The following is a 50,652-nucleotide window of genomic DNA, read 5'->3' as shown; positions in this document are numbered from 1 at the left end:
GCTCTGAGCTACCAGCCTGGAGCCATCTGAGCAGCACCGTGTGTCCAGCCCTCTTGGCGTCATGCAGTTAATGCCCCTGCTGCCAATCCCGTGCAGCCTGGCACTGCTGCCATGCAATGCCCACCGCACTCTGCCAGCCTGGCATTCCTATTGCCCCTTTGCAGCATGTGCCTGAAGCTCCTTGCAGCGCAGCAGCTAGCAGCCCTGCCGTCTCCAGACCAGCCTCGCCACAGCCAGCAGCTCTGGGCTAGATTGTGGTTTGTGCACAGCCGTGGGCACCGGTTGGTACATACATGGCACCGCCCAGGGCCACTGTCATGCCAACGCCCCTCTGATCTAATCTCAGAAATCTGACTGCATGGCTGGCTCTGGCAGAAATGGTTCTGCTGCTGTAGACATGGAATAGGTGAGATATGATTGTCATTTGGCATTTCAGCAGTGCCCAGGCACCAGCCAAGAGTGCCCCGCCCGTGCCAGGCACTGCACAGACCCAGTCTAAGAGACAATGTTTGCCCCAAAGAGTTTAGGGTCTAAACAGACTAGACAGACAAAGGCTGGGAGAAAGGGATCGAACATATGAGCTGTGGGAATAAAGGGAAAGTGGCAAAGTTCCACCATTTTTCATTTCGTTTAAGCCCCTCGTGCGTGCAGCTGCCTTTGATTTCAGTAGCTGTGGCACGTACGGATGTCAGGCCTCGAGCTGGGCAAAATGTTTCAGCCAAAACTGTTTTTCCATTGAAAAATGCAGATTCCGGTTGATGGGAACATTAGTGAATTTGTCGATTCTGACTAATTGTTCCAGATGAAAAAAACATCTTGGAAATGTCGATACGGTTCATTTGGACATGTGCAAAACAAAAGCGTTTGATTTTTTGATCTCCATTGACAAGGCGACCGAGGTGCCTTTCACAAAAGTGAGGCAGGCTGGTGTCCCCTTATGCCCAGTAGTCTTTGGGTTATGGCCCCTACCTGGGAGGGGAGAGACCCGGTGCAAACCCACAACAAATGCAAGTCTCCCAGGTGGGTACCCTAACCACTGGGCTAGGGACACAAAGGGGGCAACGCCAACTCCTCGGGTGCATGAATGGCATCTAGGTGCCCCCCATTTCCCAATTTCCTTTGCTTTTATTAAAAAACACCCCGAAATCAAACAAAACTATTTTATTTGCCTCAAATTTAAAAAAAAAAAATCCCCCCACCCACGCCCTTTGCTAAAAACAGCAAATTGCAAACTTCCAATACAATTAGCACTTGTACTGCCTTCGTTTGAATCTTTAAATTATATAATTGTATTAGGTGCATGCACCCTCACACGTACCCCCCACACACCCACACTCACAGACTCCCATACTGAGACACACACATTCACACCATGGCTGGCGAAAGTGTTGCAAGGAGCAATACTATTTCAAGCCTAGCAAGCAGACTACAGCTACGAAACAGAACTGCCTACGATACCAGCACGAGACGGTTACACAGACGCCGCTCCCTGTGGCTGCTCTCACCGGTCTGGCTCAAATGTGCTGACAGAACAGACCACGAGTCCCTTAAATACGCTCCCCGCCCCCCGCCCATCGTCGGCTGAGCCAGTGAGCAGGTGGGGGCACAGAGCACCGGAGATGCTGTGGGCAGGGCTGAGTACAATAAAGCTGCGTAACTGGCTTCTCACCTCTTGCCTCCCTTGTTGCCAGGCCCTGGTGCTGTGTACGAACATGAAGTCAATACTCCACTCCCAGGTGAAGCGCGAAGGTCGCACTGGGCTGAGAAGGGCTGGCGCAGAGCCCTGCGTGGGACTTTGTTTAATCCCGCTGCAGTGCACTATACTAGTCCCGCGCAGGGCTCTAGGTAGGTGCCGAGGCTGGAGGGGTGGGGTGGTCACTTCCTCTCACGGCTCAGCAGTGATAAGTGATCAGCTGAGTGACATGAGTCATACTTATTCCGATTGCTCTTGGGCATGGGCCTTTCCCGCGCCCCCACTGCCATCAGAGCCAACCCCCGTGACTGCCATGGGCATAGGCCTGGACCTTAGGGGCAGGCTCTCCTTTCTGCTCTGCCCCCCTAAACTGGACATAAGGGTAAATATGATGTGGGGTTGGGAACGTGCGTGCAGCCCCAGGGGCTGTGCATTCTGCCCCTGGGGCCTGCAGATGGCGAACAGAACCAGACCCCCCCTTCCCCTCCCGCAGGGCGTGGCCCAGGGACAAGGTGCTGCAGCTGCTCTCTCCAGACAGCAGAAGGGGAGGGCAAGGCCCCAACAGGCCAGGGGACCCCACAGCATCTTCCCCCTGCCTGCAGAGGGGCAGGGCCTGGGGCACACAGGGCAGGGGGCTGGCCATGGGGAGGAGCCTGGAGAGTCTTTGCAGAGGGGGAGGGGCAGGACAGCCAGCTCTCACAATGACATCATCAGCTCCATGGACTTCATCCCGTCTGCCAGGACATCATTGCCAAGGCGGGCTCCCCGCAGTTGCCATGACATCATCGTCGCAGGAGACTCCCACCCTTCTGACATGACTGAACTTACAGCCCTGTCTGGGATACCCCCTCTGATTGGCTGCTCTTCCCCAGGAGGTGGGGCAGTGGGGATGGCAGCCAATCAGCGCTGCTGCAGGAGGCAGGCAGCACCCCCTCCACCCAGGATCTAGAGGAATTTGGGGGGAGGGGAGCTCCTCAGGGCAGCCCCACTCCTCTCCCCCTTCCTGCCAGTCTGCTCCCTCCTGTGCCCAATGGGTCAGTCTGACCCCGTCTCCCCCCCCCCCCCCATGAGCGTGGGGTCGAGCTGCTCCCTCAGTTCTGCCCCTACTCTCCCCTGCCATGCAGCACCAGCCCTGGGGCGGGGGGAGGGATGAAGAGCCCCTGGAGGGGCAGGTGTGGGGCTCAGGGGCAGAACTGCTGAGGGGCTGGGAAGGTGCTTCGTTCCTGCTGGGTGAGGGAGGGGCAGGTGGGGGGGGCACAGAGTTAATGACTAAGGCTGCGGCACAGAGGGAAGCCGGAAGCTCTGTCCTGTCCTGCAGCCACGAGAGTCCCTGCAGAGGCCACAGTCACCTCCCGGTGCAAACCCAGCGAGCTGGCAGCACGGGGGCTGTCACACACACACCTCCACCCTCCCCTGGCCGGGGGCGGGGGTCAGATGTCAAAGGTCACAGCAAAATAGAGGGTATTTAAATCTCCTGAGTTTAAAGGTGTAAGTCCTGAGGGACTGGGGGGCACGAGGGAGGGGTGCTGGGGGTATGTGGGGCAGGGGCAGTGGTGCCAATCGTTGTTTGGGGAAAGGGCAGCTGCTCGGGGGGGCGGCAGGGGCGCTGGAACAGTTTGTACAGTGTGGGGATGAGAGCCCTTGAACCAAACTGTAAACCCTGGACATGGTGGAAACCACTTCAAGCCAGGGGCTGCCGCAGCCCCGCCAGCCCCTCTAGGGCCAGCACCTATGGGGGCAGAGTGTGAGGAGCACTCCGCAGTGAGCTGAGTCCGCGGGCAGGGTGCCCCTGTGATGCTCGGCGAGGCTAGCTCAGTGCAGTGCCCCTAGCAAGGCGAAGAAATCCAGGGGTGCGATATTACCAGGCAGGTGACTAAAAGCAGCAGACATGGCTCTCAGCATGCTCCAGTCAGGCGTGTCACCGGGAACGTGTCCAGAGTCAGAGGACTGCACTGTGACACTGACTGGGAAGACATGCCGGGTGTATAGGGTGACCAGATGTCCCATTTTTAAAGGGACAGTCCAGTTTTTTGGGACTTTTTCTTATATAGGCACCTATTACCCCCCACCCTGTCCCGTTTTTTTCACAGTTGCTATCTGGTAACCCTACGGGTGTATGACTCATGTGGGCTTGTGCTGGACACTGGGTGAGGGGGTATTTTTTTCCTCTGATGTTGTTCCTGAGCGAGGCCCTGCTGACAAGCCACGGGACACTGGTGTGCTAACTGCACCTACACATTTACCCTAAATGAGCTCAAGTGAGTGTCAGTTCATAATGTGATGCTGGCAGACCAGGTGCCAAGCCCCAGGCCTCACCAACCGCTGACATGCGCGTAGCCGGAGCCAGTCTGGCTCACCTGTGAGTCAGGATTGTTAAAACAGATGTTATGTTGCTAAAAACATGTTTAGTGTTTAGACATGAGGAAACACTTGTTGGCTGCTGCATGTAGTGACCTCTGTATCCCACGGTGTAAAATTATAATGACTGTTTGCATTGTAAAGCTCTGTAACTGTGTAACTCTCCCAACAGGATAGCAGCATTAAATTAGTGTAACGAGCTGCTCCTGCCCACAGGAATGCTCACTGAAACCAAATGAGCCGTTGTGAAACATCAAAGGACAAGGACTGTGAATTGTTCCCCCCCACCCACCCATGAAGAGGGGACCTGCGTGTGAGCTCGTCCCATCAGCTGGAACTCTGGGGGAAGGAATTAAAATGCCTGACCACACACTGGATCTCACAATGCTGCGTGGAATTCGGAGGGGGCAATATTTCTAAGCATAAGCCAGGGATCCCCACACTGCGTAGCTTGGGTTCGCTCTAGAGGGCATAGAAAGCTTGCACATCACAGCAGTTTCTATTGCCTTTTGGAACTTAAGACTGTAGCTCATTTGTGTGTGTGTGTGTTTACCTGCTTTAACCTAGTTAATAACTCTCAGTTCTTTTTCTCAGCTAATAAATCTTTAGTTAGTTTATTATAGGATTGGGTACAAGCGTTGTCTTTGGGGAGGGATCTGAGGTACAATTGGGCTGGGGTAAGTGACTGGTCCTTTGTGAGTGGGAGTAACCAGACTATTGTTGTGACTTTTGGTGTAAGGGACCATCTGTCACAACGGCAGGCTCAGCTGGGTGGCAAGATAGACAGGGGGCTGTCTGTGACTCCATGGTAAGTCTGCTCTAGTGCTTGAGTTCACACTTGATACTTGGTTGGAGAAATCTAAGTCTAGAACACACAACCAATTGGGGTTTGTGCCCTGACTGTGAACCACTCGAGACGTAACAAGTCGCAAGAACCTACAACAATCAATGTTTATGGGAAAAGGTACGAAAGGGAGACAGACTGAATTAGACCAAAGTGGCCTACAGCTGTCATTCAAAGAGTGTATTAAGATCATGCTGGGTAAACCAGAACAGTGTGAGACTGAAAATGTATGAACCAAACTTGGTAAGAACATAAGAGCAGCCAGACTGGGTCAGACCAAAGGTCATCTAGCCCAGTATCCTCTCTACTGACAGTGGCCAATGCCAGGTGCTTCAGAGGGAATGAAAAAAAACAGATAATCATCAAGTGATCCATCCTCTGTTGTCCACTCACAGCATCTGGCAAACAGAGGCTATAGACACCATCCCCGCCCATCTTGTGTTATGAGAAGGAGTAAATAACTCTTCCTTATTTACTTTCTCCACACCAGTCATGATTTTATAGACCTCTATCATATCCTCCCTTAGTTGGCTCTTTTCCAAGCTGAAAAGTCCCAGTCTTATTAGTCTCTCCTCATATAAAAGCTGTTCCATACCCCTAGACATTTTTGTTGCCCTTTTCTGTACCTTTTCCAATTCCAATATATTTTTTTGAGATGGGGCAACCAGATCTGCACGCAGTATTCAAGATGTGGGCGTACTGTGGATTTATATAGATATATATATATTTTCTGTTTTATTATGTATCCTTTTTCTACTGATTCTTAACACTCTGTTTGCTTTTTTGACTGACGCTGCACATTGAGTGGACGTTTTCAGAGAACTATCCACAATGATGCCAAGATCTTTCTTGAGTGGTAACAGCTAATTTAGACCCCATCGTTTTATATGTATAGTTGGGGTTATGCTTTCCAATGTGCATCACTTTGCATTGATCAACATTGAATTTAATCTGCCATTTTGTTGCCCAATCGCCCATTTTTGTGAGATCCTTTTATAACTCTTTGCAGTCCGCTTTAGACTTTACTATCTTGAGTAGTTTTATATCATCTGCAGATTTTGTCACCTCACTGCTTACCTCTTTGTCCAGATCATTTATGAATACATTGAACAGCACTGGGCCCAGTACAGACCCCTGGAGGACAGCACTGTTTACCTCTCTCCATTCTGAAAACTGACCATTTAGTCCTACTCTTTGCTTCCTGTCTTTTAACCAGTTACTGAGCCAGGAGAGGACTGTCCCTCTTATCCCATGACAGCTTACTTTGCTCAAAAGCCTTTGGCGAGGGACATTATCAAAGGCTTTCTGAAAGTCCACGTACACTATATCCACTGGATCACCCTTGTCCATATGCTTGTTGACCCCCTCAATGAATTCTAGTAGAGTGGTGAGGCAAGATTGTCCTTTACAAAACACCATGTTGACTCTTCCCCAACAAATTGTGTTAATCTATGTATCTGATAATTCTGTTCTTTATTATAGTTTCAATCAATTTGCCCAGTACTGAAGTTAGGCTTGTAATTGACAGGACCACCTCTGGAGCCTTTTTTTAAAATTGGTGTCACATTAGCTACCCTCCAGTTATCTGGTACAGAAGCTGATTTAAGTGATAGGTTACATACTAGAGTTAGCAGTTCTGCAATTTCACATGTGAGTGCCTTCAGAACCCATGGCTGAATCCCATCTGATCCTGGTGACTTATTATTGTTTAATTTATCAACTTGTTCCAAAACCTCCTTTAATGACACCTCAATCTGGGGCAGTTCCTCAGATTTGTAACCTAAAACCAATGGTTCAGAATCTCCCTCATATCCTCAGCAGTGAAGACAGATGCAAAGGATTCATTTAGCTTCTCCACGATCATAGAATCATAGACTCATAGAATATCAGGGTTGGAAGGGACCTCGGGAGGTCATCTAGTCCAACCCCCTGCTCACAGCGGGACCAATTCCCAACTAAATCATCCCAGCCAGGGCTTTGTCAAGCCTGATCTTAAAAATCTCTAAGGAAGGAGATTCCACCACCTCCCCAGGTAACCCATTCCAATGCTTCACCACCCTCCTAGTGAAAAAGTGTTTCCTGATATCCAACCTAAACCTCCCCCACTGCAACTTGAAAACATTACTCCTTGTTCTGTCATCTGGTACCACTGAGAACAGTCTAGATCCATCCTCTTTGGAACCCTCTTTCAGATAGTTGAAAGCAGCTATCAAATCCCCCCTCATTCTTCTCTTCTGCAGACTAAACAATCCCAGTTCCCTCAGCCTCTCCTCATAAATCATGTGCTCCAGCCCCCTAATCATTTTTGTTGCCCTCTGCTGGACTCTCCAATTTTTCCACATCCTTCTTGTAGTGTGGGGCCCAAAACTGGACACAGTACTCCAGATGAGGCCTCACCAATGTCACGTCCCTCAATCTGCTGGCAATGCCCCTACTTATATAGCCCAAAATGCGGTAAGCCGTCTTGGCAACAAGGGCTCACTGTCCACTGGAACAGGTTGCCTAGGGAGGTGGTGGAATCTTCTTCCTTACAGGTTTTTAAGGTCAGGCTTGACAAAGCCCTGGCTGGGATGATTTAGTTGGGAATTGGTCCTGCTTTGAGCAGGGGGTTGGACTAGATGACCTCCTGAGGTCCCTTCCAACCCTGATATTCTATGATTCTATGATTCATATCCGGCTTCTCATCCACTGTAACTCCTAGGTCCTTTTCTGCAGAACTGCTGCCTAACCATTCAGTCCCTAGTATGTAGCAGTGCATGGGATTCTTCCATCCTAAGTGCAGGACTCTGCACTTGTCCTTGTTGAACCTCATCAGGTTTCTTTTGGCCCAATCCTCTAATTTGTCTAGGTCCCTCTGTATCCCATCCCTACCCTCCAGCGTATCTACCACTCCTCCCAGTTTAGTGTCATCTGCAAACTTGCTGAGGGTGCAATCCACGCCATCCTCCAGATCATTAATGAAGATATTGAACAAAACCAGCCCCAGGACCAACCCTTGGGGCACTCCGCTTGATACCGGCTGCCAACTAGACATGGAGCCATTGATCACTACCCATTGAGCCCGACGATCTAGCCAGTTTTCTATCCACCTTATAGTCCATTCATCCAGCCCATACTTCTTTAACTTGCCAGCAAGAATACTGTGGGAGACCGTATCAAAAGCTTTGCTAAAGTCAAGGAATAACACGTCCACTGCTTTCCCCTCATCCACAGAGCCAGTTATCTCCTCATAGAAGGCAATTAGGTTAGTCAGGCATGACTTGCCCTTGGTGAATCCATGCTGACTGTTCCTGATCACCTTCCTCTCCTCTAAGTGCTTCAGAATTGATTCCTTGAGGACCTGCTCCATGATTTTTCCAGGGACTGAGGCAGCACCAGCTCCAGGCACCAGCGTAGCAAGCAGGTGCCTGGGGCGGCTAATGAAGAGGGGCGGCACGTCCGGCTCTTCGGTGGCAATTCAGCAGTGGGCCCCTCACTCCCTCTTGGAGCGAATGACCTGCCACCAAATTGCTGCCGTAGAATGAAGCGGCGGTAGAGCTGCCGCTGAATTGCCACTGATCGTGATCGCGGCTTTTTTTTCTTTTCTTTTCTTTTCTTTTCTTTTTTTTTTTTTTGCTGCTTGGGGCAGCAAAAACGCTAGAGCCGGCCCTGGACTGAGGTGAGGCTGACTGGCCTGTAGTTCCCCGGATCCTCCTTCTTCCTTTTTTAAAGATGGGCACTACATTAGCCTTTTTCCAGTCATCCGGGTCCTCCCCCGATCGCCATGAGTTTTCAAAGATAATGGCCAATGGCTCTGCAATCACATCCGCCAACCCCTTTAGCACCCTCGGATGCAGCGCATCCGGCCCCATGGACTTGTGCTCGTCCACTTTTTCTAAATAGTCCCGAACTACTTCTTTCTCCACAGAAGGCTGGTCACCTTCTCCCCATACTGTGCTGCCCAGTGCAGCAGTCTGGGAGCTGACCTTCTTTGTGAAGACAGATGCAAAAAAATCATTGAGTACATTAGCTTTTTCCACATCCTCTGTCACTAGGTTGCCTCCCTCATTCAGTAAGGGGCCCACACTTTCCTTGACTTTCTTCTTGTTGCTAACATACCTGAAGAAACCCTTCTTGTTACTCTTAACATCTCTTGCTAGCTGCAACTCCAAGTGTGATTTGGCCTTCCTGATTTCACTCCTGCATGCCTGAGCAATATTTTTATACTCCTCCCTGGTCATTTGTCCAATCTTCCACTTCTTGTAAGCTTCTTTTTTGCGTTTAAGATCAGCAAGGATTTCACTGTTAAGCCAAGCTGGTCGCCTGCCATATTTACTATTCTTTCTACACATCGGGATGGTTTGTTCCTGCAACCTCAATAAGGATTCTTTAAAATACAGCCAGCTTTCCTGGACTCCTTTCCCCCTCATGTTATTTAGCAGGATTCCTTCTTCTGACATAGTTTAAAAAAATTTGCTGTTACTTTTTGAGTCTTTGGCTAGCTGTTCTTCACATTGGTGTGTCAGACCAGAGGGGGTGTGGAGGGAATGGGCGTTCCTTCATAAATTCTCCACAGCTAAAGGGCAAGGGAACAAGTGATGATTTTAAAATGAAAGACGTACTTTCCATTTCAAATGATATAACTCTTTTTCCTTCTTTTCTGTATCTTTAATAAAAGGTTGAAAGGATTTTTCAGGGTGCGTTTGCCACGGTGCTAAGCAGGCTGAGGTCTCTGTGTCCCAAACCGGGAATGTTGTTAAAAACTCTTTAACATTGCTCCGTGACTGGGTTATGTCAACACCCTTGGGCCCCTTTATTCCATCAAAATTAATACACACACATGCACACACCCCCATTGATCTATCCTGCCAGAGTGATTCTAGCCATTTACAGCTGGTGAATATGTACAAACTACTGTTACCTGGGGTCACTACATTACAACACACCCTCTTGTTTTCTATAATAAATTGGGTTAGCCCAGGTTATACAATAATCTCTTATCTGAGCAGGAAGGGGATGAAACTGATTTTTCAGCTGCAATATAAAATGGATTTTCAAACACCCCACCAATCAGACAGAGGCTCCGTGCCTAACTGCTGTGGTTGAGATCATTGCACTGATCGCTCCTGCATGGGTCCTCCCGAAGGTCAGGTGGAGTTCACAGGTGCCAGCTGGACAGACAGCGTTCTAATGCCGGGCGGTATATAGCAGTACAGTGTCTGACAATCTCCAGCCAGAGTCAATCCATTCTAAAGTTTTGCAAAAGTTTCCATGACAAGCCTTGTTTTGAACACCCTTCCCACCAGCTTTCTGATTCAAGCTCCTTTCCGCATGATCCTTCACCTGCTTACTCAAGGCCAGCAGTGGATTTGCGGGGTTGTCTGACAAACTATTTTTGAGTTAGGAGATTTCTGAAGAAAATATATTCAAAAACCCCTACCAATCTTGAAGTCTTCATTGTTTAGTGCTCACCTCTACTCAAAAACAACATTGTGCAAACAGACTGATAATCAATGGGACACAGTAATTCACAATCAATGGGAGACAGTAATACCAGGGGTCAAAATATATCGGAATGACAGGAGGTCACGCTGCTGGGGAAGTGGCACTGTACATAAAAGAAAGCATAGAGGAAATATAGTAAAAAATCTTAAGTTACTCAAACTGTACCACAGAATCTCTATGGCTAGAAATTCCATGCTCAAATAATGAGAGAATAGAAGTAGGAATATACTACCGACCACCCGACCAGGATGGTGATAGTGACTGTGAAATGCTCAGTGAAACTAGCGAGGATATAAAAATAGAAACCTCAATAATAATGGGCGATTACAACTAACCCCATATTGACTAGGTACACGTCACCTCAGGATGTGATGCAGAGATACAATTTCTAGACACCTTAAATGACTGCTTCTTGGAGCAGCTAGCCCTGGAATCCACAAGGGGAGAGGCAATTCTTGATCTAGTCCTAAGTGGAGCACAGGGTCCGGGTCCAAGAGGTGAATATAGCCTAACCACTTGGCAATAGCACTCATAATGTAATTAAATTTAACACCCTGGGGTGGGGGTGGGGGAATACCAAAGAAGCTCAACACAGTAGCATTTAATTTAAAAAAGGGGAGCTACACAACAACACGGAAACTAGATACATGGAAATTAAAAGGAACAATCACAAGAGTGAAATGCCTGCAAGCTGCATGGAAACTTTTTAAAAACACCATAATAGAGACGCAAATTAACTGCATACCCCAAATTTTAAAAAATGAGTAAAATGGCCAAAAACCACCATCATGGCTGAACAACAAAATAAAAGAAGTGGTTAGAAGCAAAAAAGGCATCCTTTAAAAACTGGAAGTCAAAGCCTACTGAGGAAAATAGAAAGGAGCATAAACTCTGGCAATTCAAGAGTATAATTAGGCAGGCCAAAAAAGAATTTAAAGAGCAACTAGACAAAGAATCAAAAACTAATAAAAGAAAAAAAATTAAGTACATCCAAAGCAGGAAGCCTGTCCAACAATCAGTGAGACCACTGGTCAATAAAGGCGCTAAAGAATCATTCAAGGAAGACAAGGCCATTGCAGAGAAGTTAAATGAATTCTCTGCATTCGTCTTCATTGCAGAATATGTGAGGGAGCTTCCCACACCTGAGCCATTCTTTTCAAGTGACAAAACTGAGGAACTGTCCCAGACTAAGATATCAGTAAAGGAAGTTTGGGAACAATTGATACATTAAACAGTGAAAAGTCACCAGGACCAGACGGTATTCACCCGAGAATTCTGAAAGAATGCAAATGGGAAATTGCAGAACTACTAACTGTGGTATGTGACCTTAAATCAGCTCCTGTACCAGATGACTGGAGGATAGCTAATGTGATGCCAATTTTTAAAAAAGGCTCCAGAGGCGATCCCGACAATTACAGGCCAGTAAGAGTAACTTCAGTACCAGACAAATTGGCTGAAACTATAGTAAAGAACAGAATTATCAGACACATAGATGAACACATTTTTCTTCACACATAGATGATCATGTCCAATCCCATCTCTTTGGCCCTCCAAGGCCTCACACGGTGTTTTGTAAAGGGAAATCACGTCTCACCAATCTATTAGAATTCTTTGAGGGGGTCAGCAAATGTGGATAAGGGTGAGCCAGTGGATATTGTGTACTTGGACTTTCAGAAAGCCTTTGACAAGGTCCCTCACCAGAGGCTCTTAAGCAAAAGAAGCTGTCATGGGATAAGAGGGAAGGTTCTTTCCAGGACCAGTAACTGGTTAAAAGACAGGAAACACAGGGTAGGAATACATAGTCAGTTTTCAGAATGGAGAGAGGGAAATAGTGCTGTCCCCCAGGGGTCTGGACTGGGCCCAGTCCTATTCAACATATTCATAAATGATCTGGAAAAAGGGGTAGGCAGTGAGGTGGCAAAGTTTGTAGATGATACAAAACTACTCAAGATAGTTAAGTCCAAAACCGACTGTGCAGAGCTACAAAGGGATCTCACGAACCTGGGTGACTGGGCAACAAAATGTATTCAGTGTTGTTGTAGCCATGTCGGTCCCCGGATATTAGAGAGACAAGGTGGGTGAGGGAATATCTTTTATTGGACCAACTTCTGCTGGTGAGAGAGACAAGCTTTCAAGCTACACAGAGCTCTTCTTCAGGTCTGGGAAAGGTGCTCCCAGTGTCACAGCTAAGCAGAAGGTGGAACAGATAGTTTAGCATAAGTAGTTAGCACATATTCTAAAGGACCATTCGAGGTGGAGTAACACGTTAACACCCCGGTAGTCATAGGACAAAAAGAGGGCTTTAGGGGGTTACAGATTGTTGTAATAAGCCATAAATCCAGTGTCTTTATTAAGACCGTGGTTTTTAGAGTCTAGCAAAATGATGAATGTAAGTTCCAGGCGTGCTTTTGGAAACTGCTGTGCAGGTTTCCTTTGAGGACGAGGACTCAGAGGTTGGATATAGTGATCGCTTTGTGAGAAGTGTTCACCCACAGGTGATGGGAGAGTTCATCCAAGAGTGCAGTGATTGTCTGGTTCCACCCACACCGTTGTTATTGGGGCAGTTAGGGCACTGGAAGTCGTACACCATGTGTTGTGATAGGCATGTATCGGACCCATGGGTCTGGGCAACAAAATGGCAGGTGAAATTCACTCTTGAAAAATACAACGTAATGCACATGGGATTATGTTTTCCAAACTCTACATATAAAATGATGGGGTCTAAGTTAGCTGTTACCACTCAAGAAAGAGCTTTTGGAGTCACTGTGGATAGTTCTCTGAAAACATCCACTCAATATGCAGCAGCAGTCAAAAAAGCGAACAGAACGTTGGGAATCATAAAGACAGTGATAGATAATAAGACAGAAAATATCATATTGCCGCTATATAAATCTATGGTGTGCCCACATCTTGAATACTGCATGTAGTTCTGGTCACCCCATCTCAAAAAAAGATCTATTGGAATTGGTAAAGGTACAGAGAAGGGCAACAAAAATGACTAGGGATATAAACAGCTTCCATATGAGAAGAGATTAATAAGCCTGTGACATTTCAGGTTGAAAAAGAGATGAGTAAGAGGGATTATGATAGAGGTCTATAAAATTGTGACTAGTGTGGAGAAAGTGAATAAGGAGGGTTATTTACTCCTTCTCATAACAAAAGAACTAGGGGCCACCCAATGAAATTAATAGGCAGGAGATTTAAAACAAACACAAGGAGGTATTTCTTCACACAACGCACAGTCAACCTGTGGAACCAGTTGCCAGGGGATGTTGTGAAGGCCAGAACTATAATGGGATTCAAAAAAGAATTAGATAAGTTCATAGAGGTTGGGTCCATCAATGGCTGCTAGCCAGGATGGGCAGCAGTGACACAACCCCATGCGCTGGGTGTCCCTAAACCTCTGACTGCCAGAAGTTGGGAGTGGATGATAGGGGGTGGATCACTCGATAAATTCCCTGTTCTGTTCATTCCCTCTGAAGCACCTGGCATTGGCCACTGCCAGAAGACAGGATACTGGGGTAGATGGACCATTGATCTGACCCAGTATGGCCACTCTGAAGTAAGTGCCTTACATTATAGCACAATGGTGCATTGGGTCATTCTTTTCAAAGTTATCTGCAACCATGACGAACTCCATGAAAGCGAGGGGTCTATGGAAAGTAAAGTGAAACGAAATCGCTAAGGCAGTGAAAGCGTATCCATTGGATGTGTGGTTATTGTCCCCAGCTCTTCCTTCTTCAAAACACCTCCCCAAACTTTGGGGGAAGTTGGCTGTTGTCAGACAACCGGGCAGCTCTGAGTTACAAGAAGCTGAAAGAAGAGAGGAGGCTTTTCATTCTTTGTAAAACTTCCTACCAGTCACCGGACCATGCCCAATTGGCAAGGGCTGCCTGTGTTATCTTTGTCCTCACTGAGATCCGGTGCCGTGGGCTGTCCGGGACAGGAAGTGCTGAGTCGGATCACTCTCTCCTGTGGAAAGCCCTGATGGAAGGGGTAAGTGGGGGGGCATGAGGTTTTCCTTCCAAATTGCTCCAATGGTGGGATGGATTTGCCCCACGAACAGACCACAGGGCCTGTCTGCAAAGCCAGCAGTTCCCCAGGAGTTGCATCAGCCCGTCTGTGGAGGTTCTGCATGCTGGTCGCCCCTGGCTCGCTGGCAGTCTGGCTCTTTGGAGTTGTGCTGCCAGGCTTTTCCCCACCAGCCAAGCACCCAAGGTCGTCCCGCGTAGGAGGATCCCGGCCACATTGGTGGTGGTGCCCCGTGTGTACGGGAACAGCCAGAGATACCACCTGGCCTCTGCCAATGCTAGAGCCGCTGCCCTGGCACGGCAGAGCCCACGTGCTGCATGGGAGACTCTCCCCCCCGGAAAAGCCCTAAAATGCAGCCTATGAGGTCACAGGGGGAGAAATGAGCCTATTCCCCCGGAGCCCAGCCTCATTGCTGCAGCCCCTCCCCCTTCAGAAGGCAAACCAGGCCGACGGGCCCCAGGCAGGGAGGGGGAGAGCTGTGGCGCCATTGCCCAGTCCCATCTCTTTGGCCCTCCAAGCCCTCACCTGTGCAGATGACGGAGACTCCACAGCTTTGGGGTGCGGGATGGGGTGGGAAGGGGCAGGGCAGGGCAGGGGACAGCCACTCTGTGCTGCCTGCTCCATGGGGGAACGGGTGGAAATCCACCCCACAGCTGCAACAGGGGGAAGGCTGGTGCTGCAGGGAGAACCCAGGGCAATGCCGCTGCATAGGAGCCATGCTGTTGGGATGGGCAGGGCAGGCAGTAGGCAGAGGGAAAGGCGCCCCACAGGGAGCCTCGGGGCAGCTTCCAGTTCCCCACTGATCTGCTCCCCTCCATGGATGTCGTCCCTTCACACCACAAGCACTGACCCAGAGTCCTGGCCACCGGCCATGGGTGAAGTCTGCACTGGGTGCGCCAGCACCGGAGCCAGATGGCCGCAGCCGTGGGCCCGTTATGGGACCAGAGAGCACGGTCTGTCTGAGCAAGGGCAGCTACCTCCTAACGAGACCACAAGAGGAGCGAGAACATTTCAGGTTTGTATTCTGGGCAGCAGGGCCCAGCCAAGCCAGGCCTCAGTGCTAAAACTGCCGACGAGTGCCCCCCTCTCTCACTGCCCCCGGCTCTCTAGCAGCTCCAGCACCAACGCCGCGCTCTGCTGGGCCTCCGCCAAGAAGCTGGAGACTCTGCCGTGCATCTGTGTGTAAAAAGAAAGCGAATCGTTTCCCACTGAAAGGACAGCGGAAGTGTTTCCTCTTCCCCAGCCCCCGTCCCGGGGTTCCCCCCTTACACTGTGTATATACCGTAGGGCCCCTCGTCCCTTGCGGGGTCCCTTGTCAGATGTGGATGCGGCACAAGGTGAGCGACATTTCCAGCGCCTGCCCCGCGCTCCCAGCCTGAGGAGTGAGAGCCCACAGGCCAAAGAGGAGCTTCCCACCCAATCCATTGTAACAGCTGAATGGGCCAGCAGCCTCTCCCGGCAGGCTCCCCTGGCAGTTAATGGTCCGTGCTTTAGGACAAGCTCAGCAGTCATGTCAGTTACGTGTAGGGTTGCCAGGTGTCTGGTTTTCAACTGGAACGCCCGGTCGAAAAGGGACCCTGGCGGCTCCGGTCAGCCCCACTGACCGGGCTGTTAAAATTCCAGTCGGCGCAGTGGGGCTAAGGCAGGCTCCCTGCCCGGGTCTGTACAACTCCCAGGAAGCTGCCAGCATCTCCCTCTGGCTCCTAGACGGAGGGACAGCTACGGGGGCTCTGTGCGCTGCCCCTGCCCCCAGCGCCAGCTCAGCTGCTCCCATTGGCCAGGAACCACGTCCAATGGAGCTCAGGGGGCAGTGCCTGAAGGCGCGGGCAGCACAGAGAGCCATGTGATCGCGCCTCTGCTTAGGAGCTGGAGGGAGATGTTGGCAGCTTCCTGGGAGCCACCTGAGGTAAGCGCTGCCTGGAGCCTGCACCCCAGCCCTGAGCCCCCTCCTGCACCCCAGACCCTGCCCCCACCCCAGAGCCCGCACCCCCAGCTGGAGTCTTCAGCCCTGCACCCCAACCCCCTGCCCCAGCCCGAAGGCCACACAAGCGACACAGCCGAGCGGGGCAGCTCTAAGAAGGGGCTGGTGTTTCACTGGGATGGTGCAAGGTTGGTTGGTTGGAGTGTATTAACTGTGCTTCTCTCACACTCTTGAACTTGCCCATTATTTTAAATTCCCGAGAGGGCAGGGGAGGGGAGCAGCGGAAGAGCCTGTGTCCTACAGGGGGCAGAGGCAGTGACCAGACTGCACTGGCGTGGCACTGGGAATTACTCCCTGGGCTCTCGCTGGGAGGCTGAGGGACAGACTCTCAGTGTGAACGCCATACACGGGGCTAAGCGGGCTGCTTCCCCCTTCAGAGCAAAGAACTGCTTTGTAACCCCCAGCAGGAGCTCCCGGGCAGGCCAGGGGGCAGGAGAGTGGGTGCTGGGGACAAGAGACGGCCTGTTCCTACATCCAAGCTATTCCTGGACTGCCATAAGGACTACCACACACCGGCAGCCAGACACAAGGTTAGGCCTCAGAGTAGGGGGCCCTATGCTGGGCTCCCCCCAGAGCAGGGATGAACCGGGGCACAGGGAGTAAATTCTAGCCTGCAGTGCAATCGCCTGACACCTCTCTCCCCCACCGGGCGACAGCCCAGGGGCCGGTGAAGGTTCAGACACATCACGCCTCCTCAGGACCGCGTGTCCCCAGCGAGGGCCCGGGGATGACTGGAGGGGCGACCTACCTCCTTCCTGAAGGCTTCATCCGTTATATCTTTCAGGTTGGTCACCACGTTGAAATAGGCACCAAACACTCCTGCTTCCAGCGCTTTAGCCGCCACCTGAATGCAAGTGTTAAAGGGATGTGTGAGGAGTTACCTGTATAGCTCACGTAGGCCCGGCTGCCCCTTCCCTGCTGTAAAGTGGCACGGCTCCTCCAACCTCAACAGCCTGAGGCCTTTACACCCGCAAAGACCTGGCCCAGGAAGTGGATCGTGTCCAGATACTGATTCTCAGACCAACACTCCCAACTTCCCAGGAGGTGGCACTTGTCACCTGTAGATCTCAAAGGAGGGGAAGCATTATTGTCCCCTTCTGACGGCGGGGGAAACTGAGGCAAAGAGCGCTACAGTCGACATTTTCTAAAGGTGCCACTGGTTTTGGCCATCAGAACCTGCCAAAAATGTAGGCAGCTAAAATCAGTGGGTAACTTTGAACCTGTTGGCTGAAGTGACTTGCCCAAACTCACACAATGAGTCACTGGCAATTCCTCCACCTCTCATTCCGGCAGCCTGTCCACTGGACCTTGGTGGTGCAAGACAGCAGAGGATGTGGGACAGACTCTGGGGCACTGCACTTCTATGGCAAGTCAGAAAAGTTACGGCCACCACCAGGATTTTTCCACTGCTTGGGCAGAGAAGTGGATGGGCCAGTGGGCAGGGCGCTTGCCTGGGACTTGGGAGACCTAGACTCGGTTCCCTGCTCAGCCACAGATTTCTTGGGCAGGTCACTGAGTCTCTCTAGACCTGAGTTCCCCACCTGAACCATGGTGGTAATACCCTCCGGGGAGAAGCTGAGAATTGTACGTGCTCAGACAGTCTGCTGAGGGGAGTCATACAAGTACCTGCGATCGACAGACCTTTTGCTTCCTAACAACATAAATGAGAATCTGTACAAGTCCTCCCAGTGCTCACAGGCAGATTTCTTCCATTCTGCACTCCAGGGCCAAACTTCCTAAAGAGCCGCGAAAGACTCTGAGCCTGCAGCCAGTGCCTAGGCCAGTACCTGGAGATCTGATTTGCAGGCGACGTTCCCGTACTGAGCCATCTCTTTTAACATGGGCCATAAGGCGTTCACTTTCTCTGCCAGCGAGAAGGGGACACCTACAGCCTTCTTCAGCCCCTGCTGCATAGCAGCTGTGCGCCTGCAAACGGCAAGACACACAGTCAACCTGACTGCAAAAGGCAAGCAAGGAAACCTTGTGGGAAGAGGTGATATCGCACCATGGACACTGGGCCGGCCAAAGCACCATGCAAATGCGTTGGTTTTAGGTTCTATTTGCTCATCCAAAAGTGATCCACCCTGTGAGGAGTTAACAAAATGCCTTTCCAAAGCACATGGGGCACACACAAAGAATGATTAACAGACATTGAATGTCGGACAAATGTCCAAAAAAATCCACCCAAAGGCCCGCCATTCAGGGCAACTCACTCAGCCTGCTGCTCCCATAAGAAGCCTGAGGAAAACCAAACTTTAGCTTTGCGGGATGGTGTGAGGATCTCCTCTCTCTCTCTCTCTCTCTCTCTCACACACACACACAAAATTAGGGCCTGAGCCATAGCCCAATGAAGCCAATGAGAGCCCATCCATTGACTTCAGTAGCTCTGGGTCAGGCCATTGGCCTTCAGCTCATTCCAGTGATATCATGGGCTACCCCAGGGGATCAACACCAGTGTTAGTGTTTCAGCTCTTCACACAATACAAACTTTTCTCTCTCTTCAGGCGTGTTCTTAGGCAGCTTCATTGCGTCCTGTTGAGAAACAAACAAGCAGGCATCAGACCGAGGATGCTGGAGATGGAAGAACTATTCCAGATAAAGTTCAGCTCCTTGAGCCTCCTTCCCTAATGCCTGACCCCAGCATGGGTCCGAAGGGGGAATGTTCCCATCAGGGTGGTGTGTTCATATCACACCGCTGGTGGAAGTGACCCGCCAGACACCCTCCACTGAGGACGCTGCCCTGTGGTGCACAATAAAGTTGCCCAGCGGTTGCTTAGTCACATCAAGGCTGGGGCAGCCCCTCGGTGTTGGAATGAAGGAGACAGAACTGCCTCCCCGGTGCTGCCTTCTCCTTGCTCTTCTGCCTGCCAAGTGCTGGTGCCAGAGGGAATCTGTCCCACTGGGCGTGTGAGGACATTCCTTGGTGTGTCCCTCTTCCGGTCACTCTTTGCTGTGACTCTCAGCCTAACGCCCGTGGGAACGGATGGCACAGTGCGATCCTGCGATGCCATCCTGGGGAGCCAGAGTGCAAAACCAGGGGGGCAGGGCCCCGGGAGCAGCCCTGGGCACCGGAGCTCAAGCAGGCTGTGGATCTGTAAGGGGCAGGCTCAAATGCCGTGCAGTGCTTTCTCTGCCCCTCGTCCCGGCCCACGTCACCCTCCCATTCAACTGGTTTGGGCTCGTTCGTTCTGTCGTGGGTCTCTACCCTGCTATGCCCTGGACGGATCTCTGTGCAGGCGGGGTCCTTTGCTTGCCTCTCTCCTCACAGCCTGATCCGTGGAGCTGATCTCTCGGCACAGACAGGACAGCTACACTGGGAGAGATTTTAGGATCCGCCTTTGATGTATCCTGTAAGGTCACTGGAATGGCATCCGGATGGATTCGGTTTATTGTATTCATTTGGCTTTGGAGCTGTTCTTAGTTAGATACAATGCACCTTTCCGGAACTCTGGCTTATCGCATTGTTTGATTTCAGAATTCGGGGCCAGGCCCTCAGCTGGTTGAAATCTGCCCAGGCCCACTGATCTCAATGGAGCTTCAGGGATTCCCATTAGCTGAGGATCGGGTCCTCTCTACCTGTCACCGTGTCTATGCACAAGAGACACTGACAAGCTCAGCCCTCCACCTAAGCAGGGCTCAGTAGGAAATCTACCACAGGCAACTATCAAGGCAGCCAACATTTTGCCGAGAGTCCTCAGCTTTACTTGAGCGTCAGTGATTAGTATTACACGCTATGGGAACGACCAGAGAGAGCAGGCTTGCGAGCAGGCCGCAGACACAAAGGGGTGAGAAATGGAGAGACGTGCACCTTGTGCAGTGCTTACAAACCACACTCACCATGTAACTGCTGAAAGCAAGCGAGTCCGTGTCCACCATGACAATCAGCTCATTCATGGCCTGATGGAACGGAGGGATCAGCTTCCTCATGACCACTTCCAGCGCCTCAAACTGACGCTTCCCGGAGGACATCAGCCCCACCATGCAGCCCAGAGCTGCCCCCTGCAAGGAGACATGGCGAAAGCTCCATGCGCGTGCTCTCCTCCAGAACAAGAGACATTAACCCGAGCGGATTGCCATTGCCATTCCTCCCGTGACACACACGCCACCATGCCCGCCACTGGGCAAAGAGCCCCGACCTGCCCAGGGAGAGTGCAGCGAGACCCTCCCAGGAAGGACGAGGATTCTTGGGCACTAAAGAACCAGCCAGGAAGTGCTACTCGGAAGATTGCTGAATGTGAAGCCAGCAGTGAGACCATCCCAGGAGCAGAGGGAAGTAAAGGTGAGTGAGTCCAACAGTTGCCACGTATCGCTTTCACTGGGCCACCGAGGAGGCTGATTTGCCACGTGCCATTGCCAAGCAGCCCACCGGCCCAGAGTGCACTCTGCACTGCCCCACAGATGCTGGAAGGGGGCGCCTGGCTTGTGGGGCTTCCTCCGTGACCTCAGCCAGGTGGCTACACTGGCCCAAATGCAAAGGAATTATTTGTCAAAGGCGATGAACACCAGGGTCTGAATGAGCTCTCCCCGGCCATCAGGAGCAGGCCACGTTTGCAGAGGTGCCAAAGTGATTGATTTTGGCTGTTTTGGATTTAGTGTTGGACATGGGGTAATGAAATGTTGTTCTCCTTATTGTATGAGTAAAGGGCAGCAAACAGCAGTTAATATGCCCTACTTGAGGGGGGGTCACCCTCACATGCTAAGCACAGGTAGTGATGCCAAAGCCAAGTCAGAGGGGGATGGGAACAGGTGATCACAAGGTGAAATCCTTGATGAGCAGGTTTAGGGGCGGAGCCTTTGACCTGATGTGGGGACAGTGCTGTGGTGAAAGACAACGCAGGGGCTGCAGCTGGAGGGCGGTTCCCCACTAGCTGTGAAGTCCCTGAGCAGCAGGCCAAGGGAAGGAACCACAGAACATGGCACAGCAGCTAGAGGGATCAGCGAGGGGCTGCAGGGGTGGAGGCAGCAGAGACAGCGGTGAACATGGCAAAGGTGGCAGCAAGCAGCAGAGACAACAGTAGCAGCAAGTGAGCAGCTGCAGAGGCCGTACTCGATCCCCCTTCCGGGGGGAGGGGGGGGGGATGAACCGTGTGACCACGCCCCAGAATTCTGGGACTTGGCTGACCTCAGACAACTAGCTGAAAGGGGGTGCGGTGGAGGGGAAAGGGCAGCAGTGTGTTCAAGGGGCATTCATTCACTGGACTTTCACACTGCAGGGAGGGGAACTGAGGCAAAATACACAGCCCAGGGTATGCAGGTGGGTGTTTACTCATTGTTTGCATCCTTTTGAATCACTGTTGCTGAGTTTTCCTAAATTAGTGCTGTGATCCCTCCGTATAACAAAAGAAAATGTGTGTCGAGGGGAAAGACTCGGGGCTTGCGAGAGGGGAGGAATGGCCTCTTCGAGTCACCCGGGGCGGTGTGCAATTTTCTGGATGGGGGCTCGAGCCAGTTCTGGTGCATTGTTAAGAGAAACCCCTGTTGCTGCCAATGCCCCCTGGCAGACGGGCTACAGTTTCTCCTACTACTCACTTGTGGACAGTGTCAGGGTTTGACTCAGAGTGGGCTCCCACCCCACCCAGCACAGGCTCTCCACCCCGCTGCGAAGCCGTCGCCCTGCTGTATCACAGGAGAGCCGAGTGTGAACCTACCAGAGCAGACATTGCCGCAGACACCGATCCTCCCCCGGGAGCTGCTGACCTCGCACCAACGGCACGCACGAACGCGTGGAGTGACTTGGACACCAAGCCTCCGTCTGCCTGGCCACTCTGCACCAGGTACCTGCCAACAGCAAATCAGGATGAGCTCAGCCCGGTCCAGGCCGCTAGTGTCAAGCAAATGCAGGGAAGCCAGGCTCTCTGAGCAGCCCCAACCATGCTCCTACGGCTCTTCCCAGCACGCCCCCGATAATTCCTTTACCAGAAACCTGAACCGGGTCCCGCGTGGCACCCTCAGGCCTTGACCATCACAGCCAGGAGCCGCATTGAATTCACTGGGCCTTTGGGGGCTGTATCTGCCGAGAGAAACTCCACCCCAGTTTGGGAAATCGAAACCAGCAGCAGCCTGTCCTGAAGGAGAGCTGCTTATTCCAGGGCCTGCGTGGGGGAGCCCTTGGTGCAGAGGTTCTCAAACTGGGGGTCATGACCCCACAGGGGGTCACAAGGTTATTAGATGGGGGGTTCGCGAGCTGTCAGCCTCCACCCGAAACCCCGCTTTTTCACCGCCAGCATTTATAATGGTGTTAAATATATAAACACATGTTTTTAATTTCTAAGGGGGGGTTGCACTCAGAGGCTCTCTGTATGAAAAGGGTCACCAGTACAAAAGTTTGAGAACCCCTGCCTTAGTGGGGACATTTCTGGCAGGAAGGGATCGTTCCTCTCTCCTGCAACGCATGAACCATCCCCACAAAAATCCTACTCTTCCCCTTTAAAAATCCCCTCCACTGCTCTGAGCAGAGGCATCCTGGAGCTGGCAGCAGTGCCGTGGAATGAGAGGAGCTGCTCTCAGGGGCAGAGATTGGACTGGGCACTGCCACTTGCCAGGGCATCCTCCCCGACCCCACGGGGAATGGCCATGCTGCTCTTCTCAGAGGAGAGCCACCGGCTGGGCTCAGCCTGCAATGGCCAGTGGTGGGTGAGGGCGGGAGAGAGGCCAGTGGAGGGTATCCAGCTACAGAACAGACCTTCGGAGTCTGACCAACTCTAGGAAACACTGCAAACCCTTCCTCTTGGAAACAGCCCTTCCACAATGAGCCAGAGACTCCAGGAAGTCCTCTAGGAACTTTGCTCTTGCTAATGACTTTACATGGAAGGTGCTAGATACTATGGTGAAGGGAAGCAGAATACAACCCTGCAGGTGTGTCTGCACTGCGATCGGCAGGTGGGAGAGCAGCTGGCATGTTAAACCAGGTATGCTGATTACTAAGCAAACCCTGGGTGCTCCTGATGGTGCAGTTTAAACCCAGCAGTTCATTGTCCAGTACTAGAACTGGGCAGAAACTGGAATTTCTGTTCCATGGGAAATTCTGACATTTTGAAAAAAAAATGTTCTGAATTGGAACAAAAAGCCAAAATTTTGAAAATTTTTCAGAAATCAAAATTCTGAAAAAGTTTGATTTGGGAAATGAAAAGTTTCATTTCAATAAAGTCAGATTGTTTTGTTTCGATAAGGTCAAAATGTGTCATTTTGACAGTGTTTCATTTTATTTTTAAGATATGTCAAATATTAAATGTAACATACATTATATTTAATTAAAACCTTAAATTCAAAACAAAGTTAAAGTGATAAAGTTGAACCAAAACCTTTTTACCTTATCTAAATGAAACACTTCAGGGTTATTGAAACAAAATGAGACAATCAAAGCGATTCTTTTCGACTTTTTCCCATCAAAAATGTTGAAATCAACGTTTCATTGGGCAGCCAGGAGCATTTTAAACCCTATAGCAGGCCTGCACAACATGCGTCCCAGGGGCCGCATGCGGCCCGTGTGGGCTCACTGTGGGGCCCGCGGGGGGTGAGTAGGTGGGCTCACTGTGTGGCCCGCGGGGGGTGAGTAGGCAAGCGGCGGGTGAGGGAGGGGGGCCAAGGAGGCGAGTGGGCAGTGGCGGGGGGTGAGTAGGTGAGCCGAGGGGGTGGGGAATGAGGAGGCGAGCAGGCGGGCAGTGGCGGAGGTGCAGGTGAGCCGGCGGTGCGGGGCGGGGGGTGAGGAAGCAAGCAGTGACTTGATGGCTGACCTGGTCTACTGATCTGGTCTGGCTCCCATCCCCTCTCCAAGGGTTGCAGCTGTCTGTAGGTGCTGCCTTCCATGCCTACCACATTCATTCAACAGGGCAATTGATTACAAAGTGGGGGGAAGATCTTATTCTACTTCTAGCAAAAAGACATTTTTCTTTTACCTTAATTATTCTACCTTAGGAACCCGCTATAACATATTACAAAGGTTCAATACTGCTGTTTTTTAAATTAATGGAGATATCCTATCTCCTAGAACTGGAAGGGACCTTGAAAGGTCATTGAGTCCAGCCCCCTGTCTTCACTAGCAGGACCAAGGACTGATTTTTGTCCCAGATCCCTAAGTGGCCCCCTCAAGGACTGAGCTCACAACCCTGGATTTAGCAGGCCAATGCTCAAATCACTGAGCTATCCCTCCCCCCCTTCCCCAGTGGTGCTGGGGAAGGAGGGTTTGTTTCCACGGGGCGGGCGGCACTGTGGGGGGTGTTGTGTTTCGGGGGGGCTGGGTAGCACTGGGGGGGGGTGGTTTCGGCAAGGCCGGGGGGGGTTCGGCCCTCAGCTGTTTTTTTTGGAGTAATATGGCCCTCGCAGCTTTACAAGTTGTGCAGGCCTGCCCTATAGGAATACAAATCAGTTCCTAATGGCATCCCAGAAAGAATGTGCTACTTTGGGGTCTGACAGAGCAACCGCAAATTGAGTCCACAGCTATTCTCAGAGACTCATGGGCAGGCACCCGGGCTCCCTCCATCGTGCGTAGTACAAGCAAGGAGAGTGACAAAGAAAATGGACAAGGTGCCATACTCAATAATGCGCTCCTGGGGGTTAAATGGAGACAAGGAATCCAGGCCCAGGCGGCTGACTACCTGAAATGAAGAAAGAGAAATTCATCAAGGCGGAGTCGACATATTAGCCTTGCTCACTTCTGGGGGAGAATATTCAGTTCCAAGGCTCATCGGATGACCAGGAATTCTGAGCGAGTGATTTGATGTAACTATCCAGCCAGAAAGGACTGGCCTCACTTGGGACACTTGGGTCATGTACACGTTTCTACAAATCAATGTTACGTTTTTACAAGGAACAGTATCAAAGCTAGTAACCTACAATTGGTTCCAGCCATGAGTATGTTCTGATATCCATCCACGCTGTCCGTCACCATCATCATCATCATCGTAATTAACTAACTCTTATCTAGGGCTTTTCACCCATCCTATTCAAAATGCCTTAGCAAGACATTAACTATAAGTGTGATATCAAGCTAAACAGAACTGGTCCTTTTTGGTTCTAACGAAGTGTGGCATGGCATTTGAAATACAGCATCGTGTCTTTAAAACCCTCAAAGCTGATTCATTTTCCCTTTGTATATTATTTTTTGAGGGGCACCCATACATCATCATACCTACCACGTGGGAAATGAATTATCCCATGGGCCAAGGAAACAGTTCCCACTTGGGTAAGGCTCTGGGAAGCTCCTGTAGGTTTTAATGAACCCAATACATACAGAAATCGTTTCCTTAAGGGCATTAAGCAGGTTGCTTTCCCACACAGCACTTCTCCAACCTCTCAAGTCACTGAACATCCCTTTGGAACCTACCCCAATGAATGCTGTCTCATTCGCGGGAATAAGTCCTTCTTCAGAATGTCATTGGGAGTTTTATCTGCCTCAGGGGCTTGGTTTGGTTTCTGAGCAAGGGAATAAATAGGAACTTCCAAATCTTTCATATTCTCTGGTGGGAAAGGACAAGACGGATCTGATTTTGCTCCATTGCTTTTTGCCTGACCCTCGGTGACCCTCTGTGCCCCAAACAACACCCTGGCACCCCCATATTGACCACTGTCATACAATTAGGATATGTTTTGTACAAAGTATGTCTTGTGAGTCTTGATCTGTTGAACATTAATATCCTGTTTGGTTGTATGTGCTGTCATTGTATGTGAAGTTATGAAGTTTTGCTATGTGTGTGTTGCTGAAATATGTTGTGAGGCCGGGAACACCCACAACCAGCCTTTCAGGTACAACAATGAAGAAGCTACACAGTACTAATGGCCCCATTAAGGGGAATGAATCTACACACCCAGGGACTATCGCAGGAATTGTTTACAATGGAGGTTTCCCAGAGGGATCACCTGGGCAATGGAAGATGCTTGACCAGGGGCAGGGGGAGAGGGGAGCAGATCCCCATGTCATGAGCAAAGATCTTCCCAGCAAGCTGGAAGAAGCTATAAAAGAGGGGAAGTGACATCATCACTTGGCCTCACTCCCCTTGCACCTGAACACCTGGAAACACCTTAGGAACAAAGACTGAACGGGAAAGGAGGTCCCTCGTGGGACAGAAGAATTCCAGCCTGTGTATGTAAAAGCTGTAACCTGCTTGTACTAGCTAACAGGGTGAGACACTGCTTGATTCAAAACCTATTTCGTTTATAAAGCTTAGATTCCATTTTTGTTTTATTTCTTAGGTAACTTGCTTTGATCTGTACACTCAGTACTTATAAATCACTTAAAATCTATCTTTCTGTAGTTAATAAATTTGTTTTATATTTTTTACCTAAAACAGTGTGTTTTGCTAGAAGTGCTTGGGGAATCTGCTCAGGAACAGAAACTGGTGCATGGTCCTCTCCACACTGAGAGAGGGGAGGACTGAGTAATAAACTTATCCTCGTCAGGCCTTTGACCAGGGCATGACGGTACAGCTCTGGGGTCCTAGGCAGTGGAGCTGGTGGGGAGCTGTCTGGAACCTCTCTATTGTTAATTCATGAATGCTGAGGAGAAGCATTCATGTAACTGCAGCTGGGTGTGTCCCTGCCTGTGCAGATGTTTGTGGGACTGCAGGACCGGGAGCGGTCTGAAGCTTTTCACAGCCTCACCCGGATTGGTATGTCAGAGGGCTCAGCAATACCCCAGTTCCAGGTTGCACCCTGGGGAAACCCGTCACACCCTTCCACAGGCAAGAAGCTGCCAGCTCAGCTGCTATCATTTGCAGTTCTTTCCAGGGAAAGATTTCTGAGCAGGGATGTCAATGGACGCTGGCCTTACCAGTCTGATTTTCTGTTCCTCCTCCAGGATGAAGAGGTTTTCTTTCTGAATGTAATACTCCGCTGCATCAAGCATGGCCTTCTTGGGGACAAGCCCCACCAGCTGGGAGCCCACCACGGGCAGGCTCAGCTCCTGCAAACAAGGACTAGCATTTAACAGGCCTCTAGCATTACAGTCCCACTGTCTGGCCACCTCTCCCACTGCCCCCGACTCCTGATCCGCACCAAGGGGTGCACTGGACTCGAGCAGGACCTTCCCATTCTAGGGGCTGGGACTCATAGTCAGAGATCTCACTTTGCTGGACCTTCCTGCTGCTGTTTGGGCCCAGCCAACTGACCCCTCACTCCCATTCGCAGCACATAGGATCTGCACAGCTGGTCACCTGCTCGCCTCCCCTCCCCCAGTTCTACAGCAGTGGGACCTTAATGTCACCACGGGGGCCTGCTGCCACCACGCCCCTCACTCTGAGGGGTAGACATCCCAGTGTGCCTGGTGCTTATGGGGAAATGCCATGGAAGGCCGTACATGGGTGGGAGGGAGTGGGCTGGCTGGCTGGCTCCCTAAGGGATAAGAAGTAGGTGTATGCCACTTAGCAGCCTCCTGAAAACATGGGAGGAGGAGAGGATAGCTGGCAACTCACCAAACGAGGCCATCTGGGCTCCCTCCCGAAAGGCACTGAAGGTAGGGTACAGAAGCAGAGGGGACCCCACAAATAACCTTGGCGTCCAGGGTGTTCCCTGTATATGCTCATAGATCTTAAGTCTAGGCCAGCAAACTTGGACATGCCGCTGTCCCACGCCACGTGACAGCCAGTCTGGAGGGGACGGTGCAGCAGCTGGCACGTCTCATGAGGAACACATTCCTGCTCCCTTAATGCCTTAAGTATGGAGGGTAGGTTGTGGCTCCCTGTGTATTCACACACACCCTCCTACAAGACAAGCTCTCATGGCATAGGCATGAGGACTTTCTCTTCCTCCACCAGCCACGGGCACTTTGGAATTTTACTTCTCTGAAGGAGGCTGGTTGCGCTGGTTAAAGCTGCTTCAAACTTGCATTGCACCTGTGCAACTCACCCGGGCGTCTTTGCAGACCTCCTCATAGACCGTGTGGAGGGAAGTGATTTCAAAGTCCAGCAGGTTTATAGAAACCTGGGCAATATTCTCCTCATCCAAGTACCAGCCCATGCCTTGGACCTTCTTCAAACGCCCAGGCTGAAAAGAACAACACACTTCAGAGCTGTGATGGCTGATGAGCCAACTCAACCCTGGGAATAAGCCTTCAAGAGAGAAAGCATTCTGCAGATGAGGGGAACTGACTGGTACACAACTGGAGGTTACTAGCCCACAGCTGTAAATATTCGGGTTTGCTGATGATCCGGAAGTAGCAGCAGCCAGATATTGTACTGTGAAGGAAGAAGAGTCCATACTGATAATGGATAAAGTTGCCTTCATATTTACTTGTACAGATTTAATGGAGTGGGACTATGCCCCTTACCGACTCCCCTCTAGTTATTTGTTCTGCTCCATTGGTTGCATGGGGCCTTGCATACTAATAGAAATGGCAGGTCCCTGCCCTGAGGAACTTACAGGCTAAAGACTGTGGGCACAGATAAAAACATAACAACATAAGAATGGCCATACTGGGTCAGACCAAAGGTTCATCTAGCCCAGTATCCTGACTTCTGGCAGTAGCCAATGCCAGGTGCCCCAGAGGGAATGAACAGAACAGATGCTCCATCCCCTGTCACCCATTCCCAGCTTCTCGCAAACAGAGACTAGGGACACCATCCATGTCCTCCTTGCTAATAGCCATTAATGGGCCTATCCTCCATGAACTTATCTAGTTCTTTTTTGAATCCTGTTATAGTCTTGGCCTTCACAACATCCTATGGAAAGGAGTTCCACAGGTTGACAGCGTGTTGTATGAAAAAATACTTCCTTTTGTTTGTTTTAAATCTGTTGCCTATTAATTTCATTCGGTGACCCCTAGTTCTTGTGTTATGAGGAGTAAATAACACTTCCTTATTTACTTTCTCCACACCGATCATGATTTTATAGACCTCTATCATCTCCTCCTAGTTATCTCTTTTCCAAGCTGAAAAGTCCCAGTCTTATTAATCTCTCCTCATACGGCAGCCGTTCCATACCCCTAATAATTTTTGTTGCCCTTTTCTGAACCTTTTCCAAGTCCAATATATCTTTTTTGAGATGGGGCGACCACATCTGCACGCAGTATTCAAGATGTGGGCATACCATGGATTTATATAGAGGTGATATGATGTTTTCTGTCATATTATCTATCCCTTTCTTAATGATTCTCAACATTCTGTTCACTTTTTTGACTGCCACTTCACATTGAGTGGATGTTTTCAGAGAACTATCCACAATGATTCCAAGATCTCTTACTAGAGTGGTAACAGTGGTAACCCCCATCATTTTATAGCTATAGTTGGGATTATGTTTTCCAATATGCATTACTTCGCACATATCAACACTGAATTTCATCTGCCAGTTTCTGCCCAGTCACCCAGTTTTGAGAGATCCTTTTGTAGCTCTTCACAGTCTGCCTGGGTCTTAACTATCCTGAGTAGTTTTATATCATCTACAAATTTTGCCACTCTCTGTTTACCCCTTTTTCCAGATCATTTATGAATATGTTGAATAGCACTGGTCCCAATACAGACCCTGAGGGACACCACTATTTAGCTCTCTCCATTCTGAAAACTGACCATTTATTCCTACCCTTTGTTTCTTATTTTTAACCAGTTACCAATCCATAAGAGAACCTTCCCTGTATCCCATGACAGCTTACTTTGCTTAAGAGCCTTTGGTGAGAGATCTTGTCAAAGGCTTTCTGAAAATCTAAGTTCACTATATCCACTGGATCCTCCTTTGTCCACATGCTTATTGACCCCACTCAAAAAATTCTAGTAGATTGGTGAGGCATGATTTCCCTTTACAAAACCCATGTTGACTTTCCCTCAAAAAATTATGTTCATCTATGTGTCTGACAATTTTGTTCTTTACTATCATTTCAACCAGTTTGCCCAGTACTGAAGACAGGCTTACCGGCCTGTAATTGCCGGGATCATCTCTGGAGCCCTTTTTAAAAATTGGCATCACATTAGCTATCCTCCAGTCATTTCGTACAGAAACTGATTTAAATGGTAGGTTACATACCACAGTTAGTAGTTCTGCAATTTCATATTTGAGTTCCTTCAGAACTCTTGGGTGAATACCATCTGGTCCTGGTGACTTATTACTGTTTAGTTTATCCATTTGGTCCAAAACCTCCTCTAATGATACCTCAATCTGGGACAGTTCCTCAGATTTGTCACCTAAACAGAATGGCTCAGGTTTGAGAATCTCCCTCATATCCTCAGCCGTGAAGACTGATGCAAAGAATTCATTTAGTTTCTCCGCAATGGCCTTATCGTCCTTGAATGCTCCTTTAGCATCTCCATCATCCAATGGCCACACTGGTTGTTTAGCAGGCTTCCTACTTCTCATTTACTTTTAAAAAAAATTGCTATTACTTTTTGAGTCTTTGGCTAGCTGTTCTTCAAATTCTTTTTTGGCCTTCCTAATTATATTTATGCACTTCATTTGCCAGAGTTTATGCTCCTTTCTATTTTCCTCGGTAGACTCACTGCTTCTTTTACTTTGTTGTTTAGCCATGGTGGCACTTTTTTGGTTCTCTTACTATATTTTTTAATTTGGGGTCAGTGGTTCCATGTTATGCCTGCTCTGCCCATACTATGCATTCCAGTACAATACTCCGCAGTGCATTTTCACATGCTATGCTAACAAAGACCTTAAGCTCTCCTGCCAGACTGACTGAGGGTATTTCCACACTGCACTAGGAAGTATGTGGCAGCTTTGATCTTGCTAGTGAACAATAGCAGTGAAGTTGCAGCATCACAGACTGTAAAGGCCACGTGGGACCCTGGGTGTGTATATCAGTGACTAACCCATGCTGCTCAGCTACACTGCTATTGGTACCCACTCTATCTAGATCAAAGGAAGCTTGGGTTTGTCTTCAAATGCTGCAGTGACCCCTCTGATTGCAGGGTAGAGAGATCCACAGCCTAGCTCCAGCAAACACGTGTTTTATGCTGAAAGCAACGTGGCCAGAGAAACCAGTAACGTTCCTCCCAACAAAAAATCAATCAAACAAACAAATACATCCTGTTTTATTTATGATGACAGCCTTGGCATCCAGCCTCCCATTGCTCAGCCCCAGAAACCCACCCTCAATCTCCTTCCAGATGGATCCCTCTAATCGCCTGCTCAGATACACTCCCATCCTTTGGAGCACTTGCTTCCCACTGTCAGACAAGGGAGCCCAGCCTGAAATCTCTCCTGTCTGTGAGCTCAGCAGGGCCCCCACTTTGGCAAGTGACCCCTGCTGCTCTCAGGCTATGGGGTCACATGAGAGATTGACAAGGCAATTCTATAAAGTGCAAAGTAGCTCTGGGCGCTGGGAAGAGTCATAAGCAGCTTCCCTTCTTTCCCAGGGACAGTAGATGGGTCCTCAGACAAGGCTCGGGGATGGCCCTGGGGGATGACTCAACTGACACACTTAGAACATGGGATACTCCACTCCCATGTACAGAGTTTGATGAAACAGAACAACAGACACCACCCCAACGGGAACCAAGTACACACCTGCAGGGACATCATGCCTGCCCTTAGCCAGAGAGCACCATCATATACTATAAATGGGTAGATATGTCAAGGAATATAGGAACCACCTTACATTAATCAAAGCCTTATATCCTCTTCACCTCAAAGGTCATTTGTTGCCTGCTCAAACAAGCCAATGTTGCTATAATAAAGGTTGCATTTACCCAGTTTACTCTGATCTAAGAACCCTAAATTCCTCCTCCCCTAGAACCATAATTCAGCAGCATGAAAATAGCTGAGAGGGGCAGTAGACCTGTACAAGCCCAGTTTGTAATTTTTGTACAGATCAATTCAGGTGTAGCCTGTAACGCAAACTGGCACCAGTCTCCCTTCCTCTGGGACAGCAAAATTGGACAAATCCGGAGAATTGTGGAATTAGGAGTGGGTGGGAGAGGGATTTATTCATTTGTTTATTTTTGAGCCAACGCTCTAGTTACCCAGTGCCCTCTCCCAGTGAAGCCTGATTATTCTGAATAAGGAACTTAATGGGCTTACCTGGTCCTTCGCGCGGCCCTGCTCCCGGATGTTGAGAGCAATCCGATGCGCCAGCTCCTTTGTGCACAGGAGGTTGATGTTGTACGCAATGAGGAATGTACGCGCACCAGTGACTGTGGCTCCCCATCTTGGAACAAAGGACGCGGAGCCAAAATCAGGAACCCACTCGGCCTTTGTGAGCTTAGAAGAGAGTGAAAGAAAGGAACGAAATCCATTGAAAAGAAACTCCTCATCGTTTAAGGTCAGCCGGGTTTATTTGTCACTCCAGAGAGCTGGCTGCAAGTTAATTCAGAATTCATAGACCGTCCAGCCAGAAATGGCCGTTAGGCTCTCCAGTCTGTGTAATGCAGGCTGGAGAACCTCAGCCCATCATTCTGGCAGGACGTTCAGGGACCTGTGGCAGAGCTAGAGCAGATCGTTTCGAGACCATCCAGTCGCTCTTGGGAATCAGCACAGGAGACATGGCGCATTCCTCACTCAGCGCTATTCCACGCCCAGTCTCCAGTATTGTGTGTTAGTGTGTGTGTTCCGCTGGAGCCAAGAGCCCCAATCTTAGCACAAGGCAAAACAACGTCTGGTTCAAACAAATGACTGGGGTGGAGAGGAAGGACAAGGTCACAATGGAACCACCACGCTGAGCACAGTCCGCAGCAGCTTCAGCGCAGCACACCGGCTGCCTAGCCAAAAGAACGTGTTCTGAGTGCACACAAAGCATCTGGGAAATTCCTGAACCCTCTTCTCCCCATGACCCAGCACAACCAGCTTTATTAACCTTTCCTCAAATTTCTCCCAACGCCCCCTCTTGGCTGACACCAAACAAGAGACATTCAGCCCCTATGGGAGACGCTAAGAAACTATTAGGAAATGAAAACAGGAGCTCACAGAGCTGCCAAGTTCTGTACAGCTCCGTGGGCCACGTGTCTTACCAGCAACCAACCATTGCTGACTCCCTCTGGGCACCCCGGGCCGTGGGACAGGTCTGGTGGGGAGGTACAAGCCATCCCTCACACCATGGAGAAGGTAGTGACGGGGGACTGGGGAGATGCAGGGGGCGCTTGGCGAATGGGGCAGCCAGAGTGAATGGGGAGCCATTGATTCACAGACCATAGAGCTTAAGGCCAGAAGAGACCATCAGATCATCTCTTGTGACCTGGGCAAAGAAGTCCCGCAGTTACCCCTATATTGATCCCAATGACTTGTGCTTGGCTAAAGCCAATCTCTTCGACAGGCATCCTGTCTGGAGTGGAAGACATCAGGAGATGAAGAATCCACCACTTCCCTTGGTGGTTGGCTCCAATGGCTAATCACCCTCATTGTTAACAATCGGTGCCATACTTCTCCTTTGCATTTGTCTAGTTTTAGCTTCCAGCCATTGCTGTTTGCTCTGCCTTGCTCTGCTAGACTAAAGAGCCCTTTAGTACCCAGTATTTTCTCCTAATGAAGATACTGGGTATCAAGTCACCTCCCAGTCTTCTTTTTGATAAGCTAAACAGACTGAGCTCATTAATCTCCCACTGTACAGCATTTCCTTCAGGCCTCGGATCATTTTTGTGGCTCTTCTCTGCACCCTCTCCAATTTTCCAACATCCTGTTTAAAACGGGGACCCCAGAACTGGGCACAGTATTCCAGCATTGTCTCACCAGTGTCATGTACAGAGGTAAATCATGGCCCTACTTCTCCACACTCCCCTCTCTACACATCCCAGGATCACATTAGCCCTTTCTGTATCACCATCACACCGGAGCTCACGTTGAGTTGCTTTCCACCCTCCTTTCAGCATCACGGCTCTCCAGGTCACAGCGCCCCACCCTGTCGGCATCCCTTCTTCAGAGATGTATACAACTTTCTATTTGGCTGTATTAAAAAGCATTTTATTTAAATGGGCCCAGCTTACCAAGTGATCAGATCACGCGGTATGACTGCCTTGTCCTCACTATTTACCACTCCACCAATCCTTGTATCATCTGCCAATTTGCTTAGCAGTGATTTTATATCTACTTCCAGCTCAATGATGGAAATGTTGAGCAGCATCAGGCCTAGTGCCGATCCCAATGTAACCCCGCTGGGAACTGCCCCATTTGATGGGGATTCCCCATTGACAACTACCCTGTGCGATCTATCCGTTAGACTGTCCTTCATCCACTACCAGGCGCTATTGATGCTGCAGAGTGCTAATTTTAAACAGTGTTGTGTGGTACGAAGTCAACTGCCTTCCAAAAGTCAGTGTGTATTACCACAGCTACACTGTTACCTGCATCAACCAAACGTGTGAGCTCCTTAAAGAACGACAATAGGTGTGTTTGACATGACCTATTTCCATAACACTGCCTTGAGTGGCAGTAATTATATACCTGTCCTCAAAAGCTGTATTGATCGAGTCCCATATCAGCTCTCCCACTGAGGACCAGGGGATTTCAGGGAGTCAGAGACTGACTTTGGAGGAGGAAGCCAGGGGGCTTGGTTGGAGACGGGAGAAGGATTGAGGGAGGGCCTGAGACAACTAGGAGACATTTCTGGGATGAGGCCTGTAGAAGCTGTGGGCCAGGAGATCATTCGGATGAGGCCTGTCACAGCTGGCGGGAGGGGGTTGTTGGGATGAGGCCTGTGGCAGCTGCGGGGGAGGAGGGGAGGGATGAGGCCTGTGGCATCTGGGGAGTGGGGAGGTCGTTGGCTTGAGGCCTGTCACGAGTGAGGGGTGGGGGGCCGTTGGGATGAGACTTTTGGCAGCTGGGGGGCCAGGGGTTCATTGGGATGAGGCCTGTGGCAGCGGGGGAGGGGGCTGGGGCGTCATTGGCATGAGGCCTGTGGCAGCTAGGGCCATGGGGGTTGTTGGGATGAGGCCTGTGGCAGCTGGGGGACAGTGGGGTCATTGGGATGAGGCCTGTAGCAGCTGCAGGGCAGGGAGGTGGTTGGGACAAGGCCTGTGGCAGCCGGGAGGCGGGGGGGTCATTGGGATGAGGCCTGTAGCAGCTGCAGGGCAGGGAGGTGGTTGGGACGAGGCCTGTGGCAGCCGGGAGGCGGGGGGGTCGTTGGGATGAGCCCGGTCTAGGGTTGCCAAATTTCTAATTGCACAAAACCGAACACGCTTGCCCTGATCTTCCCAGATGCCCCGTCCCTGCCCCGCCCCTTCTCTGAGGCTCCACCCCCTTTCACTCCATTCCCCCTTCCTCTGTCGCTCGCTCTCCCCCACCCTCACTCACTTGCTCATTTTCACCAGGTTGCGGCAGGGGGTTGGGGTGTGGGAGGGGGTGCAGGCTCCAGGATGGGATCAGAAATAAGGGGTTCTGGGTGCAGGAGGGGGATCCGGGCTGGGGCTGGGGCTGAGGGGTTTGGAGTGTGGGAGGGGGTTGGGATGAGGCCTGTCACAGGGTCTCCCTTCTTCCCCAGCTCTCTGGAAACAAGTCACTGATCCCACCAGCTCCTGCTCATTCGTGCCATCATCCTGGCTCCAGCTTGGCTGGTGCCAGGCAGGAGGGCACTGCAAAAGGAGGAGAAATGCCCCCACAGGGAGGCAGAGCCTGAGCTGAGGCATCCTGGCAGCCCTCTGGCTGTGCGAGGTGCTGTGCGGATGTGGGGGCATAGGGCTCAGACCCTGGCCCTGGGCGATAAATGGGCACCTCAGCGATAGCATCACAGCACAGAGACAATCCTTCACTCACACCCTGGAAAACACTGTCCTGGGGCAGGGCCAAGCCTGGCTCCTGGAGGAGTTTGGCCAACGACTTCACTGGGCACAGGGTTAGACTCCTCCCCTGGGTTTACTAGACCCATCTCAGAAGGGGGCGCAGCCTTGAGGGGCGAGATTTGTAAAGCCAATTGTACCACAAATTGTTAGACATACATTTTTCACTGAAAAATTCCAATTTGGGTTGACCAAAATATTTAGCGAATTTGTATAGAAAAAAACAAACAAATTCATAAGAACCTAGTAAGAAGAACGGCTGTACTGTGTGAGACCACTGGTCCATCTAGCCCAGTGCCTCTCAACCTTTCCAGACTACAGTACCCTTTCAGGAGCCTCATTTGTTTTGCCTACCCCAAGTTTCACCTCACTTAAAAACGGAATCAGACATAAAAATACAAAAGTGACCCAGCACGCTATTACTGACGTTCTCATTTTTACCACATCATTATGAAATAAATCGACGGGATTATAAACATTGTATTTACATTTCAGTGTATCGTATATAGAGCACAGTATGAACAAGTCATTGTCTGTTTGAAATTTGAGTTTGTACTAACTTCATTAGTGCTTTTTCTGTAGCCTGTTGTAAACTAGGCAAATATCTAGATGAGTTGATGTACCACGTGGAAGACCTTTGAATAAAACTCAAAATTAAACAAAATTTCCCCTCCAGTTTTTCAGTTTGGTCAGCGAACCAAAAACGCGGTTATTTGCACAGTGGTAATGAAGGCACTGCCAGCAGAACATCTCTTGGTCACTGTGGCATGCGTCACCAGGTGTTACTCCATGTAACTCCACTGGAATGAAGACAGTTATGCCTGGGTGAAACTGGGGTGTCAGAGGGAAGAATCAGGCTCAGAGCTTGTACCACCACTTGGAAAAGTGGCTTATTCATCTCCACTTGTTAGTAGCAGATGAAACTGAGCAAAGACAAAAGTTTTGTTTCAGGTTGAACAAAATGTTTGGTTTGGCCCAAAATGATCTGTGTGTGTGTGTGTGTGTGCGCGCGCGCACGTGTGTGTGTGTGTATATATTCAATTCATTGATAATTTTTTTTAAAAATTGGTTTGGGATCAACCCAATTTTTCGGAATGGCTGGCAAACTGAAAAATCCCTTATTCACACAGCTGTAATCCGAATCCGGCACACCCACAGGGCACGATTACATGCCTGTTGCACTGAGGTTATACTGTACATATCACAGCCATGGCCATTCACAGGGTGGGAACTGGGCTTTCACTGCTTCAAGAACTGTATCAAGAGTCCCAACAAAGCACAGCCAGCCCCTAATGAGAATCGTTACACTGTCCCCTAATGCCAATTCCAGGTACTGCAATTAGGCAAGACTAGCTCTGGAAAAGGTAACTAATCACCAGCTTTCAGCATGGGATTTCACCCTTTCTTAGGGGTCTAAAGTGCTAGAAATATCACAAGAAATAGCTGATCTTCCACTTGCTCCAGGGCTGGTCCAGCACTTTTAAGAACCTCTTTTATGCTCAAAAAGACCAGGCACTTCAGCCCTATCAAGTTCACTGACTTTCTACATTAATTTCAATTTTTAAAATAACCAATCACCTGCCTTTGCAAGGCTCTCGGGCTCAGCTTGTTACATGTATTTAGGCACCAAAGACACCTAGGCTCATTTGAAAATCCCATTAGGCGCTTCTGCATCTTTAGGCACCTAAATCCTTGTCAAAATCTGGCCCTAGAAGCCCCGACACACCTTAACAATACAACACGATCTCAGCAGCATTAACAGGATCAGCTCAGCAGCAGCTCCGCTGGGCACCTCCAGAAACTCCTCTCCACTCCTGCATGGCCTAGGAAGGACAACCTCAGCCCTCCAAACACCCATTTGCCGCACGTCTAGAAAGTCACCATATGGACACTACTGTCAGTATTGCCAGCCCCAAACTTTTAAAAGTCATGAGTCGGGACCCCCAAAACGGTGAGAGGCCTTAAAAATCATGAGACTTAAAAATAAAAAGACTGAATAAGAAATGTCAGGTCCTTTCTATTTGCCCTCTGGCTTCTCAGACCTCGGCTGCACTCAGGTCACATGTTTGTTTTTCTCTGTAACCAAGAGAGCTAGAAACTTCCTTTGTTTAGGAAATGAAAGCCAAGAGTCTCACCTCATCAGATGCTTCCAGGAGCTGGGGCTTTAACAGACACACCAAATACCAGGAGACTCATTGCAAAATCACAAGTGTTGGCGACACTGTATTGTGACGCCCAGCTGGCAGACTGTAAATGTAACAGTGAAAACGCCCAGAGCATCCACGGAGGCTCCCTCACTCTAATGTGAGCAGCACCCCTTTGGTTCCATGTGCAGCGTGCCGCTCCCTCCCCGCCGTTCCTAGACATCATGAGGACTCTAACCTTTTCAGGGAGGGCTTCGTATTCCCCAGCTCGGATTGCTGGCAGAGATTTCCTGCTCTCCTTCCGCGCTGCTTCTCCGTACAGGTACACTGCAAGAGAAAATTCATACGTGACGAACCACTGGCCTGGAGCCATCCAACACATGCATGTTAGTGTGGGTGCGGAAACTGGGAAAAGCCCTGGATATCTCCCAAGGTGTTCAAATACAGGCCAGCTCTAACATAATGCACCAAGGCAATGAACACCACATTCGGCCCCCAGTGAAATCACACATACGGAAAGCGATAAAAGTTCTCGGGTTCTAAATCAATAACTATGTTTGTGTAGGCCTGGAAATCACAAATATACACTGAAACCAGCTTCTCCTTCATTTGCTTAGCCAAGTCACGAGTTAACGATTCGGCACTTTCCTGCCACCAAGAACAGAGGTAACGTACGAAGGGTTCTCAGCAGGGCCTATACATTTTTACTAGTACTCCCAAGAGTGCCTACTAATTAGGGCTTAAAATTTGAAAAGCGGCTAGTGATTTTGGGTGCCTCCAGTCCTGAGACTCTTCGAGGGAGCTGAGCTTCTGAAAGGGCTGAGCAGCCCGCCTCTACATCAGACTCTCTCAATTGTCTCTCAAGTTGGGCTCCCCAAATCACTTGTGATATTTTAGGAAACCTTGGCCCTTCTTGCTCATGTGTGACAGATTTCAAAGCTCATACAGTTCTCTTGCTGGGATAATTTAATGACAGACATTTTAGCCTAAGTTAACTCTTTTAAAAGGGGTTTATTTGTTTTTATCATGGCAGGACAGTCCCAGTGCAGAATCGGAGCGGAACAATGTATTGTGTCAATGTGAGCACAGGGGGAGATGGTGGAATTACTGAAGGGGTCAGAAAAGAGGTGTGTACAGACAGAATTCTCTCCCCTCCCCATCACCAACTCACCAGGCACGCCCAGCTCCACTGACAATTGCTGCCCAAACAGACTGGCACAGCGAATGCATTCTTCCATGGTGACATCCCTCACTGGGACAAAAGGACAGACATCCAGGGCACCCATCCGAGGATGTTCTCCTAGGAAAGCAAAGTGTTATGTTTATAAGAAGCACACGAAATCTTTTGAAGAGGATAAGCAACATTCCAGAGATGTGCATAGAGGCCTGGAGGGGCGTGGGGGAGCGTGGGGGGAAGGGGAGAGGATGAGCCAGTTTAGAGGTGGCCGGACTTTATTTATTGATTCCTTATGATCTCAGGACTAGACTAACTCCCCTCCTGCGTCAGGGCCATTGACGTCACAGGACTAACCAATTACACTGTATTTGCTCAACCGTCCGCCTTGTTTATTCCAGCCAAAAAGAAAACGACCACAAGTTCAGGGTCGTCAGAGGGAGATGTGGAATCTCTGCTCCTATCACAGCCTGCACCTGCCTGGGTAGATTGGTTGGCCTCCCACAGGACATGGGGAGGCTCCGTTTGAAAAGTGACTGCCCTTTGTGTTTGTGCAATGTAGCTCCAGCGGCCGGGAGCGCACGGCTCCCCTAACAGCTGCCGCTCAGCTTCCATTGTAGATCACAGGGAGGAAAAACCCTTAACGTCATGAGACCGGAGAAGGAGAGCCGTCCAATAGCAATCTGAGTAGTGCTCCCAGGGAGATCCCGTGACTCGAGCACAGCCCGCCCTCATGGCTGCTCCGGTTTGGGCCTGAAGTTGCTGCTCTGTGTTGGCTCTGGCAAATCACCTCAGCCAGATCCATGCTGGACCTGACAGCGGAGACCTTCGGCAGTAGGCTGTGCCACAGCTCACTCCCCTGGGCCCCGCCACGCAGCACCTACTCCTGCCCCACCACCACTCTGATCACCTCTGTGCTTGCCCATGTCAATGAGCTGAAAAGCCACTCTGGCTGCACGCAGAGCCCCCTCGACGACGGCGTCTGGACTCCCCACAAAGGTGTAGACCGTCCGATTGGTGGACGGGCCGGCGTCCACATCCAGCAGGACGCACCCCGGTGTCTGAGAGATGGCCTCGCCGATGGCATCGATCACCTGCAAGAGAGCAAGCCGAAGAAGGGGGCTCCGCCAGGCCCATTAACGCTTCCTCTCAATAGGCAGGCCAGCATGGAGTCTCTAAAGAAAGGAGCCGAGACGTGGCTGGGTTTGTTAATGCTTCAAATGCACACCCAAAAGTGAGCCGAGAGCCAAACTTTGGCTCGCAGAGGAATCATTCATGTTCAAAGCACTAACATCACCCTCCAGCTCCAAATCACAGCCTGCACCGGGGACTGAAAAGTAGCTGCTCAGCGTAATCAGAGCAATGTAGGACCCGAAGGGACCTTGAGAGGTCATCTAGTCCAGTCCCCTGCGCTGAGGCAGGACTGTGCTGAGACTTTCCGTGCTCGAGGCCCTGAGAACTGTCTGTGCTGTGTTCCAGACATACAATAAACCCCTCTGATTTAGGCAGGCTAGAGATTGTGGTGGCATTGCTCCCTCTGGGAGCAGGCCCTGAGGGTCCAGAGTGAGTGAACTCCCTGAGGTGGCCCATGGTGAGAGACAGGCGTCCTGAAGGCTCAGAGGTGCGGTCCTGGGAGGCAACGGGACCAGAGGGCCTAACCCCAGAGAGTGCAACCTTCACGAAAGGATGTCACACTGAAGGGGGTTACTCCCGGGAACTGTACGGCACCGAGAGAGCACCGGGCCGGAGAGTCCGTGACACATACATTTTTATGTCAGTGTATGAGATAATTCAGTATTCAATACCCTTGTTGTTCAAAGATAATGGCTCTGCAGTCACATCCACCAACTTCTTTAGCACCCTCGGATGCAGCGCATCCGGCCCCATGGACTTGTGCTCGTCCAGTTTTTCTAAATAGTCCTGAACCACTTCTTTCTCCACAGAGGACTGGTCACCTCCTCCCCATATTGTGCTGCCCAGTGCAGCAGTCTGGGAGCTGATCTTGTTCGTGAAGACAGAGGCAAAAAAAGCATTGAGTACATTAGCTTTTTCCGCATCCTCTGTCACTAGGTTGCCTCCCTCATTCAGTAAGGGGCCCACACTTTCCTTGACTTTCTTCTTGTTGCTAACATACCTGAAGAAACCCTTCTTATTACTCTTAACATCTCTTGCTAGCTACAACTCCAAGTGTGATTTGGCCTTCCTGATTTCACTCCTGCATGCCTGAGCAATATTTTTTTGTCTTCTGCTGACAGTTTTATTTCTGGTTTTGAACTTTATGGTGGGGGCACCTAGTGCAATGGCCTGATGCCCCTTTTATACACCTCCAAATACACATCAGAATTACACACAAAAGCTATGCTAAAAATGCTAATGCTGCAAAGTCAAACACTCAAAAGTTTGGAAATGCCAGAAACAAGGTTGCCTGTGGACCATTAACAGAGCCCCCTGGTGCACACGCAGGATTGCACCGCCTTCAATGACATGATCACATGCTATTTTTTCCACCAGACTCCTGCTTCTTTCGGTTCCCAGGGGAGCACTGTGGGGGAGAGACACCCAGTGGGTTTCACAGATTTTTGCTGGCAGCAGAGGAAGGGTGAGACTCAGAGATCCCAGGCTCGGGGAGGTGGGGGGGGGGGGGGGGGAGGGGGGACATGTTTTCTAGAGGTCACAGACCCTTCTTCCCCATCCACTGAAACCTGTCCTTGTCCCAGTCCTGCCTCTTCCCCACACCTGGCTCCTCATCCCAGTCCAATTCTCCTCCCCTTGCCAGTTCCAGCCTCCACTCCTCCGCTCTCCCTCTTCCAGCCCTTTGTGCAAGCTCTAGCTCTCCAGTCACTTCCACACACGCTGGCTCCCCATCCCAGGCTGTCTCCTTGGCTTCCCCATCCCGCCTCAGTGCCCTGCCCAGCTCCGTGTCCCAGTCTCCTCCTCAAACGGCTGCCCAGCCCTGGGTGGAGCATGCTCAGTGCAGACAGACTCGGCAGCGCATTAGAACTCAGGCTGCATGTGCGCAAACTGATTTTTCAGGAACTTGTGAGGTGGCCAAATCGGGGTGGATTTTTAGAGGTATTGCAGAGGCACCTCCCGGACACAACGGCCGGGAACGTCATGTTTCCAGTGCCTTCTCCAAGCACGGGGGCTCTGGAGCGTCTCATAAGAAAGGGGGTCAGAATATTTTAACATGGGCAAACCGATGTATTTTTCCCTGACCATTTTCTCAGAAACGACTGAACTGTTCGGGGTGAAATGTAAAGTCAAACTGAAGATCAGGCTGAGGACAACATGGAAAATTTCAGCTCAAATGGTTAAAGTTTGGCAAACTTATAAGCAACTGAATCGGGGTCTTATAATGGGAAGTGCCGGTGCTCCCTGGCCCACCTGTAAGTAACGGTGGGAGCTTCGGGGAGGAGGCGCAGCGCTGCGCCGGGACCAGAGGGCAGCAGGAGGGAGCGGGGATTCCAGCTGCTGTTCTTCGGGAAGAGCGGGGCAGTGAGCTTGGCCTTGGGCCTTTCCAGCGCTGGCCGGGCGAAGGAAACCTCTAACAACAGCAATGAGCAAGGGCAGGGCATGGCAAGCACCCAAGCCTGCCCCCACTGGAGAACCGGAGCGAGGCTGCTCAGTGCCAAAGCCCCTGGAGCTGGATGGTCTCATGGCACTGGGGAAACTAGCCTGCTCCAGCCAGGAGCGCTCCGGGGGAGGGGGTATGGGATGGCATCCTCGCTCAGCCCCAGCTCGGACGATGTGGGACCCAAGCCACAGCCGCGAGTCTCCCCACAGGTGATCTGGAGCAAATGGCTGTGACATGCACACCGCAGGGCCTGCTCCCCGCCCCTGGAGCTCAGGGAGTCTCACCCCAGATTCCCATGGGAGCATTTGAGAGGCGCCGGGGGAGGTGAGGTCATTGGGCCGTGCACTCTGGGGGCCACGCTGATACGTGCCGGAGGAGCTGTCATCTGAGGACAAGTTACAAGCATTAACTCCGGCCCAAACTCCATCGATTCGGCCCAGAGGCAATCAACACAAAGCAGCACCCAGGGCAGGTGAAAAGCAAACAAGCCAAGGCCCTTGCACACAGTTTATCTCCACAAAGCGAGTCACACGGCCCCTTACCTCTTTGTTATTGCCCTCGGAAAAGTTGGGGACACACTCCACCAGTTTGGACATCGTGCTGCTTTCGTTCCTGCCAGGGGAGTGCCTTGGCCTGGCCGCACTGGGTTGTTCAGTGTATGTAATGCTGGGTGTTTGCTCTGACCTGTGCGGCTGCAGAAATGGAACTAGAAGAGCAGAGCCTTATACGGCCTAGCCAGTGACCTTTCCCAATCTCCAGGGTTTCTCATTAACTACCCGAAACTGCAGCCAATAGAAGGAGAGTTTCTTAATTAAACAAATAAGAGGAAACTTTTGGCAGGGAAGCCCATCTGGCCTATAGTTACTGGCCTGAGTCTACTGTCCGTTACGCTGGTGTCACTCAGGAGTGACTCCCCTGCACTCACGGATCATTTGTACCTGGAACATTAATGGGCAAGTCTTGTTCTGTTATAACCTGGGCTTCAGTCTCTGTTGTCAGGCTGTTGTCTGATTCAGTTTCATTAAGAGCAGCCAATACTTATTTACCCACGTAACAGTAGTTCTAAAAGACAAATAAAATACAAACATATGTTTCTGTTACAACAGAAAAAGACACAAATTCTACCCCAGTTCATAGGCTCTCTTCTCCCCCCCCCTTTTTTTGTTTGTTTTTTGCTGATAAATCAACCATAGAAGACGCTTTCTTCAATAGCTCACAATTTATTCTATGCTCATAATCCTAGACAGAGACAAGCAAATCCTAGACATAGACACACAAGGATTTAATTATACATAGGAACAAAAAGAATCCTGACAACAGTATTGGTCCTTATTACATGGCAAAGGTAAAATTTTTATTTATGTATTTATGTATTTATTTATTTTGCATTATGGATGATTAAAGAAGACCGAAGTGTTTAGTAAATATTTCTGTTCTGTATTTGGGGGGAAAACAGATGATGTAATCTCATCCTATGATGACAACATTCTTTCCTTTCCAGTAGCATTTCAGGGAAATGTCACACGGCAACTACTAAAGTCAGACATTCCAGAGAATGTGCATCCAAGAGTTCGAAAAGAGCTGACTGAGGAACTCACTGCTGTTGATTTTCAATAAGTTTTGGAACACTGAGGAAGTTCTAGAAGACTGGAAGAAAACCAATGTTGTGCCAATATGTAAAAAGGGTAAAAGAGTTGCCTTTATAATTGCTGATAACTGAACCCCCGGGGTCCCACTCCCGGCCCACCACTTCCCCCCAAGACCCTCCCCTTGCTCTGCCTCTTCTCGCCAAGGCCCTGCCCCACCTCTTCCCTCAAGTCCCTGGCCCCTTCTCCATCTCTTCCCCCCCCCAAAAGGTCCCACCCCCATCACTCGCTCCTCTACCCCCTCCCCCCTGTCACTCATTGGATCGTCTCAAGGAGCCTGCCTACCTAGTAGTCAGAGTCTGCAATCATGAGACAGGACTCACGAGTCAACTGGGTCAGGATATCACTGGTCAGAGGCAGGGGTCTGGAGATCAGAACCACCAGGCAGATGCCAGGCATCAGGATGCCAGGAAAATGAGCTGGGGGTGGGGGGCAGCAGGAATGGGCAGCAGAGAGCACAAGGCACACAGTCCAGAACAGGGCAGAGCCCAATTGTCAGGCAACTTCCTGTTCCTGCTGCTCTGGGACACGGCCAGTCGGACCTCAGGGGGCTGGAGCCTCCCAGGTATCCTGGGCCCAGCCTTGTTGGGGTTACGAGGACTCTGCCCCCCAGGAGAGTGGAAGGGGAGCCCTTGAGGTCACGCGGGCCTCTGGGTAAATGGAGTGGGAGCGAGAACTCAGATCTTTTCGCTAGCCCATTTCACCAGGGTAGTGTATAAGCCAGGAAAGTTCCCCACAATAGCGGGACCGTTCCCCCGCTTACATAATTGGTGTCACAAACAGGATCCTATCCATAGGGTCCACCCCATTGGTTTACTGTTTGAGTTCTGGTAGCACTGTCCAGGCCTGGTCGAGAAACCTACCATGGCTGGAATTGAAGAACTACGTGCCCAGTTTGCTGAACTTCAGCGCAGATTATCAGACCAAGCTGAGGCATTACAAGAAGTTAGAACAGAACAGAGAGAAGCCTTATCACTGACTAAGGCAGTAATAGACCAACAGGTATCAGAAGCTAAGAAACCCCCTACTATTTATGTCCTACGGGAGTAGAAGGTCACAGAGTTTGGTGACTTCCTGACTAGACCAGGAGACATTATGGTAGAGGAGAGGGTCAAGTCTGTGAAGCCTGCTCTGCTTGTAAGAGTACCTGAAGAAGATCATGTGGACTTCATAGAGGAACACCTCAAGGGCCAGGCCAGGGCCACAGTAACGTTCATGGCAATGACAGACAAGAAAGATGTGGAAAAGGTGTTTGTACTCCTCCTAGAAGTGTATGGAGACAAGGTACCTATTGGAACCCAACTAAAGGAGTTCTTTGAGAGAAAGCAGGAGCCCGGTGAAACTCCCTGCGTATGCGTATGATCTCCAGGAAAGAATGAGCAAAGTGGAGCAGCGAGACCCTCGACGAGTTCCAGACCCAGATACGGTTCTAAAAGAACAGTTGGTCCGGGGCTCCAGGATGATTCCCTCCGCCATGAAATGAAAAGAAGGTTGAAGGAAGAGAGTGGTGAGAAGTTCCATGAACTCACGCAGGCTGCCATTATGTGGTCGGAAGAACAGGAAGTTCCTGTGGAAGAGACGGCCAAGCCTAACCCCCGTACACAAAGTGGGGGCCTAGTGAATGCAACAGCTGGGAAAAGACCCTGCCCCAAACACAGTTAACATTGGAAAGTTTAAGCGAAGCTGTCCAAAAAGCGGTCCAACAGGAAAAGATGCTGAAAGCGATGACCTAGTTGATGAAAGAAAAAAAATCCCATTAGTATGCCAAAATACCAAGGGCACCAGGATCTCGGAGATCCCCACTGAAGGACGAGCTGGGAAGGTACATTTGTTACACTTGTGAAAGTCCAGTGCATACTAGCCGAGAATGTCCACTGAGAAGGAGAGCAGAGTCCCTGGCACTCGAAACCAATGGGGCACCAGGAGTGAGTGGTCCATCTACTGTAGAAGGCCAAGCAGTGGCAGAAGGATTGCTAGGCCTGTCCTTGGTGGAAAATCACTCTGCATACAGTGTTGAGAGGAACATGGGCAGTGCCAGCATATCTAGCGACTTCTGTACGCGAGCATTTGGAGACTGTCCAACTGCTGAAGTATGTATAGCAGGGGTGAAGACCAGATGTTTGTTAGATACTGGCTCAGAAATCACCACCATTACTGAGTCACGTTTTCAAAAATATCTGAAGGACAAGAAGCTGACCATGCACAACACACAGTTTGTACCTCTAACAGCAGTTAATGGACTGGCAATCCCAGTGGTGGGATGCCTCAAAGCAGACATAGACTACATGGGCCAGACACTGCCAGGAAAATGCAACTTCATCCTGAAAGACAAAGCCTCTGAAGGAAGCTATGTGGGAGGAGTCCCAGGGATTCTAGGGATGAACATCATTAGTGATCTGAAAGAGCTACTGTTGCCAGGAGAAGGAACCAGGAGGATGACCCGTCATGGCACTCTAAGAAGAATGGTGTGCTGATTAGAGTACTGGCTCGAGCGGAGAGGCAGAGCTGTTCCCTGGGACCCATGGGGCAGAGTGGAAATGTTGGTCCCTTACTAAAACTCAGTGCGGGTTTTTGGTTGGCTAGCCCCCAGTGCCAAAAGAAAGGGGAAGGGTCGATGGGAAATCAGGACCCTGAGACTGACAGTACCCAGGGGCAATGGGGAGAGGCCAATGCTCCAGGTCAGCCTGCTTGACATGGCAGGCAGGCCAATGAGGGAGTCAGGAGGTCAGGAGTGTCCCATCCTCTGTGTGAGCTGGAATTGCCTGGATCAGACAGCGTGGGGCTGAGCTAAGGAGAGAGCAGGGCCAGGGCCAGGGCCAGGGCCTGAGCTGAGCTGGGGAGCAGAGTCGTGCCGGCCAGAGAGAACAACCAGAGAAGCCGCCCAGGGAGCAGGTCAGAGCTGGGAGCAGAGCCGCAGAAGCAGCCCAGAGAGCAGACCTGTGCTGGGAGCAGACCTGTGTGTGTGCAGCAATCAGAGGCAGAGGGGCCAGACAAGCAGCCCGGGGCTGGAGGCAGAGTGGAACTGGAGCAGTCTGGAGCCAGGAGTGGGGAGCAGCTGGGCTGAGTGAGGGGGACCCTGGGCAGCGGGCCCAGTGCAGGGAGAAACCCTCAGCCAAGAGGCCTTGCAGGCCAGACTTGGAGGGGGATCGTAACCCCAACAGGGGGGGCTGACGCTGGGAAGAACGGTCCTGCCACCTAGAGCCTGAGGGCGTGTGGCCACGGCAGGACAAGTGTCCGACCTGCAGCACAGCCGGGGCCTGGGCCGTGTGAGGAACAGACTGAACTGCCCTGACATTCCAGAGACGTTGGTTGTGGTGTCCCTGTGCCACAGAACGGGGTGACGGGTTTTCCTTTGACCTTTCCCATGTTTTCCTTATTTTTTAAAACCGGATTGCTGTTTAATAAATTGTATTTGCTTTGAACTGTATGTAACGATCAGTGGGCCAGGGAAGTGCCCAGTGCAGAGAGCACCCTGGAGTGGGGACACCCTAGTCCCTGCCCTAAGTGACCACAACAAGATTAGGGGCTGAACCTCTCAGGTATCCTGGGCCCAGCCTTGTAGGGGTTGCAAGGACTCTGCCCCCCAGGAGAGTGGAAGGGGAGCCCTCGAGGGCAGGGAGGCCTCTGGGTAAAGGGAGTGGGAGCGAGGACTCAGATCCTTCCGCTAGCCCATTTCACCGGGGTAGTGCAGAAGCCAGGAAAGTTCCCCACAATAATGGGACCATTCCCCCGCTTACACTAGCAATGATTGTGGGGCAGGTCTCTGGCCTGTGCTGTACAGGAGGTCTGACTAGATCCAGGGTGGGCAAACTACGACCTGTGAGCCAGATACAGCCTGTGAGCCGTTTTAAGCTGGCCTGCGAGCTCCTGCTGGGGAGCGGGGTCTGGGGCTTGCCCTGCTCTGGCGCTCCAGCCAGGGCGCTGGGTCGGGGACCGCACCACGCAGCTCAGCCCCGCTCTGGTTGGGGCGCTGGGTCCGGGACCGCACCACGCAGCTCAGCCCCGCTCCGGCTGGGGCGCTGGGTCGGGGGCCACTCCATGTGGCTCCCAGAAGCCACGGCATGGCGCCACTCCGGCTCCCATGTGCTCCAATGGCCCCCTCCGGCGCTCCGTAGGAGCCGGAGAAGGGACATGCCACTGCTTCCGGAAGTCACTTGAGGTAAACGCTGCTCGGATCCTGCAACCGTGAGCATCTCCCCACGCCCCAAACCCCTGCCCCAGCCCTGATCCCCCTCCCACTCTCAAAACCCCTCGATCCCAGACCGGAGCACCCTCCTGCACCCCAAACCTCTCGTCCCCAGCCTCTCCTCAGAGCCCGCACCCCCAGCTGGAACCTGCATCCCTTCCCGCACCCCTGCCCCAGCCCTGATCCACCTCCTGCCCTCTGAATCCCTTGGTCCCAGCCCAGAGCACCCTCTACACCCCAAACTCCTCATCCTCTGCCCCACCCCAGAGCCTGCACCCCTAACCAGAGCCATCACCCCCTCCCGCACTCCAACCCCAATTCTGTGAGCATTCATGGCCCGCCATACAATTTCTATTCCCCGATGTGGCCCTCAGGCCAAAAAGTTTGCCCACTCTTGGACTAGATGGTCACAATGGTCCCTTCTGGCCATGGAATTGATAAATGAATCTATGAATCTCAGCACCCTCGCTCCAGGCTCCAGCAACTCAGCGCTGGTGTTTCTCCCCAAAAGCTGAGCACTCTTCCTGAGGAAACAGAGTTAATGCTGACTCCTCTAGAGAAGATAAAAAGCACATCTGTAAATGGCCCAGGCTTCCCCTCCTCCCCCACTTATCTATGGGGTAAGCCTTATTCAGACTAATGGGATTGCTCACACGAGTAAAGACAGGGATCAGGGCTGACTGCACTAGTTGTCCAAGAGCAAACACACTAATCGTTAAATGTTACCTAATCCCGGCTAAATCTTTAACAGGCCTCAGGCCAGAGGCAGATTTACCATGAAACGACCAGTGCGGTGGCACGGGCCCCCACTGACAAGGGGGACGTCCTCCCAAAATGCAGGACAAATCTCATCTGACAGCCTGGCCCCGAGTCCCAGCCAGCGGCGCAGCAGGGCTCAGGCAGGCTGCCTGCATTCTGTGCCCGGTGGCCCCACACGCTCCCGGAAGCGGACGGCTACTGGCACGTCTCTGTGTGCCCCTGACGGGGAGAAGCGGCTCTGCGCCCTGCCGCCACCCCAGACAACGCACGGAGACCCGCTGCCCCCTTCCCCCCCAAGGGGCGTGCAGAGACATGCCAGCAGCAGAGCTAAGGCGGCTCCCTGCCCACATTGCCTCCCTCCCTCCGCTCCCGGAAGCGGCCGGCATGTCCCTGCGGTCCCTGGGGGGGGAGGGTCTGCGCATTGCCCCCCCCCAATCGTTGACTCCACAGCTCCCATTAGCCAGGAACTGTGGCCAATGGGAACTGCAGGGGCAGCGCCTGCGGGCAGTGATGCGCAGAGACCCCCTGGCCCCCTGCCTAGGAGCCACTGCCAGAGGGGTGTGTGTGCCAATCGCTTTGGGAGTCACACTGCCCAAGGTAAGTGCAGCCCCTCCCACACCCCAACCCTCTGCCCCATCCCAGAGCCCGCACCCACCCAAACTCTCTCCCAGAGTCCGCACCCCGCACTCCTTCCCACACCCCAACCCCCTGCGCCAGCCCAAAGCCCGCACCCCGCACCCAAACTCCCTCCAAGAGCCTGCACCCCTCACCCCTTCCCACACCCGAACCCCCTGCTCCAGCCCAGAGCCCGCACCCAAACTCCCTCCCAGAGCCTGACCCCTCACCCCCTCCCACACCCCAACCCCCCTGCCCCAGCCCAGAGCCCACACCCCGCACCCAAACTCCCTCCCAGAGTCCGCACCCCTCACCCCTTCCCACACCCCAACCCCCTGCCCCTGCCCAGAGCCCGCACCCCACACCCAAACTCCCTCCCACACCCCAACCCCCTGCGCCAGCCCAAAGCCCACACCCAAACTCCCTCCCAAAGCCTGCACCCCACACCTCTTCCCACACCCCAACCCCCTGCCCCAGCCCAGAGCCCGCACCCCGCACCCAAACTCCCTCCAAGAGCCTGCACCCCTCACCCCT

General features: G+C 51.2%; 1 protein-coding gene across 1 annotated transcript; it reads right to left on the bottom strand.

Moving 5' to 3' along the window:
* Window positions 1–15,416: 15,416 nt before the first annotated feature.
* LOC117870556 (formimidoyltransferase-cyclodeaminase-like) lies at window positions 15,417–43,652 on the bottom strand. Its single transcript, XM_034757738.1, has 14 exons — window positions 43,455–43,652; window positions 40,249–40,432; window positions 39,336–39,464; window positions 38,403–38,491; window positions 32,338–32,517; window positions 28,231–28,368; window positions 27,158–27,289; window positions 24,925–24,986; window positions 22,041–22,170; window positions 20,230–20,391; window positions 18,881–18,924; window positions 18,180–18,318; window positions 17,141–17,236; window positions 15,417–15,587 (listed from the first exon to the last, which is right to left on the bottom strand). Exons 1-14 carry the CDS (start codon window positions 43,506–43,508, stop codon window positions 15,501–15,503), a joined length of 1,626 nt encoding a protein of 541 aa, XP_034613629.1. The 5' UTR covers window positions 43,509–43,652; the 3' UTR covers window positions 15,417–15,500.
* Window positions 43,653–50,652: the final 7,000 nt, after the last annotated feature.

Source organism: Trachemys scripta, unplaced genomic scaffold (assembly GCF_013100865.1).
Source record: "Trachemys scripta elegans isolate TJP31775 unplaced genomic scaffold, CAS_Tse_1.0 scaffold_33, whole genome shotgun sequence".
Taxonomy (NCBI): Eukaryota; Metazoa; Chordata; order Testudines; family Emydidae; genus Trachemys; species Trachemys scripta.
This window is presented reverse-complemented; position numbering and strand designations above follow the sequence as displayed.

Coding starts and splice junctions, on each gene's coding strand:
- LOC117870556 (XM_034757738.1), bottom strand. CDS start 43,508: ATGTCCAAACTGGTGGAGTGTGTCCCCAACTTTTCCGAGGGCAATAAC. Junction 28,369..32,337: donor AGGGCCGCGCGAAGGACCAG/GTAAGCCCATTA, acceptor TGTTCTTTTCAG/CCTGGGCGTTTGAAGAAGGT. Junction 18,319..18,880: donor ACGCCTGAAGAGAGAGAAAA/GTTTGTATTGTG, acceptor TGCCGTTTGCAG/GCGCACAGCTGCTATGCAGC.